This window comes from Macrotis lagotis, chromosome 4, assembly GCF_037893015.1.
Source record: "Macrotis lagotis isolate mMagLag1 chromosome 4, bilby.v1.9.chrom.fasta, whole genome shotgun sequence".
NCBI classification, from domain to species: domain Eukaryota; kingdom Metazoa; phylum Chordata; class Mammalia; order Peramelemorphia; family Peramelidae; genus Macrotis; species Macrotis lagotis.
This window is the reverse complement of record NC_133661.1, coordinates 182718284-182790372: the sequence shown is the minus strand read 5'-3', so window position 1 is coordinate 182790372 and position 72089 is coordinate 182718284. Positions and strand designations below refer to the sequence as shown.

The following is a 72089-nucleotide window of genomic DNA, read 5'->3' as shown; positions in this document are numbered from 1 at the left end:
TGCCTTGCAAAAACCTAAAAAAAATAAAAAAATAAAAAAAAAGGAAACAGGAAACAGGACAAAATATCCAGGAAAAAAATATTCCTTTTGAAAACATATAAAGAATACACAAAACAGATACAAACTTGAAGTGTATTCCTTTGAGAAAGGGTTCCTGGGGCACTTCCTACTTGAAGACCAAAAATCAGTGAATAACTTGGACAATAAAGGTTCCATGGAAAGAGGAACACTTGGGGCAGCTAGGTGGCACAGTGGATAGAACACTGGCCCTGGAGTCAGGAGGACCTGAGTTCAAATCCAATCTCAGACACTTAATAATAATAATAATAATGACCTTGGACAAGTCACTGAACCCCATTGTCTTGCAAAAACCAAAAAAATAAAATAAAAAAGAAAGAAAGAGGAACACTTGTTCAACAACTCCCAGAATATGTTTGACTGCCCTGGTGTAGTACAGATAGAAGTTGTCACTTCAAGTCAGGAGAAAGCATGTAAAGTTCTTTGTGAAAGAGGGACTCATCAGAATGACAGTAAGAATATCCCCCAATTAAGTATTCTTCCAAAGGGAGTCATCAGTCTATATTGCTCCTGAGGTCCAGTGAATTCTGAGAATCATTAGGTTTAATTATCGAGTTCACTACCCAATATCCATACTGAACACTAACTGCTTTATGAAAGTTGAGGGACTTGTTACTCAGGAGTCAAACTTAAACTTTATTTTGAAGATTTATTGGAATTAATTCCAGGTGGAGGCAATGAACCATAGAAAGAAATTAATCCTCTTGGGAATCAAAACCTAAAAATAAAACTGGTCCTTATGAGCCCTCAGTCCTTGGGAGGGTAGAGAACAGGTAAAAGTTTACATCTATGCAATTTCTACTTTCTTTTCTGTGAGCACATTGAATCCCCTGATAGAATGTAAGTTCCTTCAGAGCAAGAACTGTTATACTTTTCTATTTATAACCTTGATAACCAGCACAAAGCCAAGAATTAAATAGGTTCTTTAATAAACAGTTATTGATCATTTAATTTTGTGAATTTTAGGTGGGACAAGTTGTATGATTGAATTCTGATCTTTTTCTGGTGTTGATTGAAGGAAGACTCCATACACAGATAATTGTGAAATTTTGAATGAAGTAAACCCTAGGTAGCACTATTTTGTCTTAGCTCTAAGTCTTGGACCAGAGGAATAAGAGTGAAGGGTTATTTTTAAAGAATTGGAGGAGAAAAAAAAAGCAAGGAACCTACTCTAGTAACTTTTTGTCAGGTATTACAAACCCACTAAATCAAGTTTACCTTATAGGCTTATTATTATCTAAAGCATAAGAAAGACAATATTTCTCTACCATTGCATAAAAAAAGAGCTTCCTCACAGCTTGCTTGAAATTACTTTAACAAAAGTCAAAGCTTTTCAGCCTACAATTAGAAATAAAAGGTTTTTTTTTAAAAAGAAAATTTTACCTGTAAGAATTTGCATATTGATATGAATGTTGATGTGAATTTCAATGAAAATATACATGGCATCAGATCCTTTAATGTTCTGAGAGCTTGGGATTGGAAAACAAGAGAGTACAAATCAAATGGATGAAGAAAGAGGAGGGGATACTACTAAACAGTGAAAAAAGTCCTAAAAAGGAGAGCCTGGAGACCTCAACAATCTCTTGACTTCATAATTTTTTACCCCTGCCAGTTTCTTTTGTTTAACTTCACCTGTTTTAAGAATAACAGAAAATTTTCCTGTTGTAGAATAGCACCTTAGATACAATGTAGATATAATTTGGGGACCTTATAGTAAGCCGCCAGCATCACAAAATTCCTATGGTTACATTCTAATTTCTGTTCTGTTAATTCCTTCTCCTGTTTCTGCCTATTATCGCCAAAGTTCTCCTCCTTGATGTTCTCATCTATGACCACAAGGTCTCTAATATTTTAACCCATAAGAGTAATTCTCAACTGTCTTTTAAACAAGGGAAAATAAAGCTGATGATTGAATTCTTTATTAGATTATAATATTTTTCGCTATCTGAACCCTGGACAAAAATTCCTACTATGACTGGTATGTGGTTTCCCAATTCTTTTTTTTTAGGTTTTTGCAAGGCAAATGGGGTTAAGTGGCTTGCCCAAGGCCACACAGCTAGGTAATTATTAAGTGTCTGAGGTCAGATTTGAACCCAAGTACTCCTGACTCCAGGGCAGGTGCTTTATCCACTGCGCCACCTAGCCGCCCCAGGTTTCCCAATTCTTGATGGAAAATGCATTGTTCATCGGTATGCCTGCAGGAGCATAAATTCTTCCCCTTTGTCTCAGCACAAATAGATAAAAAAAAGAAGCTACATCTATAAAGTCAAGCTGTAAGGTTGAGAGATCTCATTCAGTGGTCTCTGGACACTAAGAGATCATGAGAAATCTCCAATCAGAATGGTAAGGAAATCAACCATGTGTTACAAGTTATTACTGAAGAAATTTAAGGCTATGAAGACAGTGGGGCAAAAGACTATGAGGATATTTCTAGTATGTCTATATTTGGGAAACCCAAACATACCTACAAAAGAACTGACACATTACCCAGTCTTCTGTTACCTTCTTGTGGTTGTACCCATCAATTCACCCTGGTAGTAACCCTACCTCTGAGGGCATTGCCTAGGATATTTGCCTTACTGGAGTTTCTTTGGGGCAGTTGAGTGGTGAAGAAAGACTTTTTTCCTGAGCTCAAATCTGTCCTCAAGTACTTACTAGCTGGGTGATCCTGGGCAAGTCACTTAACTCTAGTTGCCTCATCTGTAGAATGAACAAGCTAAATATAAATCATGACTAAACAACAAAAACAATCTCTTCCAGCTGTAAAGCGCTAATCTTAAAATTTCTGATTTTGCAGATAGGAGAACAGAAGCACAGAGAGATTAAGTCCATAATAAAAAAAAAAACTAATAAGTGTTAGAAGCAAGATTCAAATACAGGTCTCTGTTGATTCCAGGTCTAAGATCACCAATAACCTATCAAAACCTCAACCTGAGAACTATTATCATAGAATAATAGAATCCCTGAGGTAGGTGGGAAATCAGAGGTCTGGTTAGTTTAAGCCACACCTAAGCAGGAATTCTCTGAACTGAAAGTCAAAATGGAATGGTGGAACAGATAATCTCAATAGTCCCTTACAGCCATAAAAATTTATGATCTACAAACTGGAAGACAGGCAACTAAGATCAGAACAATTGGCAGAGCTTAATAGGGCTGCAAAGTCTCTTCATGGAAGTTGCTACAATTTACTAAGTGTCATATAATTAAAATCCAGTACTTTTAAGGTATTTAAAAACGAAATCATCTGAAAAATAATCCAAAGCCCTTGAAAAATATAATATAGAGCCATGCTTAACAAAGTTACATGCTTTTAATTTTTCTTCTTGAAAAGATATTCAAGATAACATGAGCTATTTTGTCTTCAGAGTTCCACTATTTTCAAACTAACTTTTTTGAGATGCCAACTGCATGGAAGCTAAAAATAGATTTAGCACCAGACCTCTTGAGGGGAAAATCCCAGTTAGATAAATACCTGCAGGGATAATGAATGGCACCACTGTTCCAAGTGAGCATGAGATTTGAGCTAGGCCCTCAAAGCCTGTACTCTACTGTAGGAGAACAACTATTGAAATGGGAAGACCACTAGGCACAAATTCAGAAGACCTGGATTTGAACCCTGCTTTAACATTTCCTGGATATGTGACCCTGGACATCTTTACCTTTTATGAATCTCTGTATCCTCATCTGTAAAAGGAAAATATTATTTGTACCATCTAGTTCCCAGATCTGTTATGAGTGTTTTGTAACCTTTAAAATGCTATTTAAATGTGATTTTTTTCTTGTCGTTGTTATTGGAGGGAAAAAAATATGTTCAATCTATGTGGTACAAAACATTATTTTTGTTTTGTTTGTTGAACCCTTCGTTTTGTTAGGGGCAAAATGAACACTTAGCCCTGAGCTAAATTTTCAGTTAAGAAGCTTGAATAGAATAAAAACCTACTTATTAAAGTTGGCAACTAATTCTAAGGACAACAAAAAGGGCTTTTTGGCTATGTCCCTAGCAGGAAGAAAATCAAAGAAAGGCTTTGACCACTGAATAGTATGGACCAGAGAGAATACAGAGCTGGTCAAGTCTTATTCTACTTCAAATTTCTCTGCTGTGGTGATTCTCTTTGGACAAGGAAGTACAGAATTAAAGTGATTAATGGAGAATTAAAACTTGTGTTGAATCAAATGAGGAGATGGTAAGAAGTGACTTAAAGGAAGAGATGGCAAAAGCCTTTAGCACACTAAAACATCAGCAGCTGGAGAGGGCCAGACCTCCCCCACCCCATCCTACCTAATTCCAACCCTGAGGTGCTTTCATGGACAGGAGTAAAACAATTTATCTATTAGGGTAAAACAATCCTGACTGGTAGACCTCTCTATGAGGTAGGATTAGGGTTATCTCAGCTCCCACCCCATTACATCATCAATGGGAAATGGAATTAGAGCTGAAGAGAGGACCAGAGCCCTCAGAAGATGGGATTTGTCCTATGGAGCTGCACCCTCCCCTACTGGCTAGCTGAACACTACTAAGCAAGGTTAAAACATGGGATTCATTCAGACTGACTCTGTCCCAAAGGACAATCCTTTGTACAATTCCCTCTTTGGTCCTAACTATTCTTGGTGCAACACCACAATTAGACCTGTACTGCTCCTCTGTTTTCAATTGTATCATACTAATCCCTGATGTTTATGCCAAATCAGTTGAAGTAAGCTATAAACCAGGGGACTCAAAACTTAGAAAACAAATATGTGTTCACAAGTGTTGCAAAACTTGGGGCAGCTTGGTGATGCAGTTGATAGAGCACCAGTCCAGGAGTCAGGAGGACCTGAGTTCAATTCGGCCTCAGACATTTAATAATTACTTAGCTGTGTGACCTTGGGTAAGTCACTTAACCCCATTGCCTTGCTGAAAAAAAGTGTTGCAAAACTCATAATCTCGTTTCCTACAATGTCATAAAAATTGAACAAATAGTTAAGTAGTCACATTCTCATATATCCCTTAAGGAGGCAAATCTTGTCAGATAGGCACTATTGGTAAACTAAGTCAGGTTACAAATTGATGATGCTATTTATCCTTCTATCTTGAAGAAGACCATGACATCAGGGAGGTGATGCCATGACAAGCACATGAATTGGATTTGAGTGAGGTGTAGTGCTCTAAGTCATCTGCTCACTTTCTCCTTCAGAGCCATCTGGGTCCGGCAGTAAGATATGAATCAGTATCATTGGAGGTAGCTCTGGATTGAGGCAGTCAGGGATAAGTGATTTGCCCAAGGTCCTACAACTAGTAAGTGTCAAGTGTCTTAAGGCAAATTTGAACTCAAGTCTTCCTAAGCACCTAGGGCTGGTGCTCTATCCACATAGAGGGCTCACCATGTACTAATTTGAGCAGAGAGATTTATATATTATCACCAAGGTCATTGAGAAAACTCAATAAACATAAACATTGTGAAACAAAATAAAATAAAAACCCAAAAGACTATAATAAAAGTAATCAATATCAAGTTCCTTGTTAACTGGCAACCCACTCTAATATTCATTTAATCAGCATATTTCACCTTGAATCCCAGTAGTCATCTGCTCCTTAGAAGTATTTTCCCTTGAATATTATGGAATAGAACTCATTCTCAGGGCAGCTCTAAAGGTCCTCCTAGTAGATCTGTTTCATAGGTTCTGTGTAACTTCCAAAGATTCCTAGGAAATTCTGCTAAAATCTGTGAGTAACAAGACTTGATACAATTTAGGATAACCTCTTCTAAACTTGAAATATTTTAATTTAAGGTCTGTTGATGCTAAATTAGCTCAAACATGTAACTTTAATGCAAACATATATTCATAATTTTCATAAGTGATAACCAAATAATTATATAGTCATTTTAGAACAAACTATTCCATTAAATTTTGACAATTTTCAAATATTTTGACCACATTCTTTTAACAGTTCAATTCATAATGTAACAGCATCCAAATTAAAGAAGTTACTTTATTAACAGTATTTCTGAAGAAAAGGTTTCACCAAATTTCACAATATAAGAAATTTTTAGAAACATAATAATATACATAATAATATTATGTATTTAAAACATAAAACAAAACATTACCAGGTGACATCAATTCAGTCAAATGCATTTCCAAATTCTCTTACATAGAGAATCATTTATCTTATCACCTTTGGCATTCTATACAAATTGCATTCAAGATCAATATACAGTGCTTACATTTACTAATATGTATATAGTATTTGTCATGTGCTAGGAACTGTTCTAAACATGTTACAATTATGTCATTTGATCTCACAATAATCCTGGAAGGTAGATAATATTATTTTTCTTTACGGTTTAGGAAATCAGTAAATCTGAGGTGAAATAATTTGCTTAAGGTCACACACATAAATTTCCAAGATTGTATTTGAACTCCGGGTTTTCCAAATCCATATATTTTCCCAGGTATTGTCTTAATGCAAATGTACTTTGCATTAAATTCTGTTTTACCAAAATTATCCTCATAGGAGAACACATTTTACTTTGAATGAGACCATATTATGATTTAATGTCAGGACAAATTTTAACCAAATTAAATTTGGATTATAATCACGAATGACAAAATTCAAAACTCAGTTTTCCCAAGAACCATTAGCTGCCAACAGCTTAAATTTCAGGGTTCATTGTTTTTAGCTAGCTCACATTCACAAAAAAAAAATTGGTGGCATTCTCACCTCCTTATAACCTTTTTTTTGATTTCTTTAAAATTGTCCAATGAATAAAATTAACTCCTTTGTGTCCTTAACTAACTCCATCAGAATAATGTAAGAAAGTAGATAGAGAGCACACTTTTTTCCCAGCCACCTCCTATTCTTGAAGTCCTAACCCTAAGGAATACAAGGTAACGCAAAGGAAAAGTGTTTCATGCGGCAGGTTCATATTCCCATCCCCCCACCTTTGAAGATCACAGTTTTAATGATTAGGATATATTCTTCAAATGGTGTTTCAAGGAAAGACTACTACTATCTGCCTGAAATTGCTAATAGGCAATTTCTCTAAAAGTTCCTCCACCCTTTCTTATCTCAATGCAATCAAGCCTTTCTAACTTCTTTCTCTTGTCCTTTTCCTTTTATACCCCTGCAGAGGACTTTGATCAAAGCTTACCAACTTTGACACTAACTTTTCAGTTTATACTCTGATTACTGACTTCTTACACTATTTTCTTAACTCTATCTCATCTTATTTCTTAATCATATTCTAGTCTAACATTTCACTGCATAATCTATCTCAATTTAGGTGAGTTTACTACTAATTTGCCCAACCAATTAAATTATGTTGAATAATTTCATACTAGATTCAGTTCTGTTTATACTTCAAGGGGGTAAAATCAACTTCTACTGCAACACATCTATTGCCCTCCAGGAAGGGGAGAAAGGTATGGGCTTTTTATCCTTAATCTAAATTCTAGCTTCAAATCTCCAAAATCCACTAAGGTGTTTTTAGCAGTTATCATAATTTGGAAATTTATGGTGGAGATAATATATTTCAGTCACAATTTATAATCTCTAATTAATTTGCAATGACATAAATTTCTACAAACCAGGAAAACTATTTCCATCCTTTTTTTTTGGTCTTTATCTCTGAAATTTCCAACTTGACCAGGTTGTGAAGGCAGAGAGAATTAAAAGCCTAATCAAAATTCAAATGAGGGCCGACTAGGTGGAGCAGTGGATAGAGCACCTGCTCTGTAGTCAGGAGTACCTGAGTTCAAATCTGGTCTCAGGCACTTAATAATTACCTAACTGTATGGCCTTGGGCAAGCCGCTTAACCCCATTGCCTTGCAAAAAAAAAAGTCAAATGAAAGGCCTTGCTTAAGATTTTCAACAACTGAGATTAGTGCTAAGAGAGTGGAGTAGGACAGGCAGATGGCAAATCAATTAGAATGCGAGGTCTGAAATCAGGAAGATTCATCTCTTGAATTCAAATCTGGCCTCAGAATAGTTGTGTAATCATTTAACTGTTTGCCTCAGTTCCTTATCTGTAATATGAACTGGAAATGAGATGGCAAAACTAATATCTTTGCCAAAAAAATTTGAAATAGGGTTATAAAGAGTTGGACACAACTGAACAAAAACAGAGGGATAGCTCTCAGGAGAGGGGAGTAACCTTCCCTCCGGAGATGGATTTAGTCTTAATGGGGCAGCTCTCTCCTGCAGGCTGGTAGAACACTTTATCCAAAGGTTAAACAAGGTTAAAATGTGGGGGTCACTCAGATTGACTATCTCAATAAGGCAGCTAGGTGGTGCAGTAGCAGGAGCACGGATGATGGGAGTTCAACACCAATCTCAGATATTTGACTCTTCCTAGCTATGTGACTTTGGCAAGTCACTTAACCCTGATATCCTCGAAGCCAGAGCTATCTGTAGTCATACGGATTCATATCTGGCCAAAGGACCCAAATGGCTCTGGAGGAAAAAGTGAGACCAGTGACTTAGCACAGCACTCACTCAAATCCAATTCATGCGCTTTTCATGGCATCACCTCCCTGATGACATGGTCTTTTTCGAAAATGAAGGACATACATTAATACTATACCAATGACTAACTTGGTATAATAGAGTCCTCAAACTACTAACCAATATATTTGAATTTGATTATAGAAAAAAATTCTAAAGCAAATTCTAAAGGGGTTTTTTTTTATATGTAAAGGAAGTAAACAGATGAGTCCCTTCGATCTGCTGGTCAGTGGGTCACATTCAGGGATGTGCTGCCAAATGTCTTTTTTTTATCTTTTTTTTTGCTTTTAAATGACTTGCCCAAGGTCACACAAGTTAGGTAATTTTTAAGTGTCTGAGGCAGATTTGAACTCAGATCCTCCTATGTCCAGAACCTGTGCTCTGTCCACCGCACCACCTAGCTACCCCTCTGTTAAATGTTTTACAACTGACTCTCCTATAAAACAAATGACATTTGTCTGTATTATTAACATTTTCTACAACACTTTCCTAAGTCTAAACAATCAACAAAACAAAAAATAAACCCCTAATTTGTAGTGTTTGCAAATTTCCAAAGTCTAAAATATTCACAATGAAAATTTAACAAAGCTGGTTTGAGTTGGTCAGCTAGCTCCAATAAACCCTGACTCACATGTGCTCTAATTCAGTTCTAAAGAAACAAAACAATCCTATTATTGACCATTGAGTCAGGAAGAGATGCCCACTCAGTGGATCTTAAAAGGAGGGACTCAACCCTCTTATGTGCTCCCTTCTTCTCCAGTACTTTACTGGAGAAGGGGTGCTCCTTCCATACCAAACATAATGAAAACCACCCACATATAGTCAAAGTGTGTATTACCTAAATGAGCCTAAACCTGGACTCTGTCTCCTCTGTTTAGAGACCAGGTGACCAAACAATAGGACACCTGGCTGAACTTCAGGAAGTGTCCCCCAGCTGCTACTACAACTCTTCCAGGAAGAGAAGATGACTACCAAGGAGAGAATCATCCTAAATATCTGGCATAGCTTGCCAGTAGATAAGGACCTTGAGGGTGTTTGCTGTCCAGAGTCCATATTGGAGTTTGGGTTTGAGCAGTCATGAATTCACAAGACAGTGACTTCAGAGTTATGAGGAACATAAAGTTTATTTACACTTCAGCAAAGTGGGCTGAGTTCCAGGAAAGAACTAGCAAGTGAGAGGAGATATGTTTATCTTGTAAAGGGAAAAGGGAGTAAGCTGTGGGGCTTGGAGGGAGGTTGAGGAGGCTTAGGGAAGCCCTTCTGGGATAAGTGTGGTTTAGGGAATCTCATCAGAAATAGTCAAGGAGAGTTTGCTCTTTACTTAGGCAATATTGTTATCTCAATATTGTTTGTGTGCCTCAATGGGTCAAATGATTTTGCTCCACATCTGAGGCATGACAATTTTGAGATAAAACATGGGAAATGTTTACTGGACATGGAGTACTTGGTATGGAGAAGATTTCTGATCAGATAGAGTACCCAAGATAGTCTCTTATCAGCTCAAGAAGAGGCACAAAATAACAGAAAAACATAACATTCCCTTAAGTTACACAAGATGAGCTATATAGGGAGAAAGTCAGCATGGAAAAGTTAACTATTAGCTTTCTGCCCAGTATTTCCATGGTATCATGCAGAAGTGAGTTTAAGGTGAAGTTGAAAAGCCTACTCAGTAGTTCCATTTATATTTTTTAAGGATCAGTCTCCAAAAGTATAATAGTGGTTTTATGTTACTGCTTTTTTACATCAATTGGCATCTCAAAGACTTTTTAAGCATGTGTGTGTGTGTGTGTGTGTGTGTGTGTGTGTGTGTGTGTGTGTGTGTGTGTGTAGAGGAAATAAGTGGCTGTCCTATACCTGCTCTAAATTATAGACTGAGAATCTTTCTACTCCCCCTTGAAGAAAAACCTTAAACATGATTTAAACCTCAGTGTGCTTGTAAATATTTAACAACCAATGTACACAAGACAATTTTAAGTTTAATCTCTAGACAATAAATCATGCCTTTATAGTATTTTATAATTTCCTCACCTTGAGTTAGCTCCAACACACCCTTTAAGTAATTCTCTCCAGGACTTTGAGCCAAGTGTTTAAAGAGCTAGAGAGTTCAACAAAGGGAGCTTGATTCCATTCTTTAAAGGTCAGGTTCCCTGAGGACTCAGTCCCTCAGTCCATGAATAAATTCAGAGTTTCAGACCTTTCAGAGGAAGTGTACACACACACACACACACACACACACACACACACACACACACACATATACACACACAAAATCCTCTTGAACCAGTAGCAATTCTGTACTATTAACCTATTTAGAAAAACAAATCATGATCATTAACAGTAAACATGGCTTCATCAAAAGTTATAATAGACATTTTGCCATGGAGCTATGATGTGATCCAACCATTATTAAAAGTAATTTGGAATTAGGCATAACAAGTGACTACATTGTCTTGATTTTGATCCAGAGTATATTGCTAGACACTTATTCCATGGAGGCCAAAATGGAAAGTTCCCATGGTCATTCTTTTTGTGAAGCAAAGAACTGAAAACAAAGTGAATGACCATCAATTGGTAAAATCCAGACAAATTTTGTTTCTTATGGTATATTATCACAACATTCAAAGAAGCACAAGAAGACATAGAGGCTGATGAAGTGAGCAGAACCAGGAAAACAATCAACAATATAAGTGGAAAGAACAAAAAATGAAAAAAGAAAGAAATTGAACTTTATAAATATGATAATCAAGGTTAACCCCAAAGAAGAGTTGAGAAAATGTACTTTCCTTACCTCTTTACAAAAGACTAGGGAATGGGTTTATAATATTGTGTATTCTGTCAATCAGAAGCAGTTAATGGATTAGTTGATTTTGCTGATCAATTTTTTTTTCTTTTTAATTTTAGTTTACAATGTATGGATGGAGGGAAGAGATTTAGAAGAAAGAGTCATGGAAAAACAAAAGATAGCAATAAAAATAAGATTTTTAAAATAAATTGATGAAATGATGACCGCTGATCCTATTGTATGGAGTCACTTGATATGCCCATGTCCTACAGGGTGAAGAATCACATTGCTTTAATGAAGGTCTTTAGTATAACTCCTTTTAATAGAATGGCTGACACCCAGCTCCTCCAACCCATCCTGAGTTGGGGGCCTCTCTCTTTTTTGATTGGACAAGCAGGAGGTGACTTTTCAGATCCTGCCTTCTGAAAGTCAAATTATATAAAAACCTCAGTTCAGGATACTATTTTGGAGATTTGGTTCTCTAGCCAGGAGTGCCATACATACCCCATAATCAGTGAACTTAGAAAAATATTAATAAACATATGCTAATCAAATTCTGTTTTACTCTTTCTTGAAGCCAAACTCTAGAGATTAACAAATTATTTATCCCTTATAGGGCAAACTCTGAAACTTAACACATATTTAATCTTATTATTATTTTTAAGGTCAAACTCAAGGAGGTCCTCAAAATCATTGCAAACTAACTTTACTTTCTTGATATCATTAAAGATTACAGACTAAAAGAGAAGGGGAAGACCTGATGCATAGGGATTTGGGCAGACCTTTTTAAAAAGTTTTGCACAATATCCTTGGGGACAAGATGGAATATGTCTATTTGGGGTTTGGTTGGGCAGACTTAATGTCTAGAAAGTTTTGCTGGCCTTACATAGGCATGAAAGGCAAAGAAACCTTGGGGGGGGGGGGTGGACCTTGGTTTTAGTGTTGTTCCTAAAGGTTTTCCCCTCCCATTCATTTGTATAGGAGAGTAAAAGAGTTTGGAAGTTGAGAAATTCAGGAAGTTCCTTCATACCTTGACAATTTATAGGAAAATTAGCCTCTAGAAAACAAAACTGAAAGACTTCAGAGCACTGAGCAATGAAGTGTCTGATCATAAATTCAGAAATTTGATGATAAAACAAGAATCTCATTTATCAACAAGATACAGTAGAGGGTCACTTAGGCCTCACTCACCCTTTGGGCTCTGAGACACCATCTGGAGTCAAGAGGTTGATAGGGTACTGATATGGCCCTAGAGTCAGGAGGACCTAAGTTCAAATTTGGCCTCAGGCACTTAATAATTATCTAGCTGAGTGACCTTGGGCAAGTCACTTAACCCCATTGCCTTGCAGAAAGAAAGAAAGAAAGAAAGAAAGAAAGAAAGAAAGAAAGAAAGAAAGAAAGAAAGAAAGAAAGAAAGAAAAAAAAGAAAAAAGAGAAAGAAGAAGCTTCTTGGTCTTCCAAGTCATGCTCATCTCTTTGCACAGCCTCATGCCCTATGTGCTGAGTTAAGCCTCAGTCCATCTCAAGCTGCAAGCAGAAGTTGAGTGCCAGGCACCAACAGAATGTGCCTTAGTATTCAAGGTAAATTAGGCTGATGCTGTAGTAGCACAGGTAGGTCCACCCATCTGACTGAGCATGGAATACATTCTGACACAAACCATCACCTGCCTCCACCCAAAATGACTGCATGCTGCCATTTTCTACATAAGAGGAATCTTCCATCTGACCAAAAGGCTCACGGGTATCATCTGTCTCCATGTGTGCAACTTCCTTGGGGATGACCCCAGCCTTCCTTCATTAGGGCTATGAATTCTGGGGTGGTATCCTTGCTGCATCTCCTACTCAGGTTTGATGTCCAGATCTATGGCTTCAATCAAAGACATGAAAGGAGCCTCCACCACAGCTTCCACCACCACAAAAGCCATGTGGAAGAGGCTGTGGCAGAAGTCCCATGTGCACCCTGTACCTGGAGGAGCAGAAGCAGGTACCTCTTTAGCTGGGAGTGCATCACTGAATGGAGTAACACTAAGACAAAGAAGTTTCATTCTCAGAAAAACTGATTTACCTGCCACATTATCTTTAGTCCCAGCAAACCTGGCTCAAGTGGCAACAGAAGAAAAGGAAGAAGCTCTCAAGAGACCATGTCTTTATTAATAGGCCTGTTTAAAGAAGCAGAAGGAATGAGGTATACCTTGTCAACAACCCAATGTGCTGATTTATTTTGCTCAACTATTTGTTACAAGGGATGATGGAGAGGAGGAGGAGAGGAAAGTAATCATTTGAACTTTACAGCAATGTTTTTGGGGTTTTTTTTGAAAGCAGCAAATTTTAAAATACTTTTAGAAGAGTAGGAAAATCAGGCAGCTAGGTAACACAATGAATGAAGCATGGGCCCTGGAGTCAGGAGTACCTGAGTTCAAATCCAACCTTAGATACTTACTAATTACCTAGCTGTGATCTTGGACAAGCCACTTAACCCCATTGCCTTGCAAAGCCTTAAAAAAAATGAAGAGTAGGAAAATCACCGGTTTAGGAGTCAGAGAGGTAGGGGTTCAAATCTCACCTTTGACCTTAACCTCCCTGGACTTCAGTTTCCTTATCTGTAAAATGAAGGGTTTGGACTAGATGCCCCCTTGTAACTCTGGATCCATGATCTTAAGCTAAAAAAAAGAAAAACTTTCCAACAATTATAGTTATCTAAAGTGGAATGGCTACATGAGAAGTCTTTCAAGCAAAAGTCATTTGGCTACTGATCAGAGATATTAAAAAGAAGGGATTTTTGTTGAAGTATGGATTGAACTAAATGGTTCCTAAAGGTTCTACAAACTCTGAGGTTCTCTGATCCATTCAGCTGATCCCTCCTTTTATTGCCTGATAATCTACACAAGAGATATTAATAGACCTTTTTGATATGATAATCAATTTTACCATATTTTTTCTTTTTAAAAAATTATAAAGACTTTAATAGAACTCTTTCTGGGAGAAAGGAGGGGGTATACAGGGAGAAATCTGTGATAAAAAAGATATCAATTAAAAAAACTAAAAATAGTATGTAGGATACTCAGTGCCCCAAATTATCACTGGCTTTTTGTAGTAAATGGAGGGCTGACTCTGGAGTCAGGAAAATCTCAGTACAAATTTTACCTCACTTATTAGCAGTTTGACCCTGAGACTACCTCAGTTTTCCCACCTATAAAACGAGGATAATAATACTATCTTCCTTTTAGGTTGCTAGAATGAAATACTTTTAAAGATCTTTGCAAACTTTAAAACACACAAAAATGCTTTTATTATTATCTTCTAAAATGTCATTAATGTTCATGAACATAATTTCTGAGGTATCTGGTAAGTACTGTATTGCACTGTGTTGTCTTCTTCTTTTGACCCGAGACTGTGAGACCACTGGGTCTCAGAATGTGGTCCAGACCCCTGGGGGTGGTAAAAACTATTTTCATAACGATTGTGAGAAGTTCCTTGCCTCTTCAAATACTCCATTTTCCAACCACCTGTGTGAGGCCAAATTTTCTTTGACCAAAACAGTATCTACTAAGAAAATGAATGCATAGGGGCGGCTAAGTGGCACAGTGAATAGAGCACCGGCCCTGGAGTCAGGAGTACCTGGGTTCAAATGCGGTCTCAGACACTTAATAATTAGGTAATTATGTATGGCCTTGGGAAAACCACTTAACCCCATTTGCCTTGCCAAAAAAAAAAAACCTAGAATAAATAAATTAAATAAATAAAAAATAATTACCTGTGTGGCCACTTAACCCCATTGCCTTGCAAAAATCTAAAATTAAAAAAACGTGAATGCATGAGAATCAAACCAGCTGTATTCTAAATCAGACATTAGAAAGATTTATACAACTATTTAAAATAAAACCACTTTTCTGACAATTTTTTTTTGGAAAAGATATTTTCCAGAAAAAAAGATGAACATATAATGAGTTTATTAGTATTTTAATTAAATGTTTTAAATTGTTTTAATTCCTAATTCAATAAATATTAATAGGTATAGTCCACATAAACAAAAGCTTTTAGGGGGGAAAGGTCCTAAATCCAAAAAAGTCTGACAATGGAATAAAACCGCGGGCCAGAGGGCACACCGGGCTCGGAATTCACCCGGGGGGTGTGGGGATTGTTTTTAATGCACGTGAGTTGCAGGATATCTCGCCCAAGGGAGGACCCCGCAGGCCCTCAAGTCCGGAGCAGGATCGTCTCAACCAGACAAACAGGACTAAAACGAGAACCACGCGGCTAGTCCGTAACCATGACAACCGGCCCTGCGCTATCCCCGCCCATCGCGTCTTCATGCCAGTATCAAAGATGGCCGCCCCCCTCCGCTTTGTATGAGGACTCGGTCTGTGCAGTTGCCTCTGACTTCCTGACCACAACCAAAAGAGCGGCCTCTCGCGAGGAGATTGCCGGCAGTGCGCAAGCGCAGTGTTGCTTTCTCTGCCCGGGAAGATGGCTGCGCGGCGGATGTGTGGGAACCTGGGGGTTCTTCGCTTATTATGGCCTCGGCGCCAGGTATAACCCCCTTGAGGACGGATATTGATCAGCCCAGCTGCCTTGTAGTGAGCAAGCCCAACCGGGGCCGAGAGCCCTGAACGGGAGATATCCTCCGGCTGCTTAGTCTCTCCGGAGGGGTTAGCAGCTTTTGACCCCTGACCCTGGCAGCGTGGTGCCCCTGGCCGTGACCTGCGACTTCTGACCTCCTTGGTGGTTCGCTTTACCTGGGAAAAAACCAGAAGACCAGAATTTTAAGTACTGCCATTGCCACTCTGGCAGAGTGACCTTGAGCAAATTCCTTAATGCTTCTGAGGCCATGTTTTTAGGGGAGGTTAATGATAATTGTACCTTGCCTGTTTTCACCTCAGAGTCCCATGTGCTACTTCATATTAAAGACCATTACCATTAGAAAGGACCTTAGAGAGCATTCAGTTCAACCCTTTTATTTTATAGAAACATATGTTTTGTTTTTAAGCACCTGGGTTCAAGTCTTGGCTTTAGTGCTTGCTAATAGGTTATCAATAAATAGTATTACTATCATAGGGATAGGAACCTCCAACCCCAATATCATATATGGCCTGTCTGCGATGAATGATGGGTCATCTCATTTGTCAGTTCCACAGTGTCTCCCTGCATTCGCACTGGCTTCATGGACCACATCAGAAACAACCATCTGGCACCTGCCCATTCTCAGCTAGACAGAGGTGGAGAGGGTCTACTTGTGTCTACAACCTGGGCTCCACCCCTCGGTGCCTCAGCACATCCACGGCCCTGTTTGCAGAAAGTCAGGTAAGTGGGGTGGCTAGGTGGTGTAGTGGATAAAGCACCGGCCTTGGAGTCAGGAGTACCTGGGTTCAAATCCAGTCTCAGACACTTAATAATTACCTATCTGTGTGGCCTTGGGCAAGCCACTTAACCCCATTTGCCTTGCAAAAACCTAACAAAAAAAAAAAGTCAGGTAAGAGACTAAAGTGTCCAAAACATCCTGAAAGAACTTGTAACAGATCAAATGCCTTTGATTGGAAGTTCTGGTATATGAATGAATGGAATGGAATGTTTTAAGAAGAAGTGAATATAATTAATATAGAAGATTTATATAAACTGACAAAGTGAAGCGATCAGAAACAGAAAAACAATATACACAATAATGATGAAATTGTAAATGGAAAGAAAAACAATGACTAAAACTTTATGTTATTAAATTTTAATAATGAAATTTGGCCCCAAAGATGAAACATAAAAAAAATAATAACTTCCCTTTGCAAAGTTCATAGAAGTATTTTTAGATCTGAAAATGACCCAAGATGGGACTATGGCTTTTGAATACTACATATGATGTTGTATTTGGTTGATATATTGGTTAATTTTACTAATTTCCTCTTTTATTCTTTGTTATAAAAGTGCTTCAAGTTTATTTGAGGAAAGTGCTTCGTAAATATAAATTACTGATGAAATAATTATAGGAGTTCATCTTGGAAAAATGACCTGGGCTATCCCAAAAAGAAAATGAACAGAAGTTATAACAGGAAAGATCTAGGTTTTATATGCAACATGGAATGTGTGTGTGTGTGTGTGTGTGTGTGTGTGTGTGTGTGTGTGTGTGTAATATGAGATCTAGGTACAGATAAGATCACCCACCTAGTCTACGAATTGTGTACAGTATTGGAAGAATGGAGTTAGAGAAAGAGGAGCAAGTGGATAAAAGTGTTATAACATAATTTGAAGGCACAAATAGACAACCTGGAGATTCCTTGCTATTTGTTTTTCTTTGTTTTATTGATGCTATTTTCACTTTGTATATAGCTCATTTCCTAATGACTCCTTGTTATGCCCCCACCAAGTCCCTAAAAAAAGCTCAAGCAAATTGACCTGACCATGTCTGCCAAACAAATAGATGCATTGGTCTAATTAGGAGATGCCTAATTATTTTCCCACTAGGCTCTTCACTATACTAAGTTTCTTTTCTTGCAACAGGTGCAGACCTCTCCTGTACTCCCTACAACACCTTCCCCAACATCAGTGACAGAGGTGGTTCCAGGTGGCACTGCTGATGTGGTCCAGTTTGCTGCAGAGCAAAGCCTTAGTGATCTGGGACTAGGAGGCTACACTCCAGTGGGACTCGTACAGAACCTTCTGGAGTTTGTGCATGTTGATCTGGGCCTGCCATGGTGGGGAGCCATTGTTACATGTAAGGGGAACAAGACCTTTGAAGTAGGGGAAGCAGGAACCAGGAATAGGGACTTGTGGGCAAAGAGGATTAAAAAAGTAGAAGCTTGGTTAAGCAGGTTCTAATGGATCACAACCCCTCCATTGAGGACCAAGATAGGGGGACTAAAGAAGAAGAAACTTAGGTAAGAAACAGACTCCAAAGACTTGGATGGACTGTTTGTCAAAATGATATTTTGAAATCAGTATATAATCTGTAGTTCATAAAGGGTCCTCAGGTGGTGGCAAATAGGCTTTTGAATAATTGAATGAAGGAGAGGGTTAGAACAAAATGCCCTTGCAATATCTTGATCACTGTATGCTAGAGAAGAACCTTGGTCCAAATTGCTGGGAAGCTGATCATGCGGTATAAGTAGAGAGATCAGAAGGTATTAAAACAGTAAGCCTCAGTAAATCTTCCCCTCTCATTCTAGCAGTGACTGAATTGAGAGATTCCCCAATACATACCTACCTACCTTACAGAAATTAATATTAGGTTTCCTGATGGAACAGCAAAGAGATCAGAGCTTTGGAAGTAACTCAGTCCAGATACTTTCTCCATCCTGTGCCCTCAGGTGAGGTATGGTTGAAAGGTTAGGGTGAGACTGTTCCCTTCCTGTTGGAACCTAATCCCAGCCTTATTTAAAGGGTATATTCAAATTCACATCTGTTTTTGGTTTGTTTTTACTAGGCACTGTTGTTGCAAGATGCCTCATTTTCCCCCTCATTGTGAAAGGCCAACGGGAAGCAGTAAAGATCAATAACCACATGCCACAGATCCAAAAATTTACTGCTCGAATGAATGAGGCCAAGTTGTCAGGGGACAAATTTGAGTGTGAGTCAATGAAGCGGGGAGGGATGGGGGGTGAATTGGAAATAAGAGTTGTGAGTTAAGTAGGAAGGGGGATGTTGCCCTGCTCTGGAACCACCTTGTGACTTGCCTCACCTCTGCTGGTTACAGTTTCCAGGGCCTTTTCAGACCTACAGCTCTACCAGAAGAGACATGATGTGAGCCCTATGAGAGGATTCATTGTTCCCCTTGCTCAGGTAAGTAGCTGTATTGTTCTTCTAGGCTTCTGGGACTTGTATCTGTTTTCTTTCTCTGTTCTCCTAAGAAATGGATCCTGCCCTTAGTACTTAGTACATTGTGGGACTCCCACCCAGAGGCAACAAGGAATTATTCCTCCAAATGATATCTATCTACCCTATGCTCTAGGCTCCTGTCTTCATCTCCTTCTTCATTGCACTGAGAGAGATGGCCTATTTCCCTGTACCCAGTATGCAGAATGGTGGTCTCTGGTGGTTCCAGGATCTCACAGCAGCTGACCCCATCTATGCACTGCCCTTATTAGTCACAGCATCGATGTGGGCGATCCTTGAGGTAAGCTTGAATTCTCCTGGGAAATTGGTTTTCCAAGTACAAGGAGTAATACAAACTAATCTGAGAAGCCAGGATAAACTATAAAGCTAAAAAAGTTATCTTAGGAAGCTAAGAGTAGGCATTAGGGATAAGGGGAGTAGATATGGCTCATTCATGAGTTCAGCTATGGATCTTCAACCTTTCAATCAAGGCCTACTCACAGTTATACATTTATTGGGTTCTGTGGGGAAATGGCATCAGGCACACTGTCCAGGGTTATAAATGTTTCATAGAAATGGTCAGTCAACTCTTAAGTCAGCTCCCTGATATTACCGTGGTGTGTGGTTATGACATGTTATTGGATTATTCCTCCAGAAGTATAATTGGGCAAGAAAGATGGAGAGGTTTTTTTCCATATTGATTTCCTACTTTCCTTTCACTTCTTTCCTTAATTCTCTGCTTCTTTTTTGGTCTTCCCTTGCCTCCCTCCTTTACATTGTTTGTTTCCTTATTGTTAGCTGGGTGCTGAGACTGGTGTCAACAATGCCAATCTGCGTATGATGAAGACTGTCTTCCGAGTGCTACCCCTGGTGGTCTTGCCCTTCACCATTCATTTCCCCACGGTATGTCAAATTGAAGCATTTGGGCTCTTCTCTGCCTGGCCAAAACTCTGTTCTTTTGCCTCATATGCTGGAAAGAGGGAGAGAGATCGCTCCTAAAAGTCCTCCTCTCTTTTTTTCAGGCAGTGTTCACATACTGGTTTTCTTCCAACCTCTTCTCACTGGCCCAAGTGGGCTTCCTGCAGATCCCAGCTGTACGCATTTGGCTGCGCATTCCAAAGCGAATCATTCATGAGCCAAGCCAGTTGCCTACGCAGGAGGGCCTCATTAAGAGCCTCAAAACAGGTAAGCCTGTGTTCTAGGGAAACGGTATTGCTGGAGGGAAGTGATTAGAGGAGAGAACTAAATGCTGACTCTTAGCTTATTACTTCTCCCACAGGCTGGAAAAATGCCCAGACAGCTCACCAGCTAAAGGAACGGGAGCGTCGCATGCGGGATCACCTGCAGCTGGCAGCTCGAGGTGGATCGTTTTTCTTGATTTGCAGAAATTCTAGACTGTATCTTGGCTTCTGCTTTTCTTTTCTCTTCCCTGCTTATCTACTTTCTCTTTTCTTCCCTAGGCCCCTTAAGACAAACCTTCACCCACAATCCCCTGCTACAGCCTGAAGGAAAACAGCCTTCTACTGCTACCACAGCCAGCAGCAAACCAAAGTCACAGAAGCCTTGGAGGGATACTCTTGGATGACCAGTGTATTTATTATCAACATACCAGAGAACTTTGATAATCAAGACCCTCAGAGTTCCTAAGAACAAAATCTGGACAGTGACTCCCCACCTTCATCCTAGGAGCAATGGGAATGTGTTGACATTAATTCTCGCAAGTTTTCAATGCCACAGACTCTTGATAAGCCAATATGCAAGGTGGAAATGGGAAGGCTTTCAGTATTTTATGCTTAGCAAGCAACTGAGCCGTTTTCTCTTCTCTGGGAAGGTAATAAACTTCTGTATCATACATAGTTTCCTGATTCCTCCTCAGTAATGAACAGAGTAAAGGGTAATTGACAGAGACAAGGACATCACAGCAGCAAAACTGGGCCAGATCCAACTTTTGTTACTGTAGGGTTAAAGACTTAAAAAAAACTCTTGGGCCATATTTCTCTTTATTCCATATATATTACTTAGAGAAGTATATGCCTGAGTTGGTTGAGAAAGTCAGTATCTACTGAAATCAGTAACTCATGTCTGTGTAGCTACACTTTGACCCCAAAGTCTGAGAGACAATTCACTCAAATTGTGCATCTATTACAGATGAGGAAATGGACTCATGATCAGACAGCTTAGTGTCAGAGTTGGGACTAGAACCAGGGTCTTCTGTCCAGTAGCTTTCCCAGTATCTCACGTGTTCCCTTATTTCCACCAACAGCATACACAATGCATGACTCTAACTCCATGCAATATTTTTCAGCTGATGGGTCTAAATACTTATTAATGAATATTTTCTTTAAGACTAGAAAAGAAGCATTTGCCAGTTTGGTTGTAAGCCCCACTACCTGCTAAACTTGGCATGTTTGTCCTTAGTAGAGATAAAAAGCAACTTTTTATTCAACATTTTACCATTCAATAATTTATTTTCTAAGTCCCATTTGAAACAGTAATTTCATCTGACCATACAAAACATGTAGACTTAAGGTTGGAAGGAAAGGGAATACTTCTAGAGCATCAAGAATATTTTCTTATCTGTACCACCTGTGAAAATCAGAGTCAGGACTGTCCCAAGAGGAAAACTGACAGCGCAAATAAAGAAGCCATGTCATCCCTTTTATTGTTATCCAAGATGGTCTTACAAGTGACCTCTGCTTCTTTGGAAGGCTCCTCCCTGATGTAAATAGGAGGTCAGAAGTATTGCTGACTCCAGTGGGGTTTCCAGTGAGAAAGAGGGTTGGATAGGTGGTATAGAATCCAGCCAGTGAATATTCTGGGCACCAGCCTGGGCTCCTCCTCCTCTTCCTGAGGACATACTAATAGGGAAACCAAGCCCAAGACATTCTTCTTCCCACCTTCAACCCTGCATTTAAAAACTTGAAACAAGAAGTAACAAATACAATAAATTATTCACTTCTCTTAAAGAATAAGTTCAAAAGGTTCCTAAAGCTGTCCCAAAGAAAGCCAGGTCTGGACTTTGTAGATTGTCTTCAAGGAAGGATCCTATCCTGCAGCAGCCAGTGGGAAAAGGAAATTCCCTATCCTCAGTGTCTCAGAAAAGTCAGGTTGTTACTTAGTTGGACTTGGGGTTTTGTTGCTTGGGCATCTCTTCCCCATCATCCAAATCCATCTCTGCAGCAACCGACATGCACAAGACCTGGATATACCTTGTGGCCAAAGCTGCAAAGAAGAGAGAATGGGTCATAAAAGAGAAGGGGTTATATGGGCGTTAGGGGAGGAGGAATTATCTACATCAGATTTGAGACCAGGAGGGTCAAATCAGAAGGGCAGTCAGTAACTTCCCTGAACGAGAATTAAAAGTGAGATTGGGGGGTAGCTAGGTGGTGCAGTAGATAGAGTGCCAGCCTAGGAGTCAGGAAATCCTGAGTTCAAATCCAGCCTCAGACACATCATAATTGCCTAGCTGTGTGATTTTGGGCAGGTTATTCAACCCCATTGCTTAAATAAAAAAAAAAATTTTTAATTGAGATTGACATCTTATAGAACAAAAGAAGACAAACTTGAAGATCAGTGTTAGTGGTTCCCCCAGGACTCACCCACAGTCCTCCGAAGGCAGTATGGCCGTTTGTGTTCTGGCACTCTGACAATCAAGAAGTAGAAGGGCAAGCCAGATAGAGCAATTCCAATGCCAATAAGAGAGTTGATGGTATCACTGTAAAGAGGGACAGCCACTAGGAAGACGGTACAAAGGCAGAAGATGATGGGGAAGAACAAACTGAGCTGCAAATGGAAAGTTGAACATAACGAGATTAGGCAGCTTAAAAATTCCCGTCACAACCTAGTGCCCTAAGGCATATGTGGATGTCTCACCCAGGAAATTCATCAAATGCTTCCCTCTATTATTATTATTGTTATTGTTATTGTTATTATTTATTATTATTATTATTATTACCCTTATGAGGTTTCTTATACCTAGATTCCCACATATCCCTGAACAGTGCTGGGAAATCTGTCCCTCCAGTTCAAAGTTCTCTTATTATCATGACCTCCAGATGTTTCATAAAAGTAAGATTAATGAATCACCTTGACAGGCCGGTGTCGTTCAGGTTCCTTCCAACGTAAGTAAAGCTGCCCCACAATGGAGAGACCCACGAAGAACCAATAGCTAAAGCTATAGTAGTTGATGAGCTGGAAGATGTCCTCCACACACAAGTAGATGAGTGCCATGGCTCCCTACAATATACAAACCTTGGTGCTATCAAGAACTGGACCCAAACTCTTCTAGCACAATGCTATTAATATTCCCTCCATTAACAACCATTCCATCACTTAGGGTAATACTTACATTGAAGAGAAGGGATGGCACTGGAGTAAACCTTTCAACATGAATCATGCAGATAGCATCAGGGAGGTGGCCTTCTCGAGAGCCCACAAAAAAGAGCCTATTTCAGGAAAAAAGAGGTAAAAATTGAAAACCAAAGATTGCCATCAATATTCAAGGAGAGCTGGGCAGCTCAGTAGTGCAGTGGATAGAGCACCAGTCCCAGAGTCATGAGGATCTGAGTTCAAATCTGCACTTAGACATTTAATAATTACCTAGCTGTGTGACCTTGGGCAAGTCACTTAATCCCACTGCCTTGCATACACAAACACACACACACACACACACACACACACATATTCAAGGAGAACTGGAAGTTGAACAGTAGGATCAGATGGCAAAGTTGCCAAAGCCAAGAGGTTTATCACAAGGTCAAAAGAGTACCATAAGCCCATAAATCCTCCCATCTGTCCATTCTTTGAAGTCTTCCTCAGTAACCATGATATCTCAGAACAATCAGTCTCACCTGGAAGCAGCCACAATGGAAGCATTGAGTCCCCCAAAACAGGATAAGGCAACAGCCAAGGGAATTGTCCAGTTGAACATTCCAAAAACTCTGTCAGCAAAAGTCTACATGGGGTGAGGAATAAGGGAAAAAGTAGTGGAAAAAGAGAATGTTTTATTATATGAAAAATCAAGGTACTGTGCCTTCACCCCATTAACCCACTCTCCAACTACACCTCTGAGGTCATCTATCAAAGTTTAAAGGGACCAGAACCTATCTCCCTAATCCTCCTCGCCCTCTTAAAAGCCACTGTCCTTTACCACAGCAACAGCGTCACTGTCCATGATGTCCTTCATGCTCAGCACAGTGTAATAGGCCACATTGGTTAAAATGTAGATAATGGTGACAATGGGCATGGAAATGCCAATGGAGAGGGGCAAGTTCCTATAGTTAGAGAAGAAATGAGAGAAATTAGCAACATCCCCCAGTCACTTACCTCCCACATCCTCAGACGTCCCCACCTACCACTGCAATCTTTCCCAAAGACAGTAGGATGTATATTGTATGTATCTCAATCTACCTTTGTACCTGAGATTCTCTGGTGGTTAGCAAGCATTTATTACACATCTGTTTATCCAGCACTGGCTAGGCACCAAGGATACTAGCATAGTCCCTGCCTTCAAGGAGGTTACATTCTCCTAGAGAAAAATTCTGTACATAGCATTTTGTAACCATAAAGCTGTGCATAACTCTGTTGATATGATTACATTGGCTCAAGGCTAGAGACCCTAATTCTATTCTAATAATTATAAATTTATTCATGACTAAAGAGCATTTGGGTTGTAGAATACAGTTTTTTTCTCTATTTTTCTTGCTTTTTTTTTCAAAATGACTAATGTGGAAATACGTTTTGCATGACTTCATATATATAATAGGTATTGTATTTCTTGCCTTCTTGATGGAGGGGGGCTGGAGGAGGAAGAGAATTTGGAAATGAAAATTTAAAAAGAAGGAGGCAGTGCTGCTCCTAAAAAAAGAAAAACACTCTGCTATACATAAATGCTCATGGGGAAAGAAAATAATAGAGAAATGGCCACACTACAAGATAACCATGCAGGAAGTAAAAGCCATTTACCCAGAGCCTAACATGTTCAATCTGCTAATAAGAATATCTTCCCCAAGGCACAAAACCAAAGACATTTCCTAACAATCTGGATTGTGAAGGTCTTAGAACAGATAACACAGGAAAGCTCTAAAATGTCCTGTGGAGATCTATTAAGGATAGAAGAGAGAGCCATCCATCTTAACCAGTTTACATACTACTTCTAATTGGCATCTAGGGAGTTGACTAAATGGTCTTTCAAGGTCCCTTTCAGAGCAACAGTGCTATTGAGGACACTTCTCCAGTGCTTATTGACAATCCTTAGTCATTCTAGTTCTGTCCAGTAGGTGGAAACATCATTCCAGTCTGAATCCAACTTGCTTCTACTAACTGCTCCCTAATTAGACTCTTATCTTTCATTAAAAGGCCACCTTGTGGGTTTCTCAAAAATAATATGATCTAATTTGCATATTATTTTGCATGTGAACCATATTATTCACTACTTTAAAATGTACAAAAATGTATCTATTCTCTGCTTATTTTCTTTCTACTCTGTAACTCTAATTTCAGTTTCATCAGGTTGGCCACTAATTCACCTCACTTTGAAAGGTTGACTTGGGGCAGATTGGGAGAGTCAGTACTTCTGGAATATTTCCCAAAGAGATCAAAGAAAAAAGAAATGATGAAAGTATGCTCAGGTCACTACTATAGTGAAACTTGTAATCTAAGTTAATACTATTTCTTGGTGTTATCACCATTAGTAATGATAACTCCTATTTGCCTAGGTACCTAGCCACAGAAATGGCAAACTAAATACTGTATGGGATCAAAAGAAAACAGGAACAATAACTTATAGTGCAGTAAAATGGGGATAATAATAAAATCTGGCCACAGGGTTGTTCTGGGAGTCAAATAAAATAATATATATACACTTGATCTTAGCCAAAAGGCCGAGAAGTGATTAAAATTATATATATAAAGTACTTTATAAACCTTAAAGCATTCTATGTCAATCAATAAGGATTTATTAAATGTCTTCTATATGCCAGGGGCTTACTCTAGGCCCTAGGGAAAGATGAAACAGTCCAGGCCCTCTAGGAGCTTGCATTCTTATAAAAAAAAGACAAATGTACCCACAAAAGTATATATTAAAATATATTTTTTTAAAAAGCCATTCCCCAATTGACAAATGGTCAATGGTCAAAGGATATTCAAAGGCAGTTTACATATGAGGAGATCAAAGTGAGCCGTAGTCATATGAAAAATTGCTCTAAATCATTACTTATTAGAGAAATGCAAATTAAAGCTTCTTTGAGGTACCACCTCACACCTCTCAGACTGGCCAATATAACTAGAAAGGATCATGATCATTGTTGGAAGGGTTGTGGGAAATCTGGGACACTATTACATTGTTGGTGGAGCTGTAAACTCATCCAACCTTTCTGGAGAGAAATTTGGAACTACGCCCAAAGGGCAACAAAAATGTGCATACCTTTTGATCCAGCACACCACTACTGGGTCTATACCCTGAAGAAATTATGAAAAAGGGTAAAAACATCACTTGTACAAAAATATTCATAGCAGCTCTATTTGTAGTGGCAAAGAATTGGAAATCAAGTAAATGTCCTTCAATTGGGGAATGGCTTAGCAAACTGTGGTATATGTATGTCATGGAATACTATTCTATTAGAAACCAGAAGGGACAGGAATTCAGGGAAGTCTGGAGGGATTTACATGATGCTGAGCGAGATAAGTAGAACCAGAAAAACACTGTACATCCTAACAGCAACATGGGGGCAGTGATCAACCTTGATGGACTCACTCATTCCATCAGTGCAATAATCGGGGCAATTGGGGGCTGTCTGCAATGGAGAATACCATCTGTATCCAGAGAAAACTGTGGAGTTTGAACAAGATCAAGGACTATTACCTTTAATTTAGGGGAAAAAACCGATATCTTATATTGTCTGATCTTGCTATCCCTTGTATTTTATGTTTCTAACTTGGGAATATGATTTCTTTCTCATCACATTCAATTTGGATCAATGTATACCATGGAAACAATGTAAAGACTAGCAAATTGCCTTCTGTGGGGGGGGAAGTAAGATTAGGGGAAAATTGTAAAACTCAAAATAAATAAAATCTTTAAAATATGTATTTTTTTAAAAAAAGAAACTTGTTAATAATCAATGCCATGAAATAAGCAGAATCAAGAACAATTTATGCAATAACAACATTGTAAAAATATTTTGAAAGACTTAAGAATTCTCAACACAATGAATGGCTATGATTCTAGAGGATCAATAATGAAGAGTGTTAATATATCTGACAGAGAAGTGATAGATATGCAAATAATATTCAGATAAATAGGCAAAATGAGACTTAGATTTTTTGAACATGACTGATATAAGAATTTGTTTTGCTTAACTGTTTGTGTTATGAGAGTTTTGTATAATTTTGTTTTTATTCCCCAGTGAGTCTTGGGAAGAAAACAAGAGAATATCATTTGTTCATTTTAAAAATAAAATTTAATTTTTATATTATTCAAGGTTTTAATTAAATTTAACTAATGAAATAAATTAATTCAATATAAGCATAAATTTAGAAAATAAAGAAAGGATGATGGAGCTATATAAGGCCATTAAGAGTTTGCCATTGGGGCAGCTAGGTGGCACAGTGGATAGAGCACCAGCCCTGGAGTCAGGAGAACCTGAGTTCAAATCTGGCCTGAGACACTTAATAATTACCTAGCTGTGTGGCCTTGGGCAAGCCACTTAACCCCATTGCCTTGCAAAGGGTAAAAAGGCAAATGCATAGGAAAGTGGAAATATGAAGTCTGATAGAAAACCTACCTTTCAGGATTCTTGATCTCCTCAGTCACATAGTTGAGGGTGTCCCAGCCAGAGTAGGAGAAAAGAGCAGAATACAGTGCCAAAGCAATATTTCCCATTGAAAATGAAGAGCCCTCAAATGAATTCTCAAGATTAGTCGCCTGTCCTAGAATGCAGAAAATTTTGTAGGGTAGGAATATTAGGACAATCCAACATCCTCGAGGTGATTCAGAGTAGGGAGGCAAAAGAGTCAAGAGTCAAGGCAGGTGAACATTTCCTAAGATCTCTAGAAATTTATGAAGGACAGTGACCAGACTATAGGTCAGAAAGGAGACCACTGACAGTCTTCTAGGTTCCCACATTGAGAATTGAAAGGGATGTATGCAAACTTTCTCATTTTTCAGGTAAAACATCTAAGACCCTCCAAATCATTCACTTTTCTTAAATTTATTTAAGGCATTAGGGTTAAGTGACTTGCCCAAGTTCACATAGCTAGGCAATTATTACATATCTGAGGTCAAATTTGAACTCAGATCCTTCTGATTCCAGGCCAGGTGCTCTATCCACTGTGTCACCTTACCTGCCCTTCTCCCTCCAAATCTAATGCTCTTTTTACTACAACATGTTGCTGGGTCAAAAAGCAAGGAAGGATAGGGGAGGATTAGTCTAATGCAGTAGTGTCAAACTAAGATTGAAACAGGGGACTCCAAACTCTACTTAAGGATTCCTGGAAGCCACATTGACTTAGAAAACCACATAATATTATCTTTGCTTAATTGTATTTTTATTTAATTTGTGAACTATCTCCCAAGATCATTGAAATCTGGTTCAGAGGCACTCAGGAGTGGTGTGGACTACATATTGCTCTGGGTCTCACATTTTACATGTCTGGTCTAAAGGATTAGTGGGGATGCTGAAGGAAGGGGGCCACAACAGAATGAAAAGCTGAGATGTGCACTAGGGTCCCCTAGTTGTGTTTTAATTTGCCTCAATTGTGGTCCCTTTTCTGGACCAGTCAGAGGGAGTAGATAAGATCTAGATAAGAGAAGGAATCAACCAAATCTTGGTGAATGATCTTGCATCTAAATGGGCACACCTACATACACACCTGCTTCATCTGAAAATGGGCAGAGAAGAGATTCAGGAGAGCCCATTTCTAACTTTGCCTACTCCCCGAAATTGCAAAATCCTAGTGTGTAGCACAGTGTACAGGAACCTCCAAAAATACATGAACCCAAACATGCTCCACACCTGTCCCCTTGCCAAGAACAATGTTGACTCTTACCCTGGCATATTTTGACAATGCCAGCAATGATGACTGCAATTAGGGCTACTACTTTTGCATAGGTGAAAATGTCTTGTACCATCGTTCCCCACTTGACATAAGCACAGTTAATGAAGGTTAACAGACCTGAAAGAAAAAAAAATACTGGTTAATGACCAGATAAGAGGAGGAAAGGGGTGGAGATGTTGGTTTCCAAGCAGTTAACTTTGGGCGGTGGTACCCTAATGCCAAGAGTAATTTAAGGACTTCAGCTCTGACCTGAATGCCAGAAAGTTTTGATCATTATCACCCCAAATTAGCTGAGCTTGTAAAAACAACCTTGCTTTAGAGACATGGAATTACCCAGCTATCCTTGCCCTCAAGTAACTTACCATCTAAATTATGATATAGGACAAACTATCAGACATGAGATGACTAAGAGAATGAGCATATCCCAGTGGAAGAGGCAGCTAGCTAGTGCAATGGATAGAGTCAGACAGACATGAGTTCAATCCCAACCTAAGACACTTTTATTAGCTGAGTGTCCCTGGGCAACTCATCCTGTGCTTGCCTCAGTTTCCTCAACTATAAAATTGAAATAATAATAGCACTCACCTCCCAGAGTTGTTGAAAAGATCAAATAAGATATTTGTAAATCAATTTACAGATCTCAAAGTGCTATGTAAATATTAGCTATAATTTTTAGTAATGCCTAAACACTTTCACAGGAGAGAGCAAAAGATGGTAGAAAGAGATTAGTGGTAATATGCATAGCCCGCAGAACCAAAAAAAAAAATGTTTTTCTGCTTTTTCCCTCCCCCAACTATATCTCTGAGGACTCCTTTCTGATTCTTTTGTTTTACTGCTGAGTTATTTTAACCTTGATCCTTTCCCAGAGAATAGTCTTGTTGTGACTTATCCACTGTCTGAGTCAACAGGTCAGGATGTGTGACCATGGATTAGAATCTAAGCCAGACTTCCCCTGCCTGCCAGCCCCATTGCTTATTTTTCTGTTGAAAGAGATACTTGGAGCTGAGAGGGCTGCTGAGAATAGGTAGGGACTTTATCTCTGGTCCAACAATCATCTCAGTGGGAACAACCACAAATGTTCCTCAAGCAATTCCTTGGATGTAATTCTAAAATTTTAATATGAGGGAATCTGCTAAGGACCTCAGAAGCCCTCTAGTCCAATGTCTTGTTTTTACAGATGAGAAAGTTCAGAAGTGGTGATTTACTTGTTAGTGTCTGACAAAGTCCATCCTCCAGTCACCCAACTCTCTGTCCAGACACTTTCCACTGCCCCACACTACCTTCCTCACTATTTCCCGTGGCTTTGTTAAATCTCATAGGTCACCCCTCAGATGAAAGAGAGTCAAGGAAGGGGAGAAACCCACACATTGTCAACAGACAAGTTGGCTCCAGTAATACAGGATGTGGGAGGAAAGAAAGGTGGAAAAAGCACATTTGAAGCCCAGCTAAATGTTTCTTAGAATCTGTTCGAGCCCCAAATCTCCCATTCCTTGGGTTCTCTTTCTTGTTCTTTCCTTCTCTAACAGAGCAGACACATTCCCCTCTGAAGACAGACTTGAGTCATCTTATTATTCTCTCATGGGCACCCTTCCCCTGAGGGTTCCAAAGGAAAAGACAAAGTTCATCTGTAATACAAGTGATAAAACTGAGTCACACTGGTAGACTTGCCAGCTTCAGGTCACCGGGTCATTTGAAGATTCTGAAGCTGTCCCTTGCTCAGCTCAAAGCTTCAGTTGTTTTAATATATCAAATGAAGTATGGGTTAGAAGACCTCTAAGCTCTCTTCCAATTCTAAATCTCTCAACCTATAATGATGTTCCAATCTTTCCGGTTCCCTTTTTTCTGTGGAGTTCAAAGACACTATCACCAAATAACCAAAAATTAACTGTTGGTGTTCAGTCATGTATGACTTGTCCTGACCCCATTTGGGGTTTTCTTGGACAAGATACTAGAGTGGTTTACCATTTCCTTCTCTAGCTCACTTTACAGATGAGGGAACTAAGGCAAACAAGGGTTAAGTGCCCAGCCAAAGTCACATAGCTACTGTCTGAGGAAGGATTTAAACTTAAGTCTTCTTGAATCAAGCCCCAGAGCTGTATCCACTATACCACCTAGTATTTACTTCTCTTCCCCCATATCTAAAGTGGGAGGGGAATGGGGAGGGGGTTAGCTCTACAAAGGAACAGTCCTGTGTTCTTTCAGCTTCCCAAATCCTTCCACTGATTTTTACTGTTCTAAATCTCTACCCAATTCAGGCAAGGCTCATGTCTGTTGCATATAGAATGAAAAAAACTATGTAAACAATCAAACCTTATCATAGGGCTAAGCCAAAATTCAGCTAGAGCACCCGACCAGTGCCAAGCTAATCATTAAAGCACGTAGAGGCATGCACAATCAAGCCAACTTCCCTCTAAATGAATAGGGTTCCTCCATCTTACCCTTCAGCTCATTGATATTCTAGCATTTTGCAGCTCCTTGGACTTCCCATTACCAAAACACCCAATTTACCACTCCCAGGCAATCTCATTCAGATTCCCAGATGATCTCAATCCCACTTTTTCTCTTTCTTCATTTTCCCCATCCTCCTGACCACCACCAGCTCTTGCCTCCTTTTACCCTACTTTTGTCTCTCCCTCTCTACCCTGGTACCCTTCAGGAAATACTGCAATGTGCCAACATCCTGAGATGGCTTTTCTGTCCTCGTCAACTAATTATACATTAGTCACCCCAAACTATACAAAAAATTCTGGGCTACCCTGGGAATGGATTCTAATTGGGATGGATTCAAGGGACTGGCCCATTCTATCTACAGTAAGAATGAAGAAGCACTAACTTGGGAAGCAAGAAACTGGGTTTAATCCCACCTTTAAGGCTTACTATATATGGAACCTTAAACAAGTCACAACATCTCTGCATCTGTCTCCTTATCTGTAAAATAAAGAGATTGAATTAGCTCAAATGAGGTATAATGTATAGAATACTGGGCTTGGAGTCAGGAAGAACTGAATTTGAATCCTGCCTCAGACACTCATTCCAATGACATGCAACTTCACCTCTCCAGGATTCAGTTTCCTCATTTATAAAATAAAATGGGTTAGACTCCTGACTTTCGGCTATTTAGCTGATCTACCCTGAAACTAAGAGCGCTACAAACAATCCTCTTCATCATACAACAGCAAATAGTATTAAGAACATATTTCAATCTCTACGATCTCCTACTCTCCCCTTTATTCTCTTACTCCATCAGTAAACTGACCTTCTCCGCAGCATTACTCCAATTCCCTTTTCCTTTGGCCTCAGAACTCTCAGTTTTGCACTTTGTCCCTCATGAGCCTCAGACAATTGATGCGCTTGATGGAAACTCAGCTTTATGACCCAAATTCCTGTTATCATCCCCCCTAAGTAAGTTTATTTATTCAGTCATGCTACTTTGACACAAGGTGGCTAATTTAATCTGTGTTCAGCATGGAAGACTCTTTTTAAAGTGAGAAAGGAGTCCTGTGAAATAAGGGTGAAAGAGAGAGGACATATTGTAGCAGTGGTATATCTGACCCCTCTCTTTCTCACTTTCCTAAGCTCAGCTTCCTCTGGGCTCTGATGGCCATGGGAGCAGGAAGTGAGTATGGTAAGTAGAATAGAGCTGACTTGACTCTTTTCCTACCCCTCCCCAGGGTGGATACAACTGATAGGAGGCCCCAGAGCTATGGCCAAGATCATTGCTCTTAAAGTGGAACTGATACTTTGAAAGCAGACAGAGGAGGGAAGCAATGTAGAATAGGAAGACACTCACTGAACTAATCCCAGAGCAAACTTGACCCCATATTCCCTCTCCTGTTGAACAGCTCAGTTCTTCCTCAAACCTAGAGTGCAGGTCCAGATTAGAGTGTGTCTGAGAGTCCCATTCTCCTGGAGGTCCAGGCTCTAGGTCCGAGGGGGCCTAGTCATTACTAGCACCAAAATTCTACTTCAGAATGGATCAGCCTGATGCAGACCTTCCCTGATATAGGAACAAGTTCCAGAATTGACCTTGGAGAGTTCTGGACTGGATAATCCCAGAATCAGGCTGCCACTTCAATCAAAGTGGAGCTCCCAGAGTTCCAGTGTTTTAGCTTTGTACCCCAAGTAAGAACCCAAAAGTGAATTGTCCTTAAACAAGGACATTAACCTGCCAATCACTCAGCAAGATCTGCCTCAAAATCATCCCATGAAACCTGGGCTTCTTGTGGATGTATGAACTGAGAAGTGTTCATTTCAAGCAGAGGAGTTAGAAAGGATCATAGAATCAATGGATTAGAAATGAATTTAAAGAAACCATTCCCTAGGTCAGTTTCACTTTGAACCAAAAGTAAAAGACTTTTAAGGCCCAACTTTTCCATTAAGTTTTGAAACAGAAATAACGTAGACATTTCAGCACATGTCTTCTGAAGTACTCTAGAAAAGTCTCAAATCTCAGTAAGGGCTAAGACTGTTTTATCCTGAGGAGACACAGATCCCCAAAGTGCTCATCAATCACCTCAGTAGGAAGATTCCATTTTCCCCTATTCCTCAAACCCAAGGTTCCCTTTGTGGAAATGTAGTCATATCAACCCAAACTTTAATTCAAAAATAACTAATTGTAACTTATTGGTCAGAATACAATTTGCCTGCTAATCATTTAAAAGCCACATGAATTGAAATGCACCCCCCTTCTGTCCTTTCCTCCCTGCCCAACATACCAGCCCAGAAAATCTGCTGAGTGAGTTGGATCTTTGTAATCAGTCTTTCCTGTAGCTCCTGGTGCTTTTGACCTCAGCACCATCTTTTCTGCTGCCTTATGTACTATGTATCAGTTCAATCCTATCCTACTGCCCTGAGACTCTTCCCTAATATCTTTTATTTTATTTTAATTTTTTTTGGAGGCAGTTGGGGTTAAGTGACTTGCACAGAGTTACACAGCTAGGGACAGCCAATAGTCTGAGGTCAGATTTGAATTTAGGTCCTCCTGACTCCAGGGAGAGCTCTATACCACCTTACTGCATTCCCCCCACACACTCTATTGTAGAGACCTTCCTTCAACTAAGGGCAGATGAAAAGAAGGAAAAGAAAAAAAAATTCAAAGATGAGCCTGGATTTGGAACCTAGAGGATCAGGGTTTAGATCTCACCTCTGTCATTTACATGACCTTGTGTGAGCTTTTGGACCTCAGATTCCCCATTTGCAAAATGGAGGTAGTCTGGGGCAGCTAGGTGGCGCAGTGGATAGAGCACCAGTCCTGAAGTCAGGAGTACCTGAGTTCAAAGCCGGCCTCAGACATTTAATAATTACCTAGCCCTGTGGCCTTGGGCAAGCCACTTAACCCCACTGCCTTGAAAAATCTAAAAAAAAAAAAAATGGAGGTAATCAGACTAGGAAGACCTCTAAGTCTCTTCCAACTCTAAATCTATGATCTGATCAGTCTAAAACTACTACTCTTCTACACCCTCCCCTACCTCCTCCACCCATTTACCACACCTTGATGCCTTCCTCCAAAAATTCTTCTGAAAGATGGTTCTCTATTTCTAATTCTAATGTCAGCGCTAGCTAACATTTGGGGATTTTCAAAAGTCACCATCTGTGTCTGTGTGTCTGTGCTGTGCATGTCCGTGTGTGTCTATGTATGTGTGATGTCAAAGTGCTGTCATGTCCAAGCACTTAATGATGGCCCCTAAAAGATTCTTTTAGTTCAAAGTAGATTTGTGGCTAGAGGATGTTTCCTTTTAGGAAGCCCATATGGACCACTAAACAGAATCCAGGGGTCCTGGTTCATTTTATCTCTATCCAAGATTGTTGGTCAAGTTCATATAGGATATAGAATTTACCCTTCCTCATTACTTCTGGCTATCCAGTTTTCCAACCTATGAGAAAATTCTTATGAGAACACTCCTGGAAAAGGTAATTGGCTTCTCAGTGGAGGCCAGTTCAAAGGGCAGAGGCCAAACTGGGGGCCTCCTGAGGCAGCTGTTCTGCCTCATTAGTCTTGTGTACATGAGGTCAGTGGTTCTGGTACAAGGTAAAATTGCCTGCCACCACTTGTCCAGGTTCCCCTTGAGCACAGAGATCAGAAGGGTCAAGGCACAGTCTTTTCAGATCTTCCACCAGTCTTGTTCAGTCCTCTGAATATGCTGAATACAATTGCATTGTTCCTAAGAAGCCAGGTTTTCCCCTTAAAAATAGTCCAGTGGAAAGGATATTGACTGGATCTTGCGTTAAAAAGCCTACACCTCTGGGGTGGCTAGGTGGTGCAGTGGATAGAGCACTGGCCCTGAAGTCAGGAGTACCTGAGTTCAAATCCAGCCTCAGACACTTAATAATTACCTAGCTGTGTGGCCTTGGGCAAGTCACTTAACTCCATTTGCCTTGCAAAATCCTAAAAAAAACCAAAAACAAATAAAAAGCCTACACCTTTGATGATTACTTCCTCTATGACACTGGAAAATTCTCTCAACCTCTGAGCCTCAGTTTTCTCATCTGTAAAACAAGGAGGGAACACTAGATGACCTCAAGGGTTCCCCACTAACTCCTGAACTATGAGCCTATGACCCTAATAGTAAGAGTGCCTAATCTCCCAGACAGGTGCTATGAAGTGATGAGGAAACTGATGTACCACACAGAAGGGACAGACAGCACTTCCATATGAATCCTAGTTCACTGACTGGAGATATTTCTTCACAGGAGAATACAAAAATTCTTGTGTAGCTCCCCATAGTCAAGTGCTCTGTACACAATGGGAAATAAGTAAAAGTTGGCTGACTGGCACAGGTGGGGAAACAAAGAATCAGTAGCTGAAAAGGCACTCTCAAGGGAGAGGGACAAAATCTAAAGAGATTGACATATTTAAACTAAACAGTGATTGCAAGATATAACAGGGTCCAGGGTTGCCTGACTATCCCCAGAAAGGAGACCCAGAACAATGAAGTCAGGGTTAAGGAACAAAGAAATTAGATATCCAGTCACCTAGGTTCTACTTGACCTCTGCGTCTATTCACTGAGTTTAAGACTATAACCACTTTTGTATCCAACATATTCATTTATAGTTGAGGATCAGTAAAGTTAAAGTTAAGTGGGTGGCTAGGTGGTGCAGTGGATAGAGCGCCGGCCCTGGAGTCAGGAGTACCTGGGTTCAAATCCGACCTCAGATACTTAATAATTATCTAGCTGTGTGGCCTTGGGCAAGCCACTTAACCCCATTGCCTTGAAAAATCTAAAAAAAAAAAAAAAAAAGTTAAAGTGACTTGCCCAATGTCATGTAAATAGTAAGTAAATGGCAAGAGCTAGGATTTGAACATAGGACTTCTGACTACAAATTTAATGGTTGTTTCATTGCAACATGAAGCCTTACTTTTCTTGAGATACTTGTAAATTAGCAAGACTTCTACTTGTTTCCTTCCTCCCTTCAGGCCCTGTATAAAAATATGGGGGATATTTTGAGTCCCACCAGAAGAAGAGGACACAAAAGTTGACCGTATTCAATAGTCATTATACCATGCCAATGATAATGATTACTGGAGTATCTGGCTCCGATCAGGGTCATTGGATAGATGGTGGCACTAATAATGACTCTGATCTCCCCAGTGAAGTTCTCAGTCTTGTTCTAGAGTGAGTTTTAGAGCAAAGATGTCAAACTGCCCATCTGTGAACCAGATTATGATATATTTGGGAAATGTTTAGCAAAATAAATAAAAATACAATAAAATATAGATAATATTAATTTATGGTTTCCTAAGTCAATATAAGGCTGATCAGCAGGCATGTTTCTATTTGAATTTGGCTTATAGACTATGGCTAGTTTAGAAGGCTTGGAGTAAGGATGACCTGGGCTTACATCTTTAGTTGCAAGTTTACTTATGGGATCACAAGGTACAATTTCTCTGTCTCAGTTTCTTTTTTTTTTCATTTTTTCTTTTATGGCAGTGATCAAGTTTAAGTGACTTGCCCAGGGTCACATAGCTAGTAAGTGTCTGAGACCAGATTTAATTGAAGGTCCTCCTGACTCCAGGGCCAGTGCTCTAACCTCTATGCCTCCAAGTTGCCCCAGTCACAGTTTCTCCATCTGTACAATGAACATAATGTCCATAATACTTACCCCCTAGGGTTGTTGTTAGAATTAAATATCAGACTAAGAGAAACAGACTAAAAATGTTTTGCAAATTTTAAAGTGCTCTATAACTGACAGCTGTTCCTAATATTCTGTTCAAGGCTAGTTCTAAGAAGCTGGCAGAGACCACTTCAAAAAGAACAGTTCTGCACCTCTCAAAAGAATCAAAACAATAGCTTGGAGGCATGGAGAGGATTCTTCTGAACTTCTAACACCATTCTTTCCTATTAGGAGAATTATTCCCCAAGAACCTATTTTTCTTTATGTCCCCAACTCCTGTCCTGTCCTTTATGTCCTCTATCACCTACTCCTGTTTCACTGTGCTTTATTTTTTCTAAATAGTTGGTAAGTACAAGAGCCAGCCATTTCTACCAGGTGTTGGTAGATACAAGAACCATGCCTGCTGACTACAACAAAAAGTTATAGCTGAAGGCCTGAAAGCAGAAGAAGTAGGCAGGGAAAAAAACTCTAAAAAGGTCATGTAAGAACTCAAGAAGCCAAGTAGTCAGGAGCTATTTTGTGCAATCATGGTCTGAATCATCAAGAAAAAAATGACATCATGATCAGTATACTCTTTCAGAAAGCAAAAGTTTTAAACACATTTTAGAAATATTCAAATTAAAATAAGTTTAGGAGCTTTAAAGGGTAAGTTTCTGTCATATGGAAAATAAATTTATGTGAGATGGTTCATTCCCTGACAATGTCAAAGAAATGAAACCTTGGTAATGCATAAATTCGTGGGGGGGAAGCATTGAGTCAGAAAACTTGGCTCTGTTCCTTACTACCTATGTGACCTTCAGGCAGGCAACTCATTTTACATCTCTGGCTTTCAAATTCCTCATCTGCAAATGGTGGCATTGAATTCAATGACCTTTAAGCTCCCTCCCAGCTTTAACACTATGATCTTCCCTGCTGGATTCCAATAAATACTCAAATGAACCTTCCCTTCAGTAAACCAGTCTGTCACCTCTTTTCTAAAAGAAACAAAGAAAACCACATATAACAATTTAAGGCCTTTGGACTAGAAAACCCCCCCTCCTAAGAATATAAGAATCAATCCTTCAAAATATCCTCTGGCTGTTGTACCTACACAGAGAGGATACCCAATCAGAGACAAAAGAGACAAGGACACAAGTGCACCCAGAAAATCATAAAACCTAAACACAGAAAAGCTCAAAACTTTGTACAGAAACAAAAGCAGAGAGAACTTGGAAGTATAGGAGCTATAGTCTAGGAAAGTTAAAAAGAGAAACAGATAAAGGGACAGAAAGGAGACTGATCTGACAAACAAATAGTGGTCTTGGAGAACCTTACATTCCTGCCTGCCTCCAAGCAGCTGTCCAAAACAAGTCACCATTTCTTCATTTCCTAGCAACAGAGATCAGGGAGGGAGAAATGCCCCAGGTATCTAGGCATGTTATATGTCCCAGAATGAGATGGTATTTCCAAGAGGCACAAGGAATCAGGAATAGAAAGATTAATGGAATTTCCTCCCTGCCCCCACCCAATGTAGTGTCACTGCTATAGTAACAGTACCACTTGGAGAGGATCCATAAATTTCAAGGATCTAAGATTTACAGGAGATCTTAAGTAATCTATTATATGGTATATTAATCTTGTTTTATATGTCACTGATCCCTTGAACAGTCTATCAAATCTATGAACCCCTTCTCAAATTTGTGGTTTTTAAATTCATTAAAATATTATTTATTATGTATTTACACAGGACTTCAAAGGAGACCAGTATATTGGTTTCAATACATATATTGAATGTAGAGTTTTGCTTTGAGCTTTTTTGTTTTGAGTTTTTTGAGTTTTTTGGTCTATCCAAGTTCATTGATCATCCTAGGTAAAATTTCTTAGTATATGACAAAGAGAGCCACCTGGTATGCAAAGTAGTTAAATGATAGCTAATGAAGTGCCAAAATCAGGATTTGAACTCAGATCTTTCTGACTGCAAATCCAGGATTCTTTCTACCCTTCCCATCACACTGCTTTTCCCTGAGAAGGGAAGAAGGAAAGTGAATAGTAGAAAAGATAACTCTTTCTACCCAACTTCTTACTCCCTCATCATTTTGCTGTTCTCTCAGTTTCAGCTCTCAGCTTTACTACAGTCCCCTCTTTTCCATCCCAAACTCCCCATCCCCAACTGTACTCACAGATACAGGCAGCTGCAAGCAGGCGTCCAGCAGCATATGGAGCAAAACAGCTAGGGAAGATCGGCTGTATCATGTAGTTGGCAAAGGTGATGGCGATGATGGCCTGGCTAGTGGGTTCAATGATAAGAAGGGAAGTCCAAAGACGGATGAAGGCCAAGAAGCTCCCAAAGGCCTCGAGGATATAGGCATAGCTAGCCCCAGACTTCTTGATGGTGGTCCCCAGCTCAGCATAGCAAAGGGCTCCAAAGACAGAGAAGAGGCCCCCAACGGCCCAGATAACAAGAGAGAGACCAAAGGAAGAGCTGTACATGAGAACACCTTTGGGTGAAACAAAGATCCCAGAGCCAATCATGTTCCCCACAATCAGGCACACCCCATTGAGCAGAGAGATCTCCTTCTTCAATCTTATCTGTTCGGGTTCTGATTTGGGCCCATTGGCCAAGGAGGGTGTATCTTCATCATGCTGGGCAGCCACTTCATATTTGGTGCTGTCGGCCATTGTAGAAAAGGAAAGTCTTCACCAGCTCCCTGGCATTGCCCTCTGAGGAAGAAAATGATCCTGAAGTAAACAGCCCTATGACCAACCTAATACAAAAGTCAGAACTGTTAATATCACACCTCTTCACCCCCAAAGCTTCCCCTTCCACCTCCTCTCAATCCTGTCTTTTTGTTCACCACATGGACCCTACCTTAGTTTGACCAGATCTTTGAGAGTAGAATCAGTCAATCAATTAGCAAATATTTCTTACACCCCTACTATGTGCTCAAATATAGAAAATACAAATGGAAAACAGACCAGGCCCTCAAAGAGCTTACATTCCTCAGAAGAGAAGACACCTCCTGGGAAGAAGCAACTTTCTTCACTCTCAATAAGATCAGAAGATCATAGCTTTAAAGCTAGACAGGACCTTGGAAGTCATCTAATCTAACCCCCTCATTTAATAGATGAAGAAAATTAAGGTCCAAGGAAGATAACCTTATTTGTCCAAGTGACAGAGGCAATAAAATCAAGATCCAGAACTTGTACCCAAGTCCGCCAGATCCAAATCTATTCTTGTTTACACTATGGCACATAATTTCCTGTAGAATAGGTCATAGAAATTATTTAACAGAGAAGAATGCTAGACCCCCCCCCAAATCTCATGAGGGGAGGAGTTAGTAAACAGGAAGACAATGATAATTATCCATACAAGTTGTTAAGATCTGAGTCCTAAGAGCCTAGCCCTTCACCCAGTGCTAGAATACAAGTGTAATAACAGTCCTGCCAAGGTATTTTAAAAGACTGTTACACAATATTAAACCCCAACCTAATACACAATCCCTTTTGTCTCCATATGGGAAAAGGACCTTGGTCATCTAACCGTGGATGGTTCAGAAGGTTTCATGGCAATAAAAATGGAAGTTCAACTCTTAACCCTACAATCCACTCTGGGATCAAGGAGCATTCCTTGCAAATTAGAATTCATATCAAGCTGGAATCTCCTCCAACCAGCTAAGTCATCAACTGAAAGACATAATGACAATTGTCATCAAGAGAGGTCCAAGAATGATGATTTTATTTCATTCCTATATATGACTATCCAACACTTACCACAGCGACTGGAACATAATAGTCCGTAAATAAATGTTTACTGATTGATAGATTGATCAATAGATTTATGTCACTAGAAAGGGAGCCCATGGATTAAAAAATATGAATGGGTAGGTATGAAAAAAAGAAAAAAAGATTCCAGTGGAAAGGTAAACCTAAAAATGAACAGAGAATCCTCGAGTATCCTAAGGTACACAGCTTCTCAATCAATAGGTTGTAAGGAAGTAAGAGCCTGGACAGCTAGGTGGCACAGTGGAAAGAGCACTGGCTCTGGAGTCAGGAGAACTTGAGTTCAAATCCGACCTCAGACACTTAATAATTGCCTAGCTGGATGACCTTGGGCAAGTCACTTAACCCCATTGCCTTAAATAAATATAAGTTAAAAAGAAAGAGCCTAAAGAGATAAAGTGACTTGCCCCAAGACATAATAAGTAGCAGAGAGATGTCCCCCTAAATCCAAATCCAATATTCTTTCCAATAAATCACACAGCAGCCCCATCAGGACCGATTAACAGAAAGGGATTCATTTGAATCTGATAGAAAGAGGGAAGGGGGAAATAAGGAGTCAATGATACATAAAGGCAAGAAAGACAGCTGGAGGGAGGAAAATATAGCTGGGAATACCCAAGGCAGGAGACAGCTGAGGGGAAGACAGGTGGAAAGATCACTGGGGCAAAGGAGCATTGGGAAAAAAGGGGACTAAGGACTGAAGACTAGAAAATAGGATAGGAAATATTGGTGAGGGATGGGGGGTGGGGAAAGGCTAGAAAATAAGACTTACACTTTTATCCTGGATAGAGTAACCAGTGGCAGCAGTAATGCTGAAGATCCAGATAGAGATGTAGATCTCTTCTCTTAGAGTATTCAGCCTGTAACAAAGAAGAAGACTGAGCAAACACATATGGATTTAACTCAAGAAAGGGGAGGAGGAGGAGGGGAGATGCAGAAAGAGAGGAGGAGGGGGAGGAAAGGGGGAAGTGGGTATTAAGCAAGAGTGTAGGTCCAAAGTTCACAGGCCCTTCACATCTACAAAAGGGGCTGGCTAGGACCTCTTCAATCAGCACTTTCTGAGATAAGGAGACCTCTCAGGAATCTCCTTTGTCAGCTCAGTTCTGAGACGGAGTCTGAAGGGGAGGGATAGGCAATAGGGTGCCATTTCCACTTGCCCCCAAAACATGCAATCCCTAGCCTAGTTGCAGAAAGCTAGCTAGAGTGGGAGAAAGGAGAGCAGCAAATAAAAATGTGTTCCTTCCAGTCTATCTCTGTCCTCCTTGTGGACATCTCCCACTTCTAACTCTTCTCTTATTCCTCAACAATTTTTTAAGTAGAAAAGGCTATGTGGTGACATAAATCTTTTTGAGATTTTCAGTCCAGAAATATTAGAGGAAGTGTCAGATATGTCACTGGATCCCTATGACATTGCTCAGTGGAGTGGCTCTCTTCCCCTTGCAATATTTCAGAAGTCTATGGAAAACTCTGCTGACTTCCCTCTATTGACTGAAGCTGCCTCTAGTTTAGACCATTCCCCCAGAGCTGAGTCACAAGTCATCTCATTACAAACAAGTTCAAGAAATGTCCCCCTGATCCCATCCCGCCCCGCCCCAACCACATGCCCTTTCATCCTGAACTATTCCTTAATCTTCATCTCAAGAAAGTATACGGAGACATTTGAGGTAAACAAGGACATTACTGAAAGGTTATTGGAACTTGTACTCTGTGTGAACTAAGAGAAACTTACTGTTCTCTCCTATCTACGCAACTTTGGGCAAGTCACTTCAACTCTCTGGGCCTCTTCTGTCAAATTTCCAAGATTCCTTCCAATTCTAAAATCTATGCCTCTTACCCTATTGGTGCTTTCCTCCAAAGCCCTAAAAATCTATGCAAAATGACAATGATAATAAAGCAATTACATTTATATTGGCATTTTTATGCTGTGATCATAAGGCTGCAAGTTAGAGAGAGCTCTGTATAGGAAGTCAGGAAAATCTAAATTCATATCCAGCCTCAGACACTTATTAGTTTGTGTGACTCTGGACAAATTATTTACCTTCTGCCTGACTCATTTTTCATCTGTAACTTGGGAATAATAACAACATTGATCTCACTAGAATTTGAACCAGGTCCTCTGCCTGCCTCCAAAATCAATGCTCTTTTCTCTAAACCACCCAGATGGCACAGGAGGAGAAAGTGAGGCTGGTGACTTTGCACAGCACTTCCTCATTTAACTCCAACTCACTTGCATGTCAAGGCATCACCTCCTTGATATCATTGTCTTCTTTGAGAACAAAAAGAACAAACAACATTGAAAAGTATCTTGCAAACTTTAAGGCATTGTGTAAATGCTCATTACCGATATCTCATTTCATAAAAAAAAAAATGAGGTCACAAAAGGTCTTAGCTAAAATAGCAGAAGTTATGCCACATTTATCCTCAGTCTTAGATCTACTCCAACTGCTCCATCCTTTTTATTAACAAAGAACTTCATCCCACTCCAAATGGCTGGAGAGAGAGAGAGAGAGAGAGAGAGAGAGAGAGAGAGAGAGAGAGAAAGCACTAAGCCTGGAGTCAGGAAGAATTGAGTTCAAATAACAGTCTCAGACCTTGACTGACCAAGAGACTGGACAAGTCACTTATTCTCTATTTGCCTCATTTTCCCCATCTGTAAAATTGGGATGGTACTAGCACAGGATTGTGAGGGATAAATGAGACAATTATAGAGTGCCTGGCATTTTAATGTCATTGTTATAACATTATATCATATATTATTAAATCTCAATTTTATATCCCTCATCACACTAATTAATTATCATTCATTACAGTCTCAGAATTCAGAGTGATGAAAATCATCATTAGACACCTTTTCACCCATGATTTTTTTCAAAATTCTCAGGCAGACTTTCTGGGAATTCGTAGAAACAAAACTTAGGTCTAGAAGGAAGAGATCTTAGAGATCATCGTTTTTTTTTCAACCCCCTAATTTTACTGATGAGACAATGGAGGTCTTGAAAGGTGGAATAACTTGCTCAAAGTTCCACAAGTCAGAAGCAGAAGAGGCAGGATTTCAGGTCCTGGTCCTCCAAGACTACATTAGGGATTCTGTCTTTAGCCTGCCTCAGAGGACAGAGTTTCCCTGAGGGATGTCCATTTCCCATCTTTTCTGATCCTCCTCTGTCTCTACAATGGCACACCCTAGATCAAATAATGGCGTGGAAAAAGATGGGGAAATATTTGAAATTTGGGGGAGACAAATGTATTTGGTTTTTAAGTCCAAGGAAAAAGTCCTTTCTTCCTAGGGCCTCTTGGCAAGATAATTCCATACTTGATATCCCAATCACAGCACACAACATCCCCTAGCGGATCTGTGGGGAAATGGCAAAGATTACTCTGCTTGCTCTAGTGCTAAATTGGACAAACCAAGTCAGTCGGAGTACTGTCAGTCAGCTAGAGAAAAAAATAACCCCTCTCTATCGTCAGCCAACATTCACATGACATCCAACAATTCAGTGTACACCCAACATATAGCCTTTATTCTCCCCTCAATCACTTCATTGCTGTGACCAATTATGATTGTTTCTCAAGTTGTCTCCTCCTCAGCTTTCAACACCTGAAGGAGTGTGGATGGAGGGAGCAAAATCCCAGTCTCACCAGATAGTCTTCTCCTAGTCTACCTGAGATTTCCCAGAATAACATTTCTCCCCATGGGGCCCCCAAAATATCCTATCCACTCCTCCCCAGCTATCTCTGAAATGCGGGGGGCTAGAGGCAAAGCAGTAAACAAATACCACTCATTTCTTTTTTTGGACAGGGAGTGAGGGAAATTCCAGATTGGAATGAGACCCCATAAAGTTTGGATAATGAATACCGAGTGACTCACAAAATGCAATGAATGGCAAAGCTGGCAGCAAATGCCCAATTCTCAAGAGTTAACCCCTGGAGGACACTCCCTCTGGGAAATTGGGACCAAAAACCCCTGAAACCTAGATCTCCAGCCCACAGAGTAATGTTAGGACACACTTCGTTCCTAAGAGAACCCGGGTGCTCTGCCTCCCTGTTTCCTGGCACTAACTGGTTTGCACTGCTTCCCATAACAACAGAAAGCAAATAGAAAACATGCACTTTCTCATCAGGCTAAAGCCCCCATAACCCCTAAGCATGCAGCTCTGCTCCACCCCCACCAGTTACTTTGTTTTCTAGACTTACTGTAGCTGACAAAGACAGTCTATTTTTAAAATGAAATACAAAACATGTTTTGCTCCTGTGACCCAGGGTTCCCATTAATATGGGATTAATGTCCCTGAGAAGGGGGCTCTGCAAGAGAACTTAGGGTGGGGTTGCCTCCCTTGTTGTTTTTAAGTTTCACCATTCCTTTCTACTCTATCTTCCCTGTCTCCCACTTCCTTTTCTCTCTCACCTCTTACCTGTCCTGTGATATTTGGGCAGGTGCAAGAGAAGAAGGGGCCACCAGTAATCTCGGGAAGTAGGTGGAAGGAAGGGTGCAGGTGCTAGGAAAGGGAGGTTAGACTAGAGAAGGCTAAAGCGGCAGCAGTCGCCAACTTGTGAGAAGAAGCTGAGAAGCCGGGGGTGGTGGGGGACCGAAATGAAAAACAGGAAAACACATGTGTGACTCTGACCGGCAGGGAGGAGGGGCCAGGGGATGGGCTGAAGCTAGGACAGCCTAGTCAGGCTAAGGGTCTCTCAAGAGGTGTCAAGAATGGCACCTTCTATTTCCCAGAACTTATCAGTGAAAGGAAGTCTGATGTGCTGGTTAGAGAGCTGAGCATCATAGTCAGGAAAATTTGGGTTCCAGTCTGTCATTTGACACACACCAATTGTGTGTGACCATGGGCAGCTTAGCTTCTCAGTACCCCCAGACAACTCTCTAATATGAGAAATTACAGATGAGTCGCCAATATGATTTGGTAGAGGGACTTTTCATTCTGGAATTTCCATACATGAAGAAATCACAGCACTCTTTCCACCAAACTCCCCACTGACTGACCAGAAATAACTAAGCATGGCTCCCCCTCTCTTCATAGCTGATCCATTCATTTCCTTGCTCTTAAGCATCTAATGAACACCTTCTAGCTTCTTACCCTTTATTTCACCTCTTACTCATTCTCAATTCATTAAATAGTCCATTCTCCCTTAAATTGTCATTGTTCAGACGGTAATTAAATGGTTAATACCAAAGCATCAGGGCACCTGATATTACATCACATCATGGGGCCAGATCCTCTACTAGTTGATAAGGTGATTCCAGGACAGGACACCCCAGGTCAAGAAAACCCCATTTGGAAGAACAAATACACAAGACTCCAGATCAATCTCATAAACTAGGAGCCATTGTGGTTCCCTGGAGACCTATGATCTTCCCATCCCTGTGAGCTTCACAAGATAAACTTCAAATCACTCAACAAAGAAGCATTTATTAAGTGGCTAGTACGTGCCAGCATTGTGCTAGTACTTTATAAATATTACTTCATTTGATCCTGATAATAACCCTTGGAAGTAGGTGCTATTATTATCTTCATTTTATCCATGAAGAAACCAAGGCAGATAGCTATTAAGTGACTTGCCCAGGGTCACACACTGAGGTCAAATTTGAACTCAGGTCTTCCTGACTACAGATCCAGAGTTCTATTCACTGGACCACCTAGCTGCCTCTAACTTCATTCTTTTGGGGGGAAAACAATAGGAACATAAATAAATAAATGTAAAATAAGTTTTTTAAAAAGTAATTTCATAAAAGTTCACTTCCAAATGATAAAGTCAGAAAAAATCTCTTACAAGAACACCTGAGTACAGGCTAACAGGAATCTAGGGATTCTACAAGGTGAGGAAAGAGTCATTGAGGGCTTGGAAGATATAGTGGACAAAAGCATAAAGGAGATGCATTATCAAGTATGGGTAACAACAAATAGACTAGGTAGACTAGAATATAGATTGTTTAAAGGCTGTAATGTGCAGTGAGCCTGGAAAGGGGCACATGAATATCATGAATATTGTTACCCTATAAAAATGGAAATGGAACACTAATATGAACTGATACAAAGGGAAGCAAGCAGAAACAAGAAAACAATATACACAATAACTACAGTAATGCAGATGAAAAGAAAAACAATAAAATAATCAAAACGTAATGCTGGGACAACTAGGTGGCATGGTGAATAGGGCACTGGCCCTGGAGTCAGGAGGACCTGAGTTCAAATCCGACCTCACACTTAATTACCTAGCTGTGTGACCTTGGACAAGTCACTTAATCCCATTGCCTTGCAAAGAACTTAAAAAAAAAACTAAATTCTGTGAAGGACCAAGATTGGACCCAAAGGAAAGATGTGAGAATTCTTTGCAGAGAGGGGTTTCCTATGGATATACTTGTATTGAACTAGCATTTATTAAAGCACTGAGCTAAGCACTTTTACAAATGTCATTTGATCCTCATAATAACCTTGGGAGATAGGTGTTTTATTTTTTTTTCTATTTTACAGTTGAGGAAACTGGGGTAGAGTTTAAATGACTTACTCTGAGTCACACAGGTAGCAAATTTTTAAAAATCCAATTTGAACTCAGATCTTCCTGAATATAGATTCAGCATTCTTATCTCCTACATCACCCAGATGCCTCTTTAAAGTATCAGATTTCGTAGATGTATTGGCTAGTTTTGTCGAATTGTTTTGTTTTCCTCCTCTTTATTCTTAAAGGAATGTTAAAAGGAATGGTTGTCTGGGTCAGAAGTAGGAAAACATTAGGAAATATAAGTGATGTAGGGGCAGCTAGGTGGCGCAGTACACAGAGCATTAGCTCTGAAATCAGGGGGACTTAAGTTCAAATTCAGTCTCAAATAATTAATAACCTTACTTGTGTGACCTTGGGCAAGTCACTTAACACTACTGACTTGCAAAAAAAATAAAACAAAAAAGTGATTTAAAAACAAAATATACCAATATTTAAAAAATAAAAATAAGCCTTGAAAAATAAGAAGTTAGATTATAAAAGATTTTATATTATAAGTCAAGGAGATGGGATATTATTCTGGAGGCATTTGAAAGCTTTTTATACAGTTAAGTATCATTACATGGTCAGAGATAGGTCCAAATATTCCATTTGACAACTGTGGAGGGCATGTACTAAAGAAAGGAAGACTGAAAGCAGAAAGTCTAATGTGAAGACTATTGCAATAGTTCAGTCAAAAGATGAGGTCCTGCACAAGGGTGTTAGTTCTGTTAATGGAGAGAAGGGGGTACACATAAAGAAACATGGTGGAAGTAAAAAAGTCAAGATTTGGCAATGAACTAGATATAAGTGGTAAAGGAAAGGGGGGAAATTGAGAATAATTCCCAAGGCTTCAAATTTTGATGCCTAGAAGAATGGCCAGTCAGTCAATAAGCATTTATTAGCTATTAATTCAGTACAAAGCAGAGAAGTTAAGTATTGGGGGGCACAAAGGCAAAAGTACATTCCCTGCCCTCAAGACTTTGCATCCTAATGGGGGGAGACAACATGCCAGCAACCCATCATACACTAGATACAAAATAGTAAAAAGATAATTTCTGAGGGAAGACACTACAATGGAGGAATCAGGAAAAAAATTCTTGCAGAAATTAGTGTTATCAACAGGAATGTAAAAATGAGGTAGAAGGAAGAATGGAATCAAGGGATGGGGGGAAAGATGAAAGGATTATCCAGGTAAAAATGTCCAACAGACAGTTGGAGTTCAGAAGATAGACTAAGGCTGAAGGTGTGGCTCTGGGAGTCATCTTGAAAAGAGATGATATAGGGGCAGCTAGGTGGCACAGTGGATAAAGCACAGGCAGGAGTAAGGAGTACCTGGGTTCAAATCTGTTCTCAGACACTTAATAATTACCTAGCTGTGTGGCCTTGGGCAAGCCACTTAACCCCATTTGCCTTGCAAAAACCTAAAAAAAAAAAAAAGAAAGAGAGAGATGGTAGTTGGGAGCTGTGAGATCATCATGAAAGGAAAGAAAAGAATTAAGTCCGTGGATGATTACATGGATGATAATCTAGTTAAAAAAAGATTAAGAAGAAACATCTAGACTTAAAGGAGAGAGATCAATTTCCTGAAAATTCAGGGAGGAGAGAGTAAGAGAAGGAGATGGTCAACATGTCAAAAAACTAGAGAGAGATGTGGTGAGGGGAGTGAAAATTTTAAAGTTATTGGATTCAAGAAATCATTAATGCCTCTGGAGAGAGCAGTTGAGTTATAAAACTAGAATGCCACATTGCAAGGGGTTAATGAATGAAAGAAAAGAAATTGGAGGGAATAAATCTTAACCATGAGAAATTACTGCTGGGCCCTTAGGGGATGGGTACCATGTCACATTTTACAGACCCAGTAGTTGAAACAGATTCAGTTCAGGGAAGCCTGCTCTCTATTAAGAGGTCAGTGGAGTGAGACTCCCTGGTCTAGACATTCAATGGTTCTTTAAGCCCCACAGAGAGGCACCCCCCCCACCAAGGGAAAAATTACTTAAGGCTTCAGTTATAACTTACAAGTCTAGAATTTCCTTAAAAAGGGTCAGTTTATGTACATACCTTTTGATCCAGCAATACCATTACTGGGCCTATACCCTGAAGTGATGATGTAAAAACATCACTTGTACAAAAATATTCATAGCAGCCCTGTTTGTGGTGGCAACAAATTGGAAATCAAGTAAATGTCCTTCAATTGGGGAATGGCTTAGCAAACTGTGGTATATGTATGTCATGGAACACTATTGTTTTATTAGAAACCAGGAGGGACAGGAATTCAGGGAAGCCTGGAGGGATTTGCATGAACTTATGCGAAAGAGATGAGCAGAACCAGAAAAACACTGTACACCCTAACAGCAAGCAACATGGGAGCGATGATCAACTTTGATGGACTTGCTCAATCCATCAGTGCAACAATCAGAGACAATTTGGGCCTGTCTGCAATGGAGAATACCATCTGTATCCAGATAAAGAACTGTGGAGTCTGAACAAAAAGACCAAGGACTATTACCTTTAATTTAGGAAAAAACTGATATCTTATTGTCTGATCTTGCTATCTCTTTTACTTTATGTTTCTTCCTTAAGGATATGATTTCTCCCTCATCATATTCAATTAGGATCAAGGTATACCATGGAAACAATGTAAGGACTGGCAAATTGCCTTCTGTGGGGGGTGGGGGGAGGGAAGTAAGATTGGGGGGGATTGTAAAACTCAAAATAAATAAAATCTTTTTTAAAAAGGGTCAGTTAATAAAAAGGTATTCAATGTACAATATGAATGAGACAGGTAATTAGCTCTATACACAAAAAGAATGTTAAACACTGTATACTAATGCATAGTAACAGGATTAAATAATTTATAACTGCTGTTATAATCTGCTGAGAGAATGATACATGGAGTCTATGACATTTTGTGAGCTCCTCAAGGACAAACTGTCTTTTGCCTTTTTTTTGTAACCCCAATGTCGGCACATTGTAAGCATTTAATAAATGTTTATTGACTGACTGACATTGCTAATTAAGCATTTTACATTTCACCTCAGCTCTGCTTTATCACTCCACTCCAAACTCTAATCTACTATAAATTTCTAAATTCAACAATTACCAAGATTTCAGATTCCTCTCATCAGAACCCTAACCTTCAGACCTTTTGAACTCACCCAGGTAAAACTGGGCTCCAAACATGGACACATTCACCTTAAGAGGCATTTGGTTACCTACTGAAGGGAAAAAAAAACAAAACTCCAAAGCAGTAGAGAGAGCCTAGGGCCTAGACAAAAGCTTATCTAGTTGAGTCCCATGTGAGGAGTGATGATGGGTTGAGAAACAAATATCTTTCATTCCCCACTCCCTTCAATGGAATCTAAAGACAAAGTATACCACTGTCCCATAGAAGAGTCCCAGCTGAAGAGTTCCAGCTAGAAATTTTCTATTGTTTTAAGGGAGAAAAAAACAGGGTTCTTGTTGTTGCTTTAACCATATCACAGGAAACTACAAGGTTCTTTCACTGCAGGACCACCAGGGAATCAGAGTACCCATATGGACCATTAGAACTAAGGACAGAGTTCTAAGCATGAGCTACAGGAGGATGGGTAAGGAATGGCCTTGATACAGAGTAAGGCAGCTCTTTCTTTGTAGGAGTACAATTATGTGCACCCAAATCAAGATGGAGAAGCTTGGTTTTAAAAATTGTGTCTCCTCAAAAATGGAGTTCCAGACTATAGACATTCCATCATGAAAAGGGGCAGCTAGGTGGTGCAGTGGATAGAGTACCATCCTTGGAGTCAGGAGTACCTGGGTTCAAATGTGACCTCAGACACTTAATAATTACCTGTGTGGCCTTGGGCAAGCCACTTAACCCAATCTGCCTTGCAAAAACAAAAAACCCAAAAAACCCATCATGAATAGAGCTTAACAGGGTGATATTTAAGCATCATTGCCATACAAAAATATGTAAATTTTTTCCATCCAAATTTACAACCCGAAATCTATCCACAGACTTCAAGTTAACCCCTCCTCAAGCAGAAGCATAGATTATGTTTGCCACTCAAATAATATCCTAGGTCTTGAAAAAAAATAGATCTGATAGCGAGATAGAAAAATAGAGGTTATGCACACATACATAAAAATATGTGTGTTCATTTTGATAATACAAAGATAGCCTCATGGTTGTCTCCCAAGTAAAATTCTGAAAAACACATATATCTTTCTTTTCTAAGACCCAGGATATTGATGTACCTAGATTGTGGGATACTGTTTAGGTCCATAGACAGATTCTGGGTGTGAACTTGAATGGAAATAAAATTTATATACTTATTTTCACTAACTTCTAAATGAAATTTAGTATTTTCTTCCATTATGAATGTAGTCCACTCTTAATGCCAATGCCTTAAATAAATATTTTTTAAAAATTATGTAGTCAACAAACATTATGGCTAGAAGGAATCCATAAGCTTCACAAGAAAGAGAAAAGGTTAAGAACCCCTGTGCTGCAGAGAATCATAAGCAAATTTTTCCTTACTATATATATATATATATATATATATATATATATATATATATATATATATATACATATATGCGCACATAGACATAAATAAGTTTCCAGGCCTATGCTCTCCCTCGCCCATTTCAGCTTTAAAGTATCCCTAGTTCCTTTTAAGGCTCAGCTCAAGTGGTACATCTTATAAGATGTACCATTTTTTTTGTTCCTAGTTTCTTCGCATATTCATTCATATATTTAAAATTATTTTTTGTTTATTGTTTTTACTTAACTATATGTACATGGAATCCTACCCCCCCATCCCCTGCCCCAGTAAAATGTGAACTCCTGAAAAATAGATTGTTTCAGTTTTGTCCTTCTATCCCTAATATTGAACAGCATACTGCTGAGCACATAGTAAGTACTTAATAAACATGTACCAAAATGTTTCAATTGAAGGTGAGAAACAATGTTTTGTGGATGGAGCGGACAGGGAATAAATATTTATTATATCCTACTATACTTCAGGTATTTTACTAAGCACTTCTCATTTGATCCTCGAGATAATTGCTATTTTTATTACCATTTGCAGTTGAGGAAACTGAAGCAGACAAAGGTTAAGTGATTTGCCCAGGGTTGCAGAGCTATTAAGTGTTTGATTTCGGATAGTCTTGATTCCTGGTCCATCAACACTTATCTGTCTCCTTCGAGAGAAGATCTAGAAGATCAAGTTCTGCCTCCAACTACACTAGATATGTGAATATGAATGAGCAAGTGACTTCTCACTCAGTATCACAGGCAAGTAAAGGACAAAGATTCTCAAACATGTTTTTCTCTCTTACTCAGCAAATGCAGCAGATGTGTTACTGCCATGTGGAATTGAGGCACACTGATTATTTTAAGTTGGCAAAAAAGGGTTCCCCGGTATTTGGACCTCCAGACCCCTTACCTTGGGATTCCATGCCTTCTCCTTCCACTCTACCATTCCCAAGTGTCCTTCACAGGAGGAGGCAACTTTGCCATTTGGAAGATAGAGCTGCTATTGTGAGCTTCCTGGGAGAGCTATCAGACAGCAAACTGCAACTAGGGCTGGGAAATTTGGAACTCTCAGGATGTGGGAAGGAGTTTCACAACACACCCTTTAAGTATTACTGCTCTAAGACCATCAGTTACCTATCAGTTTATCTGAGAAATTATAGACCTACATCAATGGAAATATATTCCACACTGGGAATCCCCACACACAGATGAAATCACAGATCCACATCCCCTACTATTTCATCCCCATCCACCAACATATACTCACAACAAAACAAAAAAATGAAATCGATTTTATTATAACAGACAAGAAAAGACTTGTTATTGATGTGGCAGTTATCCCTGGATCAACTGACTGACTATATGTAAGCCAAATCATCAACTTGTCAGAGCTAAGGTCAGGCTTAGTAAAAAACCAAGAAGACAAAAATGATGTTAAAAAAAGACACTGAGGGGTGGCTAGGTGGTGTAGTGGATAAAACACTGGCCTTGGAGTCAGGAATACCTGGGTTCAAATCCGGTCTCAGACACTTAATAATTACCTAGCTGTGTGGCCTTGGGCAAGCTATTTAACCCCATTTGCCTTGCGAAAATCTAAAAAAAAAAAAAAAAGACACTGAAATAATTCAGTCTTGATCTATTTAAACAATTAACAATCAAAATTAGGAAATGATAGAAATTACAATGGTGCTAATTATAATAATTTTATAAACAAGTATAAACAAGTCTAATCAATATAAATTAATTGCCACAAGACCAGAACCCAGCAAACACCTTAGTCAACAAACAACTTAGTTGTCAATGAAAAGAGATGAATCTCCAGCAATACCACTACTAAAGTAAAGGGTAAAAAAACCACATGTACAAAATTATTCATACCAATTCCTTTTGTGTTGGCAAAGAATTGGAAACTGAGGAGATGTCCATCAGTTGAGAAATGGCTGAACAAATTGTGTTATGTGAATGTGAAGGAACACTATAGTTCTATAAGAAATCATGTGGGACGGGATTTCAGAAAAGCCTGGAAAGACTTGCATGAACTGATGCTGAGTGAAATGAGCAAAACCAAAAGAATATTATACACATTAATAACAACATGGGGTGATGATCAACTATATTGAACTTGTTCATTTCAGCAGTACAATAATCAAAAACAATTCTAAAAGATTTGTGATAGAAAATATCCATATCCAGAGAAGGAACTGTGGAGTTTAAATGAAGATCAATTTTTAAAAGTTGTCTTATGGAATATGTTGTTTTTTCTCTATAATATTTTTTCTTTCACAACATGATTAATATGGATCTATGTTTAGCATAGTTAGATTGCTTCCTGTCAAGGAAAGTGGAGAGGGAAGGAAGGGAAAGAGAAAAAAGGAAAACTCTAAACCTTGCAAAAAAAAAAAAGATTGGTGAAAACTACTATTGCAAGTAACTCAAAAAACAAAGAAACAAAAATATTAAATTAAAAAAAAGGTGATGGATCTCTCCATTGATAACAGCACAAAGTTAACATACAAATTCATTTGCAAAATATCTTACAGAAAAAGATATTGGATGATCATGAGCAATATCATCCCACAGAGGTGAGAGAGGCAGTGAAGGATAAAACCAATTTAAAGAAGGCTTAGTGAGCCATCCAACTAAGCAATATCATCCCAAGATTATTTAAGGACTAAAACAAAAAGAGAAACAAAGAAAAAAAAAAGAAAAATGTCAAAGATGTGAAAAAATTATTATAATAAATTATTTTTCTATCAAGAATAGTATAGGGGGCAACTAGGTGGTGCAGTGAATAAAGCACCAGCCCTGGAGTCAGGAGTACCTGGGTTCAAATCCAGTCTCAGACACTTAATAATTACCTAGTTGTGTGGCCTTGGGCAAGCCACTTAACCCCATTGCCTAGCAAAAAAAAAAATAGTATAGTTGAACCCTAACATCATATCCCAGATGTGCCTATAGGAAAAGTAAAAAAAAGCTAAAAACAACAAAGATGGCCAGATTGTGCTAAAAGCATATTAAAGATATCATATAAATATATACATATATATTAGATATTAGATAGATAGATACACACACTAAGGATATACTGAGGTGACACTATTGTCTAAAGGGATCAACACACAAAGTTGATCTAAAGAAAATACCAAAAATGTGGGAAATAGTTCAGACCTCTACTAATATCAAAGAAAGTCAATCAACAATGTACAGCATGGGGCAGCTAGGTGGTGCAGTGAATAGAGCACCAGCCCTGGCATCAGGAGTACCTGAGTTCAAATCCAGCCTCAGACACTTAATAATTACCCAGCTGTGTGGCCTTGGGCAAGCCACTTAACCCCATTTGCCTTGCAAAAACTAAAAAACAACAACAACAACAAAAAAAAAACCAATGGATAGCATGGAAATAATGTAAAGACTATAAGACTGCCTTCTGTGGAGGGGTGGGGGAGGGAAGAGATTGGGGGAAATCATACAATTCAAAAAACAATTAAAAAAAGAAATTACTGATTAAAAAAACTCAATCAAGAAAATGTCACTAGTGACCAACCTAGAGTCATAAAAATATTTATGAGAATAGTTATGACAATAACATATCTAAATCATAGGCAGTCTTAATGTGTCTGTTATCAAGGAACAATCAGACACTCATCAACAATATCAAACAATGAACCACATCTTTACTATTTCACAGTTCATTGAAAGATGTACAAAATATAATATCCCATCATGTTTTGTATTTGTTGATTATGAAAAAACATTTGACACAGAGTAAAATATGACCTTATAGGCTCTTTTTCAACAAGGTATCTCCCAATCATATGTTAAAATTATTCAAAATTTCTTGAAAGATATAACAGAAATAACTGTTCAACAACCCTCTGATCATAAATGACAGGGCTTCTTAAAAAGGGGATATACTCACTGAAGTTGTTTGCAACTGTGATAGAAGACATCCACAGCAGATGAAAAGTTGAAGGATTCCCTGCAGATAGTGAGGTCTTTGAGATACTCACTTAAGGATAATATTATACATACTGCATCAGGCCCTAATAACATAATAGAGTCTCCTAGAAATCTGTAATCACTGGAGAGTTTGGTCTGACTAGTCTACACAGGAAAGACCAAGTGGCTGAAGAATGTTTATCCAAATTACAATATACTTTTGCATTGACAAACTATTAAGTTTTTTTATCAGCCTTTCTATCTGAGACAGATAATATAGATGGACAACAAACTGAATAAATGAAGAACAAGGAAAATGAAAAATAAGTAGAAGGGGAGTAAATTGGATTACTCCAATTGGATTAAGTTTCAATTCAAATTCAATCCAATTAAGCTGGAAAACTAAAGGTTCCTTTAATGACTTTCCATGAAAACAAAGGCATGCCTTTATAATGTCAAAATTCTATCAATTTTACTCTATAATCATGAAGGTGTATAGAATATAACAGTCAATAAAATTTTAAAAATCACACAGAAGACAATGGAAAGGTTCAGAGTGGGTATAAGCAGGTTGCAACAGAGAACCTATGAGGATCTTAAGAGAAGAAAAAGGAGTCAAGAAGGTTATAAACAACTTGCATGATAGGAAAAATATATGGGCAAGTGAAAGAAATTATTATTTCTCTCCTATATTAGTAACCCATTATTGAATTAGGACAAACTTTTTCCTCCTTCATTTTCTCATTTAGAAATCAGTCCCTGTAGATTATTAAGCAGGACTGGAACACAGTTTTTCCTTACTCCAAGGCTCTTTCTCATATGTATTTTGTTGTTGTTCTTTGAATTGTTTTGATGTCTTTCTTCCCTTCTCCCACTGATAGGTGGTACTTAAGATATTATCCTCATTTCACACAAAAGGAAAGTGAGACAGAGAACAGATGGGACCCTGAAGTTGCTGTACAGGCATCAAGGTTCCATGGAGGGTTTTTATGAAAATTCATTTGGATATAAGGAATCAGAATAGGGATTTTTTTATTCTAAAAATAAACTATCCTGTCCTTTCCACCACCACCCCCCTTGAAATCTCTTTCTTTCTCTCTATCCCTACTCTTTTTTAATTTTTCTTCCTCATTTTCTCTCCATAGGATTTTGAATAAGCTGTTCACTAGCTTGCTTTTTATTCAGACTTGTTTCTTGGTGTTGAAATAATGTTGCTTCTTGTTGTTGAACCTGGTTTTTGGTTTTTAATTTTGATTTTGATAACCTGATATTTCTTACTCCTTCCCATTATGTAGTTCAAAGCTCTCCTTTTCCCATAATTTCTTCTCCCTTTATCTGTGTCCATCTATTCACCCTGACCTAAAATTCTCCCCAAATTCCTCCCTGTAATATGTCCACCAATTTTCTCCATCCCACATCTCCTCTGTGTTCTCACCTTTTCTCCTCCTCTCCATCTTTCAAGATTCCATATTTTCTCCTTACTTCTCATTTTCCATTGCCTTATGACCTTTCTAATTCTTTCTCCTCCCCTTCTTCCCACTCTAATACCTATCTCTGGAATCTACCAACAAGTTCTACTATGCCAGACCTAAAAAAGTCAATCCCTTGTTACCATGAAGATCATTGTCCAAAGAACAAAAGCTGTGTGCTTTCTTGGGATCTCTGCCCAGAATCCTAACTCTCTGCCTTTCTCTTTCAACTCCAATTCTAAATGGTAGAGCTACCCTCCTGCCCCCTAGACCCTCTCTAGAACACAGTAAACTTGGAAGAATCTAGTGATTTTGGTGAAGAGTTGGAAAGGAATGGAGGAGTAGCTAAGAGAACTTTAATGGGTTTAGACAGCATCCTTCCTTGATTCCCCTCCAAAATTTTAAGGTGATTTGCTTCTAGTTGGGGCTTAATAAATAAATGTTATTGAATTCATTATTATGATTAAGCTAATCTACAGCTGGCTTGGTAGGGTGGGCAGTGTTGTGAGAATAAAGATAAGGATCTGTCATAATTATGGAAACATAATGGAGATGGGAGAAACGGGAGGACAGAAGGCGCTTTTGTGCCCTGAGGTCCTTATCAAGACCTGTCTGTTCTTAGGTCATTAAAAATTATCCTCAATTGTTAGCTTTATGACCCTGGGCAAGTCACTTAACATTGATTGTCTCCCCACCAAAAAATAAATACATGAATTGATACAAAGTGAAATGAGTAGAGTAACAGCAACATTGCATGATGATCACCTATGAATGACTTAACTCATCTCAGGAACACAATGATCAAAGGACTAATGTTGGAAAATACTATCCACATCCAGAGAAAGAACTGATGGAATCTGAAGATAGATCAAAGCATGCTATTTTTCACTTTCTTTACTTGTGTGTGCATACATGTGTGTATGTATATGTGTTCCCTTTTGACCTGCTTTTTCTTTCACAACATGACCAATATGGAAATGTTTTACATGATCACACATATACATAACCCATGTCAAATTGCTTACCATAAAAGGGAGGCAGGAAGAGAGAGAGGAGGAAGAAAAATTTGGAACTTGCTTTTTTAAATAATGTTAAAAAATTGTCTTTATATGCTTGTACTTATAGATGAAAATAAATAAAATTTTAAAATAAAAAAATTTAAATAAAAAAATTATCTTTATATGTAATTGGAAAAAATACTATTAAAAAATGATCCCTCCCCCACCTGGCCAACCACCTTTCACTTACTTTGTTTGTGTGTGTGTGTGTGTGTGTGTGTGTGTGTATGAATGTGTGTATCTTTCTGTCTCTATCTCTGTCTCTGTCTGTCTGTATGTGTGTCTCTCTGTCTCTTAACTTTGCTCCCTCCACCAGGTGACCTGACAGATTTATTATTCCTCCCTTCTAGTAACTTCCATGCTCTCAAAGTCCATATCTTTGGGGGTGGCCAGAGGAGATGGCAGTCACCAAGAAACCTAGGTAAGTGGGAATGAGGAAATATTTTGCTGAAACTCCCTGGGCAGGGAGACCCAAGGCCAGGAGAACTCTCCACATGAAGTTGGAAGCGCCCCCTGAAAAGTGCCCCATCCCTCTCTTGCCCATTCTTCTACAGCTCCTCTCTACGCCCCCACTGAGCAGCTATTGCATCAGCTTAGGAATCCCCAGTTCTAGTTTTCTCTGCAAGTAGGGGAGGGGACACAATACCGGTAGTCATCGCTGGGAGGCAGCAGTGAAGCAAAATAGGATCAACAAAATGCTGATGTGCTCACAGGCCCCAGACTGGAATCTGAGGATCCCAAATGGTTTTACCAACATATGATCTAAGTGGCAGAGAAAAACAAGATCTGGAAGTATTTAAGCTAATTGTACTATTAAATGGAAGATGGGTTAAAACAAATCCTCCCTAACACTCACTAACCACGTTGCTTCGAACTACTCAGCTTGCCTCTTTCAGGCTGTTTCCTCATTTGGTTAATAATACCTTTTAGTACCCCCCCCCCCCCCCCGAGGGCTCTGATGGCTCAGGGTGAGTGTAAATAGTTTTGACTACTGGTTTTGACCAAAATTGGTCAAATTGGTTTTGACCAAAAATCCTAAGGGTCTTTCCCTCCCAAATAGATTTTTTTAAACTTATTCCTTACCTGTCCTTAATCACTGAATGGGCATTGCCTCAGTCAAGCTGAAACCTTAACTTAAAAAGGCCAAGGTGTCCCACTGCATCTGGGTCATCTCTGGCTGTCCAGAACTAGATCTTGCCCCAAATGGCTCTGGAGGAAACAGTGAGACTGATGACTTTGCACCTTCCTCACTTCAATTCACTTGCAAGTCATGGTATCATCTTCCTGATGTCATAGTCCTCTTTGAGAATAAAAGACAAGCACAAGATTGTGAAGTCCAAATGAGATAATGCACATAAAGAAATGTAAATTTCTATTTGGCATTATAGACCTGGTTTTTGAAGGTGTTCAAAGGATCCTCACACATTCCTTCATTTACTGAAGGAAAAAATAGATAAATAAATGTCTTCAGGCAGACACTGTAATTTAGTTTTAGGGAGTTAATTGGGGCATCAGTGGCTGTCTATCTACTGTCTGCTGTCTCCAATCCACAAGACCAGGTTGCCCCTCACTATTATAGCTGATTTTTTTTGAGACTTAAGTAACTTATCAGGGTCACACAGCTAGTATCTGAGACTGGATTTGAATTCAGGTCTTCCAGATTCTAGGCCCAGCATGCTATCTGCTGAGCCACCTAGCTCCCTCCTCTCATTGGTATAAGAGAACTCCCAAATGATGAAACTGCCTGTCAACATACTCTTTATACCTCTACAATTGAATCTCAGAAAGTTGCAGTGACTTGTCTAAGATCATACAGTCAGTATGTGTCAGAGATGGAACTTGAAATCAAAGTTTGAAGTATATGTACTACACCATATTGCTTAAATCACATTATAAATGTAAATATAAATAGCTGTAATCAATGAGGGACAATCTAGTGGATTGAAGATAACAGATAGCAAGAAAGCCCAGGTTAAGTTCTGCCTCAGATAGCACAGGCAACTCCTTAAAACCATAAATTTCATAGGAGTTACATATCTGCTTGAAAAGGGTTTTCATACCGGGAACTCCTCCACTGACAAAATCATAGATTCAAACCTCACTACACAAAATAAATATTTCTTCAATAAATGAAGGAATGGGGGGCGGCTAGATGGTGCAGTAGATAAAGCACCGGCCCTAGAGTCAGAAGTATGTGGGTTCAAATGCAGTCTCAGACACTTAATAATTACCTGGCTGTGTGGCCTTGAATGTGTGAGGATTCTTTAAATCCCTTCAAAAACTAGATATAGATGAGCAGAACCAGAAGAACATTGTACACCCTAACAGCAACATGGGGGGTGATGGTCAACTTGTAATTTAAAGAAAAAGTTATCTTATTATGTAATTTTGCTCTCTTATACTTTAGGTTTCTTCCTTAAGGATATGATTTCTCTCTCATCACATCCAACTTAGATCAATGCATACCATGGAATGTAAAGACTAATAGACTGCCTTTTGTGAGGGGTGGGGGGAAGGGAAGCAAGATTAGGAGGGAAATTGTAAAATTCAAAAGAAATAAAATCTTTCTTTAAAAAAACTAGATCTATAATTCTGGATATAAATTTATATGTCTTCATGTACATTATCTCATTTGGACCCGACAATCCTGGGAGGTAGGTACTAATGGTATCCTTTTACTCATTTTACCTATAAGGTAAAATTTTACCTATAAGCTGAAAAAATTTAACTGACTGCTATTAGTCAGTAATGCTCCACCTAGGATTTGAAATCCAGTCTTAACTCCAAATTATCATTTTTTTGTAATTAAATTATGAGCTCCTTGAGGGCAGGGATGGCTTTTGACTTTCTCGATATCTCCAACACTTAGCAGAGTACATGAAATAAAATAGGGGTTTAATAAATGCTTGTTGATTTGATGACTTTTTCTTCTATTCACTAAGTAAAATTCTTTCAGCTAGTGATGCTTCCTCCCCCATCCACTAGAGGGCTTCAGGTCTTCCCTAGAGGCACGAGTTCATTCCCATTTTGAAAATAAATTCACTTAGATTTAGAGCTTAAAAGAACATTTGTGCAGCAGTAAAGGGAAGTTGGTGGCATGTAGGACAAAAGTTGGATGAAAGAGATGGAAAATTTTTCATATTAAATTAAGGATGCAAATGAAGTGTAAATAATAGACAAACTAATATTTCATTGTTCTGTGGTTTGTTTTATCAGCACCATCACATAACTGAATGTGATGTAAGTGAAAGAGATGTAATTGATTCTTGGGTGCTGCTGAGGAGAGAGAGAGAGATGAAAGAACATAACAGAATGTGAAAGAAGAAACAGCCTTCGACATTTCCAGGAAAACATTACAGACTCTAGCCAGCCCACTCCCCATAACCTCTCAACTAGATCCCTCAATAACCAGTTACTCAATAAAAATGTCTATGGTTTTCCAGAATAGAAGAGGAGGGGAAAGGAGGCAGCACCACCCACCCAAAGTCAGTTTTACTCATTTCATCCATTTATCATCAGAACCATAAAGTGACTGGTTGCACATTGTGGAGCTTTGCTCTTGATGACTTGTAAGTCTTAAGTACAAACATACAGAATAAAAAGATATCAAAAATAAAAAAAATGGGCAAAAACTGATGAAGACAATCTACTGGATTGTAAATTGCTTTAAGAGTGATTTGGGGTGGGGCAACTAGGTGGTGCAGTGAATAGCACACCCTGCCCTGGAGTCAGGAGGACCTGAGTTCAAATCCAAATGCAGACACTTAATTACCTAGCTGTGTGACCTTAGGCAAGTCACTTAACTCCATTGCCTTTCAAAAACTAAAAAAAAAAGTGTGATTTTTCTATCTCCAGCTCCCACCATACCCCCACACAGAGAATGTCTGAGCAGATTGCCTCTCATACAGTCTGTGATCAAAAAATAATATGTGAACAATCAGTATACAAATTAAGAGTAGAAAATTGAGTGTGTTATAGTAGATGGAGAGCTGAAACTGAAGTAAGGAAACCTGGCTTCAAATCCTAGCTAATAATATCATGGTCAAGTCAGAGCCTCAGTTTATTCATCTATGAAAATAGGGATTATTATAATTGCACTACTCTAGCTATAGGAAGGAAAAGCAGTTGCAAATGTCTACATGCTATAGAAAAATTGATTTTTCTACCATCTAGCACTGAGGGCTAACAACACATAGGATGGGATTGGATTTGGGATTTCACTGTGAAAAAAACACCTCTTACACTTGTCAGTAGCATGAAAAAGTGACTTTTGCACTGCAGGGGAGCCCGGCTGCTTCTCATGGCTGGTATAAAATATATGGCCTATGATAAATATATGTTGAATAAAATGGGATAGGTCCGAATCCAGAATCCGGACTCTTAGTCAGGTATGGGGTAAACACTGGAGATTTAAAGAAAAGCCAGATTCTACTCTCATGGAATTCCTAGTCTAATGCAAACAACAGAATATAACCAAGCCATAAACTACTGAGGATAAACAAGATAGCTTCTAAACACCCAGAAAAATTCAGTAGAAGAAAGACACCTGCATGAAGGGTGGGGGTGGGGAAAGATTTTTTTACAGGAAAGAATTGAGTAGAGACTTAAAAGAAATCAAAGAAGCTAGAGGTGGAGAAGAGGAGGGCACTTCAGGCAAGTGAAAACAGAGTCAAAGGTGGGGGTGGGTGGAGGAATGTAAAGTGTAGGAAGGGTAGGAAGAGGTCATATTATGGAAGGCTTTATGAGATAGAGAGTTTCATATTTGATCTTGGAAGCAATAGAAAGGCACTGGAGTTTACTGAATAAAGGTCTGATGTGGTCGATTAGCACTTTAGAAAGATTAATTTGACAACTAAATGGAGGATGGATTGGAAAGGGAGACTGACCAATAGCTGTTTCAATGAGGATCCTGGTAGCAGGCTTGTAGGCAGTGTGTATGTGTAGGTGTAGGTGTGTACCTATGTGCACATGTATATGAATGTGAGATATAGGCATGTTAGTGTTTTGTGAATGCATATGTGTGTATACGTTCATATACATATCCATATCTGTGATACTTTGTTCTCTTTAGGTTTTTTATTATGCTCTTCTTGTGTATATGTATGTGCATATACATGTATAGGCTTCTATATACATATGCATTATACATTTTATGGTACATAAATATGTGTGTAGATGTATTTGCATGTATGCATATATGCAGACATGTGTGTATATTTCTACAAATATATACATATACATATATATACATATATGTATATATATGAGAGATGCTATGAAGATAAAAATCAGTAGACTATGGCAATAGAATGGGTAGGGGATGATGAGAGAGAGGAGCTCCGTGTAACACCTAAGTTGAAAACCTGGGTAACTGAGAAGATGATGATACCCTCCATAGTAATAGGAGAGTTAGCAAGGGTCGGGGGAAGATCATGAGTTCAGTTTTAGACATGTAGAGCTTAAGATATCTATAAGATAACCATTTTGAGAGGTCCAGGAAAACTGAAGATGTGAGACTGGAGGTCAGAAGAGAGGTTAGGTAGAACAAATAAATCTAATAATTATTAATCCAAGGGAGTTGATAAGATCTCCAAACTGATAATATGGAGGAAGAAAAGGAGAGGATCCAGGATAGAACCTTGGAAGATCCCTACTATTAGGACATGCCTGAAGATCTAGCAACTGAGACTGAGAAGTCATAGTCATGATAGGGACGAGAGGTGGAGGAGGGGGAGAAAAGGAGGAAGACGAAGAGAAGGAGAAAGGTGTGTGTGTGTGTGTGTGTGTGTGTGTGTGTGTGTGTGTGTGTGTGTGTGTGTGTGTGTAAGAGAAAGAGAAAGAGAGAGAGAGAGAGAGTCATAATAACCTAAAGAGAACAGAGTATCAAGGAAAGAGGGTGATCAACAGTATAAAAACTGCAATGAGGTCAAGAAGGATGAGAAGTGAGAAAAATTCATTATATTTGGACATTAAGAAATCATTGGTAGTTTTGGAGTGAACAGTTTCAGTTGAAAGATAAGGTGGTTGAAAAACTGCAGAGAGTTGAAAAGAGTGAGAGAAAATGGAGATGATTGTAGACTGTCTTCTCAAGGAGTTTAGCCCCAAAAGGCTAGGATTATAGCTAGCAAGAAAAGATTAAGTGAAGGTTATTGAGGATGAAGATAAAGACATGGGCATACTTGTAGGCAGTAGGGAAGCAGCCCATAAACAGAACAAGATTGAAGATAAATGAGAAAATGAAAATGATAGAAGGAACAATCTGCTGGAGAAGACAATATATGAAGAGAATCTGCCTGGACAACAGGAAAGGCCATCTCTTCATGTAAAGTGGAGGAGCAATGATGAATTTATGTTATTCACTTCTTGATGGAGAGCTGAGAGAGACATAGAATAAAACAGATATTTTTTGACATGGATAGATGGTATAAAAATTTGTTTTCCTCAACACATTTTCTTCTTACAAGGAATTTTTTTCCTTTTAAGTTAAAAAGGATGGGAGAGAGAAAAATAAAATGGGAGGGAAAAAATTGAATATAGTTGAAATCCAGTACAGTAACTATGAGACTTTCCATAAATCAAATGGTAAAAAGAAGTAGTCTAATTCCTTTGGATCATTCCACTGAGATAAAACAGAGTGGACCAACATCCAAAAAAAATGCCACAAAAGTAGTTTTTTCCAATTCCTTCACCCATCTCAAACCAAAAACTGCCTAAAGAGGATTCTGAATGGCTCTAAGTTGACAAGATAAATCTTAATAATGGACTTGAACCTAAAACCATTTCAACTAAATCTCATTTCCTCCATTAGTTTGCTAAAGGCTTGAAGACTAAAATACCTGGCTAGAGAGAGTGATGCAACTTTTTCATGAGGTCAAGTGGTAATCAAATCACATCTTTGTTATGAGATTCCCAAGAATTGCTTTCTCCCACAATCCAATCTCACATTTTTGCTATTTATAAGATTCCTGCTGCCACATCAAACTCACTATATCATAGTTACCTTTTTTTATCTCTGAAGACCTCTCTATTCCCAATTTCTCCATCTCTTATTAAAATATCAATATCCTATTTTTTCCTCTAAAATCTAAAATACGCAGGCAGGTCAGTTACCTAATTAAAGATAAAGCTTTGCAAGGGCAGGTACTTCTTTGTTTTTGTCTTTGCTATTTATTGCCAACACCCAACACAGATTCACATGCAAAAAAAGGGCTTCTTGAATTAAGCCTAGGGAAAATAGAATGTCCCCCCAGGGAACATTGGCTCCATATGGTTCCCTCTTTTGATACTTTAGGGAATTTATATCAAATGAAAAATCAGAAACATCATAAAAATCATTCTGAATACCCAGTTAGGAAAACACTTAATATTCTGGCAGAAGTTTGGCTATCTCTGGATAGCCCTGACCTCTTCAGGGTTGATGAAAAATTCAGAGTATCAGAAATGTTAGGATAAAGAAGGAAAGTCTAATGCACATTTAACAGATAAGCCTTGAAGAGAAGAGAATTATGGAAAGAGCAGACCTTTTCTTGGAATTTCTTAGTCCTTGAGAAGTTGGGTGTAACTAGTATCAGCTGGTATCAGCTGGTGTCAGCTACTCCAAGATGCCTAGAGGACTGAAGATCATCCTTGATATCTTCCTTCTTTGTCACAGCCCAGTCTGACTTTCTCTTTCTCCTTCTACAGACTGTTTCTGGGTTGCAAGTTCTTTCAAGATTGATTGGCTCCTGCTCCTGCTTCTGCTCTGCAAGATCCTCAAAATCTTGCTTTCATATAAGTTCTTCAGGGTGTGACCAAGCTTCTCCAACCAATAGGAGCAATCTTCTCACCATACCTAGTTTTGATTGATAGAATGAACCAGGAGGCATTCCCATCTAATAAAGACAACTACTTTTTAGCGGACAGAGAAAGTCAATAATCAAAGACTTTTTACAATGCAACCACAAATTTAGAATTGAAAAAGACCTTGGAAAAAAATTCAAAAAAATTTTAAAATTTAAAAAAAAGAAAAGGACTTTAGTGGTCATGTAGTTCAACCCTTCATTTTACAAGTGAGGAAACAAAATCAGAAAAGTATAAAAGCTGGAATTCAATCCCTAGTCCTCTGCCAAATCCAGTGAGTTGTTCCTACACACACTCTGGCCCATGGTTGTTTGTTAGTGATCCTTAAGGACCACAGTTGTGAGATAACAAGGACAAGGTCTCCAAGACCCTCTTGCCCCTCTGTTGTTTCACGGTACTGCTGGCTTGGTATCTCAGGACTTCTTCATTCTCCTACTTTTGTGTTTTCCCAAGAAGCTGCTCATCCTGAGATAACAGGATATATACCATAACTGTAAAGATAAGGAAGTATGCCAAGAATTTGGACAAACAACTTTATGATCTTTTTGCATGACTGGCTCCCACTGATTTAACTCATGAGATAAGTTTGTGCTGTTCATGGTCATTGGTAAGATATATAGAGGTTAAGGATACTCAATAAAAGTGGTCTTTTGTTCCTATGAAAAGAGGCTCCTGTCTCTCATCCTTTCACTGTAGCTGAGAACAAGTTCTTTGCTGGTCAAAGAACTCAAGGTTGGTGCACCATTTCATTTCAATTGGTGCCCAGCATGGTAGGGGAAGATCATCAAAGGACTTCAACCACAGGGCAGATCAGCAGGGGAACAAATGACTGAACTTCATAAACATGAACCTGTCACTGAATTTTTTTATGCCTAATTTGGTTAGATCTGTTTATGCAAATGCATCAGTTACAATGCCCTAGGAAGTTTAACACAGAAATGCAAACTTCTGCTCCTAGGTCTGATCAAGAGATGCCCAACTCTCCTGTCCTTAACAACTTATTGTATCTGGATTTGAATCCATTTAAAAATGAAAGAGAAAGGGTTAACAAGGAAACAATGGATAAATTAAAAAAAGCAGTCACAGAATTAGTAATTAGTTCATTTAAAAAAAGACCAAGTTCTAAAAAAAGAAGTAATTAGTTCAGAAAATAAGGAATTGGGTTTATCACCTCTTAAGAGGGGGGTTATTTCAGGCTCTACAACCAGGAGAAAACCTCCCGGATTTGGAAATAATGATGCCTGTCTTAGAAGACACTCAAGTGGATCCTAATACTGGACAACAAGCTAGAATCAGAAGACATAATGTGGTTCCTATCAGTCAAATAAAAGAGTTAAAGAAGGCAGTTAAAGAATATGGGGTGAAATCATCGTATGTACATTTGCAGTTAAAAAATTTGGAAATTTAAGTTCTTACACCAAATAATTGGAAGGAAGTAATCAGGGCTTGTCTAACACCTGGTGAAGCAGTAGGATAGATGTCAGAATTTATGGAACATTGCAGGAACGTAGCAGCTTCATTAAATCCAGGGAATCCAATAAATGCTAAGACATGCTTTGAGCAAATGATAGGAACTGGATAGTATTGTACAGATGGTCAGCAGATCACCCATACTTTGGAAACTTATAAAAGACTTGCAAAATGTGCAATAGAGACTTGGGGTAGAGTCCCTGTATCTGGAGAAAGTAAAAAATCCTTTGCCACTATAATACAAAAACCTGATGAACCTTTTGTTGATTTTGTGGCTAGAATGCAGGATGCCGTAGCTAAGAGTATGGGGGACACCCAGGGTACAGATACTCTATTGAAACAAATGATAAGGAATGATTGTAATACAGATTGTAAAAAAAGCCTTAATAGAGAGCAGACAGGATGCTTCATTGAAAGAGATGATTCAAAGATGTTCTAGCATAAGTTCTGCAGCATATGCAGCTGAAATCATGGCTCAAGCTATGGCTAGGGGTTTTAATAAAAGTAGCATAAAATGTTTCAAGTGTGGCAGGATTGGACATATGAAGAAAGACTGCCACAATAAAGGAGGAGGGAATAGACCAACCACACCCTGTCCTAAAAGTAAAAAGCCAGGACATTGGGCAAGTGAATGAGTGAATGTAGGTTAAACTCAATGTTGGGCTGTACCCCATTGGCCCAGGGAAACAAATGGAATATGTTAGGGGTAGAAACGGAAGTGAATCAAGAGACAAAGGAATTAAGACAGAAATATCAGGAGTTAACCTCTCACAGGGAGCAATTTTAATTGATGTCCATTCTGAGGGAATTATTTAATTAGGGCCAATATTACAGCTCTTTTATTCATGCAAGAAATTCAAACAGATAATGAATATTTAGTAATAAATGCTCCAAGAACAGACTGTACTGGCTTACACGTTCAAGTAGCTATAGTATAAGGAAACAAGATTTCAGTTTTTAATCCGTACAAAATCTTATAGAAATTGATAGGTAGTGGCCCAAGGAGTATTACTTACTAAGATCAGTAAGTCACACACCTTAGGAATGTTTACTGAAAGGATATAAGCCTCAAGATCAATGATTACTATAAAAGTAGGAAAAAAATGCTAAAGGGATGCTAGATACTAGTGCTGATAAAAACTATTTTTCCTATTAGTATTTAGCCTCATAATTGGCCTCTGGAGGCTATAGATATTCTTTTAGGTGTAGGTGGATCAGGACACTCAGATATCAACATATTATTTAGACTGGGAACTTGAAGATAAACAAGGTAAAATTAGACCTTATGTGATACAAGGGCTTCCCATGATTTTATGGGGAAGGGACTTGCTCACACAAATGGGACTCACAGTCTCAATGAATTTTTCATAGGAGCCACTGTAGAAAAGGAACAAAAAGAGCAAATTGATGCCCCTTAAGATAAAATGGAAATCAGATGAGCCTATTTGGATAGATCAGTGACCCCTTAGTTCAGAAAAAATACAAGCTCTACAACAAATTGTTAAAGAAAATCTTGAGAATGGACATATAGAGGAACGTACCAGCCCATAGAATTCTCCAGTCTTTGCTATTAAAAAGAAATCGGGAAAATGGAAGATGCTTACTGATCTCAAAGCTGTAAACAATTCTATGGAATCAATGGGAGCTTTACAACCTGGACTCCCTTGTGCCAACATGATTCCAAAACACTGGCCTTTATGGGTACTTGATATTAAAGATTGTTTTTACTCTATACCCATACATGCAGAGGATGCTGTTAGATTTGTCTTCTCTATACCCTATGTTAATTTAAATTCACCCATGAAATGGTTTCAATGACAGGTATTGCCACAAGGGATAAAGAATAGCCCTACAATGTGTCAATAATTTGTGGAGAAGATATTACAGCCTATCTGAAATACTTTCAAGGATATTATTATTCTCCAATATATGGATGATATACTAGCATCTCATCATAATATTAATCTTTTAGAGACAGCTTTACAGGAGTTAGAAAAGGCTTTAGTATGTCAAGGCCTCAAGATAGCTCCTGAAAAAATCCAGAGACATCTACCCATTAATGATCTGGGACAATTGATCAATCCTACACAAATAAATATTACACCCCCACATTTAGGCATAAGTAAGGTAAATATATTACATACATTACAAAAACTACTAGGAGAAATACAATGGATAAGACCAACAATCTATTTGCCTTATGATACCTTGAAACCCCTATCTGAAGTGTTAAAAGGTGATCCAGCTTTAAATTCACCAAGAGAATGGACTCCTGAGGCTGTTCAAGCCATTTCTCAATTCACTGAAACCCTGAAAAACACTTATACCATAAGGATTGACCACAGTATTCCACTTGATATTACTGTACTTAATACTCCTTATATGCCTACTGGTGTCATTTATCAAGGGACAGGAATTGTTGAATGGATATATAAGGGTTTAAACCAAGGAAAAATATTGGTTATATATGCCACTATGGTAGCTCAGCTCTTACAAAAGTGTAATTCCCAAGTATTACAAATTAGTGGAAGAACACCTAATAACACCTACACACCATATTCATTAGATATTATAAAAGGATTTATTATGGAAGATCCTTTTTGGCAAATAGTTGTGAATAATAAATTTTGTACTGGGACCCCATTGTTAATAAAGTCATTATTTCAGATGTGGCCTTGGGATGAATCAAAGATAGTAAAAATAGAACCTGTGCAAGGTTATAATGTTTATACTGATACCACAAAGAAACATAGGGCCTCTATTTATTGCCCAGCATTGAAATTGTTAAAAACCATAGAAACTCCTTTTGATTCTACTCAAAAGAATGAACTCTATGCTACTATTTTTGCTACTTCCATCCCCCATCCCATCAATTTGATCGTAGATAGTCAATATGTAGCAGGTATTATAGCCCGAATAGAAGCTGCATTTATTAAACAAAGTGATAATGTAATGTTACAATTGTTTCATGATTTAGTCTTCAGTTAGAGCAAAATCCTATCCTATGTTCTGCATGAATATTCATTCACACTCAGGGCTGCCTGGTCCCCTTGCTGAAGGCAATGATATGGCTGATAAACTGTTGGTAGGTGCAGTGAGGGAGGCCTGTGGAGTTCATGAACGGTTTCACCTCTCTGCATGGTCCCTTAGGCTTTTATATCATATTTCCAAAGAAGAAGCCAGACAGATTGTAAAACGGTGTATTCATTGTGTCCCTTTTCAACCTCCTGATTGGTCCCTGATCCCTAGGAACCCTAGGGGTATCTTTCCTAAAGAATTATGGCAAATGGATATTACTCATGAACCCTCTTTTAGCAGACAGAAGTGTGTTCATGCAACAGTGGACACCTTTTCTTCATTTATTATGGCCACACCACTGTCTGGGGAATCAGTTAAGGATGTCATTTGTCACTTAATATCCTGTTTTTTCATTCATGGTGTCCCTGCTTCTATTAAGACTGATAATGCTCCAGTCTATATTTCTCAGTCTTTCAAGTCCTTTTGTGAGGAATTTCATGTGATGTACATAGCAGGAATTTCTTACAATCCCCGTGGTCAGGCTATAGTGGAACGTGCCAATAGGACCCTAAAGACCTTTCTTCAAAAACAAAAGAAGGGAGTTTGGGAGTAAACCTAAGATAAAAATAGACATGGCATGTTATACATACAATTACCTGACCTTTAATGAAGACCATATTACCCAGGCCATGAAATATAACTATTCTCCCTTAACAAAGAATTGTGCCAAGGGACACAAACAAATTGTACAACTGATGAACAGGTTATGTGGAAAAATCACGATGGAATTTGGAAAGGGCCTAACAAGGTACTAACAAAAGGGCCAGGTTTTCTTTGTGTTTCTACAGATGAAGGAACTGAAAGCTGGATTTCTCAACTGAATGCAAGGACTATCTTTGAAGGAACAAAGATGCAAAACATGGTGGAAATGATCAAATAGAAGGGGAAAAGGAAAACACAAACCCACTATTCAAAAAATACTTTTGGGGTCAATGGGACATTTTATAATGTCACTGGACAAAGATTCTATTCTTCTTGTACTATGGGATCTAGATACTTGCATCCGGAGTTATATCTACACATCATTAAATGTAGTACCCAGCAAGCTACATGCTTCAAGGACTATGTGTCATGGCACAATGACTCAATTCCTAATGGAATCATGGATTCCATTTATACCTGAATAAGGCAGGAAAGACTTTGGGGGAAGGATGGAAAATAGC

The 72089-nt window shown here is 38.9% G+C and overlaps 2 protein-coding genes across 3 annotated transcripts; one reads left to right on the top strand and one right to left on the bottom strand.

The window, feature by feature from the left end:
• The first annotated feature begins 15772 nt into the window (after nucleotides 1-15772).
• Nucleotides 15773-20995, top strand: OXA1L (OXA1L mitochondrial inner membrane insertase). The gene is made up of 10 exons (XM_074234905.1): nucleotides 15773-15876; nucleotides 16474-16647; nucleotides 17833-18046; nucleotides 18755-18898; nucleotides 19025-19110; nucleotides 19280-19444; nucleotides 19942-20046; nucleotides 20166-20328; nucleotides 20423-20503; nucleotides 20604-20995. Exons 1-10 carry the CDS (start codon nucleotides 15814-15816, stop codon nucleotides 20726-20728), a joined length of 1320 nt encoding a protein of 439 aa, XP_074091006.1. The 5' UTR covers nucleotides 15773-15813; the 3' UTR covers nucleotides 20729-20995.
• On the bottom strand, nucleotides 20600-66141 carry SLC7A7 (solute carrier family 7 member 7). Of its 2 annotated transcripts, none has more exons than XM_074234903.1 (11): nucleotides 66060-66141; nucleotides 41844-41931; nucleotides 39472-40012; nucleotides 29191-29316; nucleotides 27927-28071; nucleotides 24293-24416; nucleotides 23994-24097; nucleotides 23492-23588; nucleotides 23230-23379; nucleotides 22743-22926; nucleotides 20600-22365 (listed from the first exon to the last, which is right to left on the bottom strand). In XM_074234903.1, the coding sequence occupies exons 3-11, from the start codon at nucleotides 39968-39970 to the stop codon at nucleotides 22259-22261; spliced, it is 1536 nt and encodes a 511-aa protein (XP_074091004.1). In that variant the 5' UTR covers nucleotides 39971-40012; nucleotides 41844-41931; nucleotides 66060-66141; the 3' UTR covers nucleotides 20600-22258. The 2 variants fall into 2 exon arrangements, with proteins under 2 accessions (XP_074091004.1, XP_074091003.1); XM_074234902.1 differs by lacking the exon at nucleotides 66060-66141 and adding an exon at nucleotides 45481-45654.
• Between the last annotated feature and the right edge of the window lie 5948 nt (nucleotides 66142-72089).

What these genes read in the sequence shown, in the direction of transcription:
- SLC7A7 (XM_074234903.1), bottom strand. Translation starts at nt 39,970, where the DNA reads ATGGCCGACAGCACCAAATATGAAGTGGCTGCCCAGCATGATGAAGAT. An exon ending in TGCCATCCCTTCTCTTCAAT is followed by an intron (nt 23,380 to 23,491) that starts GTAAGTATTACC and finishes TGTATATTGTAG; the next exon opens with GGAGCCATGGCACTCATCTA. An exon ending in CTGCCTTCGGAGGACTGTGG is followed by an intron (nt 22,366 to 22,742) that starts GTGAGTCCTGGG and finishes TCTTCTTTGCAG; the next exon opens with CTTTGGCCACAAGGTATATC.
- OXA1L (XM_074234905.1), top strand. Translation starts at nt 15,814, where the DNA reads ATGGCTGCGCGGCGGATGTGTGGGAACCTGGGGGTTCTTCGCTTATTA. An exon ending in TCATTGTTCCCCTTGCTCAG is followed by an intron (nt 19,111 to 19,279) that starts GTAAGTAGCTGT and finishes CCTATGCTCTAG; the next exon opens with GCTCCTGTCTTCATCTCCTT. An exon ending in TCACCATTCATTTCCCCACG is followed by an intron (nt 20,047 to 20,165) that starts GTATGTCAAATT and finishes TCTTTTTTTCAG; the next exon opens with GCAGTGTTCACATACTGGTT.